The sequence below is a fragment of the Oncorhynchus nerka genome, linkage group LG14 (assembly GCF_034236695.1).
Source record: "Oncorhynchus nerka isolate Pitt River linkage group LG14, Oner_Uvic_2.0, whole genome shotgun sequence".
NCBI lineage: Eukaryota > Metazoa > Chordata > Actinopteri > Salmoniformes > Salmonidae > Oncorhynchus > Oncorhynchus nerka.
In genome coordinates, this window is record NC_088409.1 from 19676763 (window position 1) to 19748137 (window position 71375).

The 71375-nt window shown below is 45.1% G+C and overlaps 4 protein-coding genes across 5 annotated transcripts in view; 2 read left to right on the forward strand and 2 right to left on the reverse strand.

Annotated features, from left to right (window-relative positions):
• Positions 1-5831: 5831 nt before the first annotated feature.
• gem (GTP binding protein overexpressed in skeletal muscle) lies at positions 5832-9809 on the forward strand. The gene is made up of 4 exons (XM_029656670.2): positions 5832-6609; positions 6863-6939; positions 7092-7290; positions 9058-9809. The coding sequence occupies exons 1-4, from the start codon at positions 6255-6257 to the stop codon at positions 9339-9341; spliced, it is 915 nt and encodes a 304-aa protein (XP_029512530.1). The 5' UTR covers positions 5832-6254; the 3' UTR covers positions 9342-9809.
• A 2410-nt stretch (positions 9810-12219) lies between these two features.
• On the forward strand, positions 12220-37176 carry cdh17 (cadherin 17, LI cadherin (liver-intestine)). The gene is made up of 19 exons (XM_065027699.1): positions 12220-12306; positions 18863-18935; positions 19492-19581; positions 19726-19863; positions 24913-25048; positions 25483-25641; positions 25954-26106; positions 27261-27460; positions 29882-30013; positions 30149-30299; positions 31476-31676; positions 31777-31853; positions 32355-32543; positions 33360-33604; positions 33694-33830; positions 33939-34163; positions 34265-34375; positions 34494-34610; positions 35893-37176. The coding sequence occupies exons 2-19, from the start codon at positions 18885-18887 to the stop codon at positions 35976-35978; spliced, it is 2598 nt and encodes an 865-aa protein (XP_064883771.1). The 5' UTR covers positions 12220-12306; positions 18863-18884; the 3' UTR covers positions 35979-37176.
• A 16228-nt stretch (positions 37177-53404) lies between these two features.
• On the reverse strand, positions 53405-60581 carry pdp1 (pyruvate dehydrogenase phosphatase catalytic subunit 1). Of its 2 annotated transcripts, XM_065027700.1 has the most exons (9): positions 60514-60581; positions 58259-58928; positions 57762-57929; positions 57470-57681; positions 56897-56978; positions 56696-56790; positions 56411-56579; positions 55164-55382; positions 53405-54973 (listed from the first exon to the last, which is right to left on the reverse strand). In XM_065027700.1, the coding sequence occupies exons 2-9, from the start codon at positions 58526-58528 to the stop codon at positions 54593-54595; spliced, it is 1596 nt and encodes a 531-aa protein (XP_064883772.1). In that variant the 5' UTR covers positions 58529-58928; positions 60514-60581; the 3' UTR covers positions 53405-54592. The 2 variants fall into 2 exon arrangements, with proteins under 2 accessions (XP_064883772.1, XP_029509585.2); XM_029653725.2 differs by having other exon boundaries at positions 58259-60573.
• A 450-nt stretch (positions 60582-61031) lies between these two features.
• Positions 61032-71375, reverse strand: part of tmem67 (transmembrane protein 67) — a 14729-nt gene continuing 4385 nt past the window's right edge. Inside the window, exons 5-28 of the mRNA XM_065027701.1 lie at positions 70417-70483; positions 70245-70316; positions 69907-69969; positions 69619-69773; positions 69353-69461; positions 69178-69264; positions 68799-68864; positions 68337-68490; positions 68140-68260; positions 67939-68044; positions 67815-67871; positions 67622-67720; positions 67351-67449; positions 66972-67061; positions 65637-65736; positions 65393-65538; positions 64986-65126; positions 64801-64881; positions 64134-64250; positions 63900-64016; positions 63491-63598; positions 62656-62758; positions 61753-61895; positions 61032-61659 (exon numbers count right to left, since the gene is read on the reverse strand). Coding sequence (XP_064883773.1) covers positions 61579-61659; positions 61753-61895; positions 62656-62758; positions 63491-63598; positions 63900-64016; positions 64134-64250; positions 64801-64881; positions 64986-65126; positions 65393-65538; positions 65637-65736; positions 66972-67061; positions 67351-67449; positions 67622-67720; positions 67815-67871; positions 67939-68044; positions 68140-68260; positions 68337-68490; positions 68799-68864; positions 69178-69264; positions 69353-69461; positions 69619-69773; positions 69907-69969; positions 70245-70316; positions 70417-70483 — 2482 coding nt within the window. The 3' untranslated portion in view covers positions 61032-61578. The remainder of the gene's footprint in view (positions 61660-61752; positions 61896-62655; positions 62759-63490; positions 63599-63899; positions 64017-64133; positions 64251-64800; positions 64882-64985; positions 65127-65392; positions 65539-65636; positions 65737-66971; positions 67062-67350; positions 67450-67621; positions 67721-67814; positions 67872-67938; positions 68045-68139; positions 68261-68336; positions 68491-68798; positions 68865-69177; positions 69265-69352; positions 69462-69618; positions 69774-69906; positions 69970-70244; positions 70317-70416; positions 70484-71375) is intronic.

The window sequence follows — 71375 nt, forward strand, 5'->3', positions numbered from 1 at the left end:
TTACTGTCGTGTCTATTCATCAAAAGTATATTAATAGCAAACAACAAGCATTAGCAGCAGATGAGAAAAGGGCATGTTTGGGACTGGATTGGCTGCTCTGACTCTGACTGACTGGACCGGCTGCTCTGACTCTGACTGGACTGGCTGCTCTGACTCTGACTGACTGGACTGGCTGCTCTGACTGATTCTGACTGGACCGGCTGCTCTGATTCTGACTGGACCGGCTGCTCTGACTCTGACTGGACCGGCTGCTCTGACTCTGACTGGACCGGCTGCTCTGACTCTGACTGGACCGGCTGCTCTGACTGACTGGACCGGCTGCTCTGACTCTGACTGGACCGGCTGCTCTGACTCTGACTGGACCGGCTGCTCTGACTCTGACTGGACCGGCTGCTCAGACTCTGGAGGGGGGAAGTGGTACTGTGAGAGGAGATTTGTTGTTTTGGTCCAAGTTCAAGAACAAGACTTGCAGTCCTACCTTGGTCCTCTGCTGTCTCAGGAGCTGAACAGCCAGGACTCCAACAGCAGCTACCCCCTCCCCCACAAACACACACACACACCCTGATGGTGTTTTAGCACTTAACAAGGATTTATTGTCCTCTCAGCCATCGGTCCAGCCGATGAGATCAGCTGAGATCAGCAGGATTTAATAAACAGCAGCCTCTCTGACCAGGACCTGATACCACAGCAGCCTCTCCTCTCTGACCAGAACCTGATACCACAGCAGCCTCTCCTCTCTGACCAGAACCTGATACCACAGCAGCCTCTCCTCTCTGACCAGGACCTGATACCACAGCAGCCTCTCCTCTCTGACCAGAACCTGATACCACAGCAGCCTCTCCTCTCTGACCAGGACCTGATACCACAGCAGCCTCTCCTATCTGACCAGGACCTGATACCACAGCAGCCTCTCCTCTCTGACCAGAACCTGATACCACAGCAGCCTCTCCTCTCTGACCAGGACCTGATACCACAGCAGCCTCTCCTCTCTGACCAGGACCTGATACCACAGCAGCCTCTCCTCTCTGACCAGGACCTGTTACCACAGCAGCCTCTCCTCTCTGACCAGGACCTGATACCACAGCAGCCTCTCCTCTCTGACCAGGACCTGATACCACAGCAGCCTCTCCTCTCTGACCAGAACCTGATACCACAGCAGCCTCTCCTCTCTGACCAGGACCTGATACCACAGCAGCCTCTCCTCTCTGACCAGGACCTGATACCACAGCAGCCTCTCCTCTCTGACCAGGACCTGATACCACAGCAGCCTCTCCTCTCTGACCAGGACCTGTTACCACAGCAGCCTCTCCTCTCTGACCAGGACCTGATACCACAGCAGCCTCTCCTCTCTGACCAGGACCTGATACCACAGCAGCCTCTCCTCTCTGACCAGAACCTGATACCACAGCAGCCTCTCCTCTCTGACCAGGACCTGATACCACAGCAGCCTCTCCTCTCTAACCAGGACCTGATACCACAGCAGCCTCTCCTCTCTGACCAGGACCTGATACCACAGCAGCCTCTCCTCTCTGACCAGGACCTGATACCACAGCAGCCTCTCCTCTCTGACCAGAACCTGATACCACAGCAGCCTCTCCTCTCTGACCAGGACCTGATACCACAGCAGCCTCTCCTCTCTGACCAGGACCTGATACCACAGCAGCCTCTCCTCTCTGACCAGGACCTGATACCACAGCAGCCTCTCCTCTCTGACCAGGACCTGATACCACAGCAGCCTCTCCTCTCTGACCAGGACCTGATACCACAGCAGCCTCTCCTCTCTGACCAGGACCTGATACCACAGCAGCCTCTCCTCTCTGACCAGGACCTGATACCACAGCAGCCTCTCCTCTCTGACCAGGACCGGATACCACAGCAGCCTCTCCTCTCTGACCAGGACCTGATACCACAGCAGCCTCTCCTCTCTGACCAGGACCTGTTACCACAGCAGCCTCTCCTCTCTGACCAGGACCTGATACCACAGCAGCCTCTCCTCTCTGACCAGGACCTGATACCACAGCAGCCTCTCCTCTCTGACCAGGACCTGATACCACAGCAGCCTCTCCTCTCTGACCAGGACCTGATACCACAGCAGCCTCTCCTCTCTGACCAGGACCTGATACCACAGCAGCCTCTCCTCTCTGACCAGGACCGGATACCACAGCAGCCTCTCCTCTCTGACCAGGACCTGATACCACAGCAGCCTCTCCTCTCTGACCAGAACCTGATACCACAGCAGTGGACATGAGAGTGTACAGGGCAGGACTGAGGGACCAAGTGTACAGGGCCAAGCACCTGGGGTCTGCTGCATCTGCTGGGCTTATGACATAACGCTATGAATGTCTGACGTAGCATGCACTAGGTCAGACCAGCCCATTATACCTGTTGCACCACCCAGAAGTAACATCCAGGCGGGTCCTTCCTACACTCGGTGAACAGGCATAGGTTTGAAACTCAGCCCCATCCTTCATTGTCTACAGCAGTGTGTGTGTGTGTGAGCGCTCCTCATCTTTGCTCTCTGCCTGCCTGTCGGTCTGGCTGTCCTCAGGTGAATCTGATTGATCCTGACCCCAAGTTAGAACAGCTCCAGATTACAGTGTTAGGATCAGTGATAGAGGTTGTGAGCCAACCAACCTTCATGCTGTTACCTGAGGAGACCTGGGGATGTGACAACCGTTTGGACTACTGCACGGTTTCCCAAACTAGGTCCACATGGGTGCACATTTAGGTTTTTGCCCCAGCACTACACAGCTGACTCAAATAATCAAAGCTTGATGATGAGTTGGTTATTTGAATGGGGGAGGGGGGGGTTGGGAAACCCTGGACTACTGCACCTTATACACATGTGAAATGAAACCATAGCAGCCTCTCCTCTCTGACCAGGACCTGTTACCACAGCAGCCTCTACTGCACCTTATACACATGTGAAATGAAACCATAGCAGCCTCTCCTCTCTGACCAGGACCTGTTACCACAGCAGCCTCTACTGCACCTTATACACATGTGAAATGAAACCATAGCAGCCTCTCCTCTCTGACCAGGACCTGTTACCACAGCAGCCTCTACTGCACCTTATACACATGTGAAATGAAACCATAGCAGCCTCTACTGCACCTTATACACATGTGAAATGAAACCATAGCAGCCTCTACTGCACCTTATACACATGTGAAATGAAACCTGGCCCAATAATGTGAATAGTATAAGTGTGGATGACAGAACTCTTGTCTGGTGCCTGGATTGTGAAAGAGTGTGTGAGTGGATATGTGTATGTGCAAGTGTGATTGTGGGGACTTATCACTGTCATTATTTTTGTTTGTTAGGTAGGAAAAGGGGCATTGAAGAAACAATTGATTCTCTGCTAAAATCTGGGTAAAAGATTAAAAGGTGTGTGAGTCTTATTCATTACGTTTAGTAATGTCTTTCTTTTCTAAAGTCTACCAACCTTGCCAGCAGGCTTGTTAGTTAGACAAGCTACAGTGCATTTGGAAAGTGTTCAGATCCCTTGACTTTTCCCACATTTTGTTACATTTCAGCCTTATTCTAAAGTGGATTAAATCATGTTTTTACCTCGTCAGGCTACACACAGTACCCCATAATGACCAGTGAAAACTTTATTCAAAATAAAAAACAGAAATACCCTTTGCTATGAGTCTCAAATTTGAGCTCAGGTGCATCCTGTTTCCATTGTTCATCCTTGAGATGTTTCTACAACTTGACTTGAGTCCACCTGTGGTAAATTCAATTGATTGTACATGACTTGGAAAGGCACACACCTGTGCCTTTTCTGGTCCCACAGTTGACAGTGCATGTCACAGCAAAAACCAAGTCAAGAGGTCGAAGGAATTGTCTGTAGAGCTCCTAGACAGCATTGAAGGTCCCCAAGAACACAGTGGCCTCCATCATTCTTAAATGGAAGAAGTTTGGACTCTTCCTAAAGCTGGCCACCCGGCTATACTGAGCAATCGGGGGAGAAGGGCCTTGGTCAGGGAGATGACCAAGAACCCCAAAGTAACTCAGACAGAGCTCCATCGTTCCTCTGTGGAGATAGGAGAACCTTCCAGAGGGACAGCCATCTCTCAGGCCTTTATGGTAGAGTGGCCAGATGGAAGCCTCAGTAAAAGGCACATGACAGCATGCTTTTAGTTTGCCAAAAGGCATCAAAAGGACTCTCAGACCATGAGAAACAAGATTATCTGGTCTGATGAAACCAAGATTGAACTCTTTGGCCTGAATGCCAAGCGTCACGTCTGGAGGAAACCTGGCACCATCCCTATGGTGAAGCATGGTGGCGACAGCATCATGCTGTGGGAATGTTTTTCAGCGGCAGGGACTGGAGGACTAGTCAGGATCGAGGCAACGATGAACGGAGCAAAGTACAGAGAGATCCTTTAAGAAACCTGCTGCAGATCGCTCAGGACCTCAGATTGGGGGTGAAGGTTCACCTTCCAACAGGACAACGACCCTAAGCATACAGCCAAGAAAACGCATGAGTGGCTTTGGGACAAGTCTCTGAATGTCCTTGAGTGGCCCAGCCAGAGCCCGGACTTGAACCCGATCTAACATCTCTGGAGAGACCTGAAAATAGCTGTGCAGCGACACTCCCCATCCAACCTGACAGAGCTTTAGAGGATCTGCAGAGAAGAATGGGAGAAACTCCCCAAATACAGGTGTGCCAAGCTTGTGGTGTCATACTCAAGACTCAAGGCTGTAATCACTGCCAAAGGTGCTTCAGCAAAGTACTGAGTAAAGTACTGAGTAAAGTACTGAGTAAAGTACTGAGTAAAGGTCTGAATACTTACGTAAATTGAACGTTTACGTTTTTTTTTATACATTTAAAAACATTTCTATAAACCTGTTTTTGCTTTGTCATTATGGGGCATTGTGTGTGGATTGGTGAGGGAAAAAAACAATGTATACAATGTATTATAATAAGGCTGTAACGTAATAATAATAATAAAATGTGGGAAAAGTCAAGGGGTCTGAATACTTTCCAAATGCACTGTAGCTACTCTAACTTGATAGCCTGAAATGGCTCTTGGTAGCTAGTTATGAGGCTAGCTAAAGCCAACTTCATAAAATATCTATGTGGCTAGTAGTATTACAGAGAAACAATAACAACATATCTTTTTTCTTATTCTTATTTTTTAAACAGGACACATCTGAGGGGGCATGAGCCCTTGTGCCCCCTGTGGGCATGATGCCTCTGCCTAGAGGAGAATGTACTGGGGCCTTCTGTCACTCAGATGCATGGCTTTATATGACCTTTTTCCATTGCAGCACCAGAGTGTAACCAGTGATTATGTGAATGTGAGCTCTACTGTTATTTTGGGGGAAGTGTGTTTCCATCACCCAGTGTGACACTAAAGACGTGTGAAGAGGAGATTCAACAACTTCTGCATAATCAAAACAGTTGCTTTGTGAGAAAGTGTCAACCCTGGATCTTAATGCATGTTCACAGTTAGCCATTGTTATGTAAAGGACACCATGTAGCCATACCAAACATAACACATCATACTACTACTATACTAATTTGGTATCCCGGAATTACGTTTACTATGTTATGTCTAGTCTATGAGACCAGGCTGTTGTGATATGTCCCTGCTCAGCCTCTACAGTACCAGAAACATTGGCAGGGATACAGTAGCCTACACATGTGGAAACACACATCTCCACTTATCCACTGCTGCCTCTGGGTGTGGGGGGGGGGGGGGGGCAGACCCCCTCAACACCACTGGTCCCGAGCCGTGAGAACGCACAAGGGTGAGGGAGGAGACACAGACTTGACGTCAAGGAAACCTTATCTCGCGCTGAGCCCTTCTTTATATAAATCTCGCCGCGGAAGAAATCCCATTATAACATTAGAGAGAGACCAATTTACGGGATTACACGCGCTCACAGTGTTCAGAGACCTCAACAACCAAACAGCCTCTTTCTTTCCCATCTCGAGGATTTAATTGTCTACCTGCACTAATGCTTGACTTCCACTGATGTGGGACAACTTCTGACATTTGCTCGTAGCTCTTGATGAACTCGTATTCCTGAGTTTGGGACATTCGGTTGTATCCAGTCTTCATCCATTTCACTCAATTATGGACTTGTAGGATTTATTTTACTTTCTGAGAATACTTTGGAGATTCTCATCTGTTCCATTATTTGTTTTATAGTCCAGTCCAGTGGTGTTTTTTTTCAGCGCACCTTTATTTTTAAAGGGCGAGTTTTATTAGTTTGACTTATTGTATTATCTTATCATCATGCTGTTGAGTATGCGACGACACAGTCTGCGGCTGCAGCACCAACTCCACGGGTGGAGCATCAGTGATTCCGGGAGCCACCTATCAGACAGCCTCGCGTCTCCAGCGTGCATGTCCCGCTCCAAATCCTGTACGAACTCCGCCGGGGAATCGGATGGGATCCGCGATAGCTGGGCCTCTTTAGACTCCACAGACTCCGTCATCTCCACTGGGTCTACCGGGAATACCGGCGGCAGCTCGAGACCTTTTCGCGTGGTGCTGCTGGGCGCCAGAGAGGTCGGTAAAACCGCGATTGCCAGCATCTTCGCTGGAGCGGCGGACAGCATGGACAGTGACGAGTGCGAGCTCTATGGAGGTGAATGAATTACAATGCGCTTGATAGTAAGGAAAATATGCTTTATAGGGTAGGTCAGTATTATGACTTTGTGATGGATGTATTTAATGCTGTTGTGCGTAATGGGCACATAGGGAAACATCCACTTGACCTCCTTTTTACGCATCCATATTACATCAATATAAAAGTAAGATGCTTGAACAATACTACTTGTATGAATATAAATGTTGGTTGTAAATGTGGTTCTTAACACAGTGATTGGTTTGTTCTTCAGATGAGGTGTGTGAGCAGACCATCACAGTGGATGGAGAGAAAGCCACAGTCACTCTAGTGGACAACTGGGACTCAGAGGTAAGAGAGAAACTTCTAATGGTTACTTGATGAAACTCTAGTCTGTAGGCCTAGTCACAACTCTGTCTTGCTGTGTGTGTGTTTTAGCCATACTCTAACAGTTTGTTTACATATCACAGCTCTAACGTAGTCTCTATTTGTGTTCCCTTCAGGGAGGGTCGTCTCAGGACCAATGTATACAGACAGGCGATGCGTACCTGCTGGTCTACTCTATAACTGACCGCTCCTCCTTCCTGCAAGCCTCAGAGCTACGTATATCCCTCCGCCAACACCGCCCTGCCCACCACACGCCAATCATCCTGGTGGGAAACAAGTGTGACTTGGTCCGCCGCAGAGAGGTGTCAGTTAACGGTGAGATTAGAGGCACAGGTTTGGTGTGTGTGTGTGTGTTTGCATGTGTGCACATGTGTATACAGTTGATGTCAGAAGTTCACATACACTTAGGTTGGAGTCATTAAAACTTGTTTTTCAACCACTCCACAAATGTCTTGTCGGCTAGGACATCTACTTTGTGCATGACACGAGTAATTTTTCCAACAATTGTTTACAGACAAAATTATTTCACTTATAATTCACTGTATCACAATTTCAGTGGGTCAGAAGTTTACATACACAATGTTGAATGTGCCTTTCAACAGCTTGGAACATTCCAGAAAATGATGTCATGGCTTTAGAAGCTTCTGATAGGCTAATTGACATAATTTGAGTCAATTGGAGGTCTACCTGTGGATTTATTTCAAGGCCTACCTTCAAACTCAGTGCCTCTTTGCTTGACATCAAGGGAAAATCAAAAGAAATCAGCCAAGACCTCAGAAACAAATTGTAGACCTCCACAAGTCTGGTTCATCCTTGGGAGCAATTTCCAAACACCTGAAGGTACCACGTTCATCTGTACAAACAATAGTACGCAAGTATAAACACCAAGGGACCACGTAGCCGTCATACCGCTCAGGAAGGAGATGCGTTCTGTCTCCTAGAGATGAATATACTTTGGTGCGAAAAGTGCAAATCAATCCCAGAACAACAGCAAAGGACGTTGTGAAGATGCTGGAGGAAACAGGTACAAAAGTTTCTATATCCACAGTAAAACAATTCCTATATTGACATAACGCGAAAGGCCGCTCAGCAAGGAAGAAGCCACAGCTCCAAAACCCCCATAAAAAGCCAGACTATGGTTTGCAACTGCACATGGGGACAAAGATCGTACTTTTTTCTGATGAAACAAAAATAGAACTGTTTGGCCATAATGACCATCGTTATGTTTGGAGGAAAAAGGGGGACGCTTGCAAGCCGAAGAACACCATCCCAACCGTGAAGCACGGGCATACTGTTGTGGGGGTGCTTTGCTGCAGGAGGGACTGGTGCACTTCACAAAATAGATGGCATCATGCGGGAAGAATATTATGTGGACATATTGAAGCAACATCTCAAGACATCAGTAAGGAAGTTAAAGCTTGGTCGCAAATGGTTCTCCCAAATGGACAATGACCCCAAGCATACTTCCAAAGATGTGGCAAAATGGCTTAAGGACAACAAAGTCAAGGTATTGGAGTGGCCATCACAAAACCCTGACCTCAATCCTATAGAAAATGTGTGGGCAGAACTGAAAAAGCGTGTGCGAGCAAGGAGGCCTACAAACCTGACTCAGTTACACCAGCTCTGTCAGGAGGAATGGGCCAAAATTCACCCAACTTATTGTGGGAAGCTTGTGGAAGGCTACACAAAACGTTTGACCCAAGTTAAACAATTTAAAGGCAATGCTACCAAATACTAATTGAGTGTATGTAAACTTCTGACCCACTTGGAATTTGATAAAATAAATCAAATCTTAAATAAATCATTCTCTCTACTAATATTCTGACATTTCACATTTTTAAAATAAAGTGGTGATCCTAACTGACCTAAGACAGGGAATTTTTACTAGGATTAAATGTCAGGAATTGTGAAAAACTGAGTTTAAATGCATTTGGCTATGGTGTATGCAAACTTCAACTTCAACTTCAACTTCCGACTTCAACTGTATGTTACAGAGGGCTGTGGAGGAGCTATGGTGTTTGATGGTGTGTTTATGAGTTTCTCAGCAGCTATCTGACTTTGTGTGACTGTTTCTCCCTCCAGAGGGCCGTGCGTGTGCTGCAGTGTTTGACTGTAAGTTCATCGAGACGTCAGCAGCGATGCAACACAACGTCTGGCCAGCCTTCCATGGCATTGTACAGCAGCTACGACTACGCAGAGACACCAAGGAGAACAACGACCGCCGCAGACACACACACTCACACACACGCCGCGACAGCATACCCAAAAAGGCCAAACGCTTCCTGGACAAGATGGTGGCCAAGAACAATGCCAACGTCGCATTCCGCCTGAAGTCCAAATCCTGCCATGACCTTTCAGTGCTCTAAGACCCAGGACACACACACAACCCCACCCCTACTGCAGTCTACATTAGACTGACCCCTCAAAACTGTCGCCCCATTCGCCAGCCTCTGTGACGGTCTGGAGAATCAACCAATGGACATGCAGTGTTCTGACAATCTCAGCCGACAGAGCGATTGAAATAGTAAAAGAGAGAGGTGCTAGATAATTAGTGATCTCTAATCCTTTTAGGATCCCTCACTGAGACTCTCTCCTCTCTCTCTCTCTCTCTATCATCTCTTGTTCTCTCTCCCAAGTGCTTTAACTAGGTTATACGGACAATTTGAATTCTGATAACAAGGTGTTTGTATGTCTGTGGTTTTGTACATAGTCCTATCTGTCCGATTGAGATAACTGACAATCTGCACTGCTCATCTTGTGTATGTTTTGCTGTGTGTGGATATTTTCCATTGGTTTTGTTTAGCAGTGGAATAAAATCCATATTTTCTTTAAAATGTTATAATGTTCACTTGTTGTATTTGTCTTGCTAGACTCCAATAACATCACACACACAAACATGCTATTGGAACATGACTCAGCAGGTGACACAGAGCAGTTATCCTCCCCTCAGAGGTAATGTGTGTGTGTGTGTGTGTAGGTGGGTGTGTGTTCCCACCAGGATGATTGGCACTAACCCCCTAGAGACCTGGGATTGGGGCCAGGGCAGTGTGAGAGAGGGATAATTAGGCTACCTTCAGCCAGAGTGGGAATGAGAGAGCCATGTCTGGATTAATGACTGACTGGAGAGGGCTGCCTTTAGAAACACTCCTTCAATTGAGGAAGAGGAACTGGACACACAGATATGTCTTGTACAGTGGCATCTCAGATTGTGAGAATTGAGTGAGTTGTCAAGGTAACATCCTGGAGGAGGAGTCAAGAACCAGGAAGTGGTTAGATAGAAGTCTGATTCAATTGTGTTTGTCTGTCTGTGTGTGTGTCAGGGGTATAGGTATGGGTGGGCTGGGGTGGACACAGGCCCATTCACTGGGGAGACAGGCCCTGCCAGGTCCACCCATTTAGATTGAGCAAAAACAAAAAAATGCAGGCCTATCCACAAATGAATTTCTGGCTATTTCCCTGGTGTATGTGCATGTGTGCATGTGTGTTTATTTGCGTTCCTTATCTCAGAGGCAAGGTAGATTAGGTTGATATCCTAATCTTGTTTCAGTACTTTAACACTGATTGATCAAATTAGATAATTATCGATTATGGATCACCTACTGAACGAGTCAGCAGGGAGATGAATACCTTCATCCTCATCATCATCATCATTGAAGGGTTTGCAGGATGGCAGCACTATTACTGACCAACCTTTCATGGAGGGACAGAGAACTACAGAGATATGGGTTTGTGGTTATACATTTGGGTAATTCTCAACTAACCACATGGTACCTTTAGTTTAGACCAGTGGTTTTGAACTTTTTAATAAAAACATTTATTTTACCTTTATTTAACTAGGCAAGTCAGTTAAGAACAAATTCTTATTTACAATGACGGCCTACCCCGGCCAAACCCAGATGACGCTGGGTCAATAGCCTAGTGGTTAGAGCGTTGGACTTGCAACCGAAAGGTTGCAAGTTCGAATCCCCGAGCTGACAAGGTACAAATCTGTCATTCTGCCCCTGAACAGGCAGTTAACCCACTGTTCCTAGGCCGTCATTGAAAATAAGAATTTGTTCTTAACTGACTTGCCTGGTAAAATAAAGGTAAAATAATAAAATAAAAAAATTGTGCTCCTCCCTGTGGGACTCCCAATCACGGCCGGAGGTGCTGCAGCCTGGAGCCTTTTGAATCTTCTTGTGATGCTAAGTGCACAACACCAAGTCAGCAACTGTAAATACAACCAGATCACCTGGCCTGTCTGACTATTTGGGATACAGTTCCTTATTCCACCAATCAACACACTGTATCAGTTCATTATTACAGGGGACCTATCAGAGGTGTGTGTCTGTGTGAGAAGCAGTCATATCTGTGTCTCAGCTAAGCTCCTCTAAACAGCTTACTACTAGACATTCTCAGACAGGAAGCAGTCATATCTGTGTCTCAGCTAAGCTCTTCTAAACAGCTTACTACTAGACATTCTCAGACAGGAAGCAGTCATATCTGTGTCTCAGCTAAGCTCCTCTAAACAGCTTACTACTAGACATTCTCAGACAGGAAGCAGTCATATCTGTGTCTCAGCTAAGCCCCTCTAAACAGCTTACTACTAGACATTCTCAGACAGGAAGCAGTCATATCTGTGTCTCAGCTAAGCTCATCTAAACAGCTTACTACTAGACATTCTCAGACAGGAAGCAGTCATATCTGTGTCTCAGCTAAGCTCCTCTAAACAGCTTACTACTAGACATTCTCAGACAGGAAGCAGTCATATCTGTGTCTCAGCTAAGCTCCTCTAAACAGCTTACTACTAGACATTCTCAGACAGGAAGCAGTTCATAAAGTCAAAGGTTAAAGTCCGCTTTGAGTGAGAATCTTTTCCAGTCCTTTATAATCCCCACCTCCACCCTTACAGATTGTTCAGTCTGCCGGCTGGTTTTGACTGTGCGGTGATGAGTCCAGTAGCCAGTTGTATGGTTCTACAGAGATGAGCCTTTAGCTTGTAGTAACAGTAAGAACTCTAATAGGGGCTTAAGCACTGAATATTCATACATACATTACAACCTACAGTACTTTGGTTCCTGTGTCCTGTTCATGGTTGCCATTCTGTGACGATAATGTTATATTATACTATAATAATGTTATATTAATTTATTACACCCCTTAGTTACACTCACTTCTCCTGTCCCCCTGTTTCTCTATTGGCTCGGCCTGTTGTAGGGGCGGGGAGATTAGACAATGAATAGGTTCAATAAAGTATTGCGTGTTAATGTTGAGTTAACGTTTGACCAGGCTGGATGGGGCAGTAGTGATCACACTACAGTCGAAGGAGTGAAACGGGAACTCTTAAGCAAGGTATGTCTCTTCCTCTCTCACTCTTTCTCTCCCTATCTCTTTCTCTCTCTCTCTTTCTCTGTCTTTTTCTGTCATGAATGTTGAGTTGAAGCCTGTATCTATATATTGGTTACTTCTGTTTTCTATATGCGTGTTTAATATTGAGCATTTTCCATTAGGGGATTTCTTTTGGGGTGTGTGTTGTGATCTTGACTTGACTTTGCCAGGGCCTGTGTGTATATATGGCATCTTGAAGTCTGTTATTGAGCACCACTGTCCTGGGGCCACTGTGGCCTCTGGGCTCTGGTTTCTGGGTCAGACACAGGGGCCTGGGTTTGATCAGTCTGGTCTGGTTTGGTCTGGTCTTGGGGGCAGAAAGACACTAAAGGTCACTCAGTGTCGGCCTTCTAGAGACAGGCCAACATCAGGCCTCACACAAAGTTAGAAAAATGCATTCTACAGGTTGAGATTCATCTGTTTTTATAAAGGAGACATGTCCCAACATGTCAGAGTAGTGTGTTTCCTTTAGTCCTCCATTTGGTGCTTGTCTGGAAGTGCCGGTTTGCTGTGTTCTGATCCCCATGTGTTGAGCATGATTTGTTCTGGCGATTCTGGCGTGTGTCAGTCAGCCAGTCAGCAGGGACAGAACTCCTGGTGACACAGAGAGTGCAGAGAACCAGCGGGAGAGAGATGTAACAGGTGACTAACGGAAGACAATTTGTGTTTTAGGAGAAGGTCGTAGAAAAGGTCGTAGCAGTAGGTAGATAGTGAGACAGGTAATGGAAGTTCTATGTAGACACCACAGGCGGCTGGTGGCACCTCAGTAGGGGAGGACAGGCTCATAGTAATGGCTGGCATGGAATAAATGGAATAGTATCGAACACATCAAACACATGGTTTCTATGTGTTTGATACCATTCACTCCATTCCAGCCATTATTATGAGTCAACCTCCCCTCAGCAGCCATCTGAGGTAGGGGAAATGAAATGGAGTGTCAGGTGGAGCCTATCGTGCTGTGAGCGAAGCAAAGGTCATCTGCAGCGGCAAGCCTCAAAGTCACATTCACACTCTTAATGTCCCCCTATCACCTCTCTCTGCCCTCTGCAAGACTGGTCATACACATAGACTCACGTGTACTGGACACACTATAGACTCACAAGTACTGGACACACTACAGACTCACATGTACTGGACACACGATAGACTCACAAGTACTGGACACACTATAGACTCACAAGTACTGGACACACTATAGACTCACATGTACTGGACACACTATAGACTCACTTGTACTGGACACACTATAGACTCATGTACTGGACACACTATAGACTCACATGTACTGGACACACTATAGACTCATGTACTGGACACACTATAGACTCACATGTACTGGACACACTATAGACTCACATGTACTGGACACACTATAGACTCATGTACTGGACACACTATAGACTCACATGTACTGGACACACTATAGACTCACATGTACTGGACACACTGACACAGACAGAGAAACAGGTAAAACACACTGACAAAGGAGAAACAGGTAAAACACACTGACACAGACAGAGAAACAGGTAAAACACACGGAACAGATGCACATCCTGTTGAGGTGTAATATATCTACTCTGTTGTCGTTGTACATAACAGAATGTCCTGTAGCCTGTCATGAAGACGTGTACATAACAGAATGTCCTGTAGCCTGTCATGGAGACGTGTACATAACAGAATGTCCTGTAGCCTGTCATGGAGACGTGTACATCCTGTAGCCTGAAATGGAGATGTGCACATAACAGAATGTCCTGTAACCTGAAATGGAGATGTGTTAGTCATTTAGCAGACTCTATTATTCAGAATGACTTACAATAAGTGCGTTCATCTTAAGACACTGTAGCTAGGTGAGACAACAACACATCACAATGGTATCAGGTACATTTTCCCTCAACAAAGTATTTATCAGAAAAGTCCGTGCTAGTGGAGAAAGAGAAATGCCTTTTTTGTGGTGGGCTTTCAGATGTTTTCGAAAGATGGGCAGGGACTCTGTTGTATATATACAGTTCAAGTCGGAAGTTTACATACACCTTACCCAAATACATTTAAACTCAGTTTTTCACAATTCCTGGCATTTAATCCTAGCAAAAATTCCCTGTCTTAGGTCAGTTAAGATCACCACTTTATTTTAAATTTGTGAAATTTGTCAGAATAATAGTAGAGAGAATTATTTATTTCAGCTTTTATTTCTTTCATCGCATTCCCAGTGGGTCAGAAGTTTACATACACTCAATTAGTATTTGGTAGCATTGCCTTTAAATTGTTTAACTTGGGTCAAACGTTTTGGGTAGCCTTCCACAAGCTTCCCACAATAAGTTGGGTGAATTTTGGCCCATTCCTCCTGACAGAGCTGGTGTAACTGAGTCAGGTTTGTAGGCCTCCTTGCTTGCACACGCTTTTCAGTTCTGCCCACACATTTTCTATGGGATTGAGGTCAGGGTTTTGTGATGGCCACTCCAATACCTTGACTTTGTTGTCCTTAAGCCATGTTGCCACAACTTTGGAAGTATGCTTGGGGTCATTGTCCATTTGGGAGACCCATTTGCGACCAAGCTTTAACTTCCTTACTGATGTCTTGAGATGTTGCTTCAATATAGCCACATAATTTTCTTCCCTCATGCCATCTATTTTGTGAAGTGCACCAGTCCCTCCTGCAGCAAAGCACCCCCACAACATGATGCTGCCACCCCCGTGCTTCACTGTTGGGATGGTGTTCTTCGGCTTGCAAACCTCCCCCTTTTTCCTCCAAACATAACGATGGTCATTATGGCCAAACAGTTCCATTTTTGTTTCAGCAGACCAGAGGACCTTTCTCCAAAAAGTACGATCTTTGTCCCCATGTGCAGTTGCAAACCGTAGTCTGGCTTTTTTTATGGCCGTTCCTTGCTGAGCGGCCTTTCAGGTTATGTCAATATAGGACTCGTTTTAAAGTGGATATAGATACGTTCGTACCTGTTTCCTCCAGTATCTTCACAAGGTCCTTTGCTGTTGTTCTGGGATTGATTTGCACTTTTCGCACCAAAGTACGTTAATCTCTAGGAGACAGAACGCGTCCTTCCTGAGCGGTATGACGGCTGTGTGGTCCCATGGTGTTCATACTTGCGTACTATTGTTTGTACAGATGAATGTGGTAACTTCAGGCATATGGAAATTGCTCCCAAGGATGAACCAGGCTTGTGGAGGTCTGCAATTTTTTTTCTGAGGTCTTGGCTGATTTCTTTTCATTTTCCCATGATGTCAAGCAGAGGCACTGAGTTTGAAGGTAGGCCTTGAAATACATCCACAGGTACACCTCCAATTGACTTATGTCATTAAGTCAATTAGCCTATCAGAAGCTTCTAAAGCCATGACATCATTTTCAGGAATGTTCCAAGCTATTTAAAGGCACAGTCAACTTAGTCTGTGTGAATTTCTGACCAACTGGAATTGTGATACAATGAATTATAAGTGAAATATTCTGTCTGTAAACTTGTGTCATGCACAAAGTGGATGTCCTAACCAACTTGCCAAAACTATAGTTTGTTAACGAGACATTTGTGGAGTGGTTGAAAAAATAGTTTTAATGACTCCAACCTAAGTGTATGTAAACTTCCGACTTCAACTGTATATAGACAGTGCCTTCGGAAAGTATTCAGACTCATTGACTTTTCCACATTTTGTTACGTTACAGCCTTATTCTAAAATGGATTAAATAAATGTTTTTCCTCATCAATCTACACACAATACCTAAAATACAGTTTTTTAGAAATGTTTGCACATGTATAAAAAATTCAAAACAGAAATACCTTATTTACATAAGTATTCCAGACCCTTTGCTATGAGACTCGAATTTAAGCATCCTGTTTCCATTGATCATCTTTGAGATGTTTCTACCTGTGGTAAATTAAATTGATTTGACCTGATTTGGAAAGGCACACACCTGTCTATAAAAGTTCCCACAGTTGACAGTGCATGTCAGAGCAAAAAAACAAGCCATGAGGTCGAAAGAATTGACCGTAGAGCTCTGAGTCAGAATTGTGCCGAGGCACAGATCTGGGGAAGGGTACCAAAAAATGTCTGCAGCATTGAAGGTCCCCAATAACACAGTGGCCTCCATCATTCTTAAATGGAAGAAGTTTAGAACAACAAAGACTCTTCCTAGAGCTGGTCACCTAGCCAAACTGAGCATTCGGGGGAGAAGGGCCTTGGTCAGGGAGGTGACCAAGAATCCGATTGTCACTCTCGCAGAGCTCTAGAGGTCCTCTGTGGAGAGGGGCGGCAGGGTAGCCTAGTGGTTAGAGCATTGGACTAAGCAGATGCCACTCCTCAGTTAAAGGCACATGACATCCCGCTTGGAGTTTGCCAAAAGGCACCTAAAGGACTCTCAGACCATGAGAAACAAGATTATCTGGTCTGATGAAACCAAGATTTGGCCTAAATGCCAAGCGTCATGTCTGGAGGAAACCTGGCACAATCCCTATGGTCAAGCATGGTGGTGGCAGCATCATGCTGTGGGGATGTTTATCAGCGGCAGGGACTGGGAGACTAGCCAGGATCGAGGCAAAGATGAATGGAGCAAAGGACAGAGAGATCCTTGATGAAAACCTGCTCCAGAGCTTTCAGGACCTCAGACTGGGGCGAAGGTTCACCTTCCAACAGGACAACAACCCTGAGCACACAGGCAACACAATGCAGGCGTGGCTTCAGGACAAGTCTCTGAATGTCCTTGAGTGGCCCAGCCAGAGCCCGGACTTGAACCCGATTGAACTTCTCTGGAGAGACCTGAAAATAGCTGTGTAGTGACACTCCCCATCCAACCTAACAGAGCTTGATAGGATCTGCAGAGAAGAATGGGAGAAACTCCCAAAATACAAGTGTGCAAAGCTTGTAGCGTCATACCCAAGTAGACTCGAGGCTGTAATCGCTGCCGAAGATGCTTCAACAAAGTACTGAGTAAAGGGTCTGAATACTTATGTAAATGTGATATTTCAGTTTTATATTTGTAGTAAATTAGCAAAATGTTCTGCTTTGTCATTATGTTTTTGTCTCTCTATGACTATGCTGCTGTTGAGGCAAGGAGGAGCTCACAGACGGACACTATTCCAATCTACAGTATTACACACACACCTTTAGGGTGGTTTTACTCTCTCTGTTCACCTGCCCTAAACTGTTATATCAGGCTCTGAGGTCACTGTCAGGTCATGGAGGAGTCCGACACCTGAGTGACCTTTCACTAACGAATTAGTCACGTCTGGAGGGGAGGGGGGTGGTGGTCATCCAGTCATCTTCAAAAGGGAATACTTCCTCTAGATAGCCTAGCTACCTGTCCCCTCTCTGCTCCTAGAGCTTAAAACTCCCATGTATGGTCAGTCATGGCTGCCGCTGGCTCAGATTTTCTGCTTTCTGGTTGAGTGGGAGGAGTCCTGCACATGGAGGCCATTGACTTCCCCATCAGCTCAAAGTTTGTCTTGAGTGAGAGAGAGATAGTGTGGCACTGGCAGGGGACAGTTGGACTACAGTACACTCCCTTAGTGGATCCCTGTTACTGATACTAAGAGAGAGAGATAGTGTGGAACTGGCAGGGGACAGTTGGACTACAGTACACTCCCTTAGTGGATCCCTGTTACTGATACTAAGAGAGAGAGATAGTGTGGAACTGGCAGGGGACAGTTGGACTACAGTACACTCCCTTAGTGGATCCCTGTTAGTGATACTAAGAGAGAGAGATAGTGTGGAACTGGCAGGGGACAGTTGGACTACAGTACACTCCCTTAGTGGATCCCTGTTACTGATACTAAGAGAGAGAGATAATGTGGTCCCGGCAGGGGACAGTTGGACTACAGTACACTCCCTTAGTGGATCCCTGTTAGTGATACTAAGAGAGAGAGATAGTGTGGTCCCGGCAGGGGACAGTTGGACTACAGTACACTCCCTTAGTGGATCCCTGTTAGTGATACTAAGATAGAGCCTGTTTGATTTGATTTGATTTGATACTAAGATAGAGCCTGTTTGCCCTTGACTCTAGTCCTTCAGGTGAATTAGTAACAGACTCTACTACCAGGGAATGTGGTGAAAAACGAAACACTTCTCACCACTGGTGGATCCGTACACACACACACACACACACACACACACACACACACACACACACACACACACACACACACACACACACACACACAGACCAGGGTTTCCTTAACTCGGTTCTGGGCCCCTCCCTGGTTGCACGTTGTGGTTGTTGACATAGCACTACACAGCTGATTCAAATAACCAACTCATCAAAAAGCTTTGATGATGTTTCCCAAACTCTCATCTTCACATGACAATGTTACACTAACACAAACAAAGGACCAACCCTATTCAGGAACCAAATCCTAGAGGATGGGTTGGTGCACTGTAGTCAGAGTGCCAGGGAGGAAAAACAAAATGTGCACCCAGGGGGGGTGTCTCATTGACAAAGGGCTTATTACAGTGTACCTCTGTGTTTTCTAATCCTCCTCCACCCCATCCTCTCCCTCTCCTCTTCCTCCTCTTCTCTCAGAGTCTCATCCCTGAAGCTCATCATGGCACATCCCACAATGCACCTGCTGCTGCTCAGCCTCCTCATCGCCAACGTGAGTTCACTCCAACCTCAAATATTTTAAGTTATACTGTATTACTCTACATACATGACCTCTTACGTTGATATTTGACTGTCACTGTTTGAGGAGTGAGACTTCTCTGGGTTCTGTTCCGGTTTGTTTCTGCAAGGTGAGCTTTGGCTCTGGTTGGCTTGGAAACGAGTCACAGGGCGTTGTGCCGCCCTCTGTGACTTATTAGCGTTACTGAAAGATTGAATGAAGGACGCACAGGCTCACGCAGGCCAGACAGTCTCCTTCAGTGGAAATCTGTAGAGTCGGTCAATGAGTAACTGTCCTTCTGCAAGGAGAGAGAGAACGTCTAGCCCATGCTGTAGTGTTTTGTCCTTGAGAACACCAAGGGTTTTACATTTTCATTACAGCCCAATACTGGCACACCGGATTCAACTAATCAAGGTGTTTATTTATAGTTGAGTGATTGAATCAGGAGTGCAAGTACTGGGCTGGTGCAAAAATGTGCAACTCTGGAGCTTTTCAACGACTGGAGTCCAGGAACACTGGTCTACTGTATATTCATCACGTGTTGTGATAGGCTGCTGGGAAAGGCCTGGAGAAGGGACCACTGGAGAACAAGGTTCTAGACGTACCAGAGGGGACACCTGTACCCTACGCCCTCTACCAGGTAACACACACACACACATACACACACACACACACACACACACACACACACACACACACACACACACACACACACACACACACACACACACCTGTCCCCTTAATTTCTGGTCTTTGTATTAATATATTCTCCCTCCGTCTGCAGTTCCAAGCGTCCCACCTCGAGGTTGATGGGTTCAGATTGACAGGAGAGACTGAAGGAAAGATCAGCATCTCAGAGGACGGCTGGCTCTACCTGGAACAGACCCTGGACTGGGCCCACACACAGACACATACTCTGGAGGTGACACACACACACACACACACACACACACACACACTGACACACATACACACACACACACTGTAGAAGTTAACACACACAGACACACACTGTAGAAGTTAACACACACAGACACACTGTAGAAGTTAACACACACAGACACACACTGTAGAAGTTAACACACACACACACTGTAGAAGTTAACACACACACACACACTGTAGAAGTTAACACACACAGACACACACTGTAGAAGTTAACACACACAGACACACACTGTAGAAGTTAACACACACACACACACACACACTGTAGAAGTTAACACACACAGACACACACTGTAGAAGGTAAAAAAACACACACAGACAAACACTATAGTAGTTAACATACACAGACCACACAATGTAGTAGTTAACATACACAGACCAGTGGCCTCCTGGGTGGCGCAGTGGTTAAGGGCGCTGTACTGCAGCGCCAGCTGTGCCATCAGAGTCCCTGGGTTCGTGCCCAGGCTCTGTCGTAACCGGCCGCGACCGGGAGGTCCGTGGGGCGACGCACAATTGGCCTAGCGTCGTCTGGGTTAGGGAGGGCTTGGTCGGTAGGGATGTCCTTGTCTCATCGCGCACCAGCGACTCCTGTGGCGGGCCGGGCGCATTGCGCTGGTTGGGTTGTGTATCGGAGGACGCATGACTTTCAACCTTCGTCTCTCCTGAGCCTGTACGCGAGTTGTAGCGATGAGACAAGATAGTAGCTACTTCAACAATTGGATACCACGAAATTGGGGAGAAAAAGGGGTCAAATTTAAAATTTAAAATAAAAAAATAAAACATACAGACCACACAATGTAGTAGTTAACATACACAGACCACACAATGTAGTAGTTAACATACACAGACCACACACTATAGTAGTTAACATACACAGACCACACACTATAGTAGTTAACATACACAGACCACACACTATAGTAGTTAACATACACAGACCACACAATGTAGTAGTTAACACACACAGACCACACACTATAACATACACAGACCACACAATGTAGTAGTTAACATACACAGACCACACACTATAGTAGTTAACATACACAGACCACACAATGTAGTAGTTAACATACACAGACCACACAATGTAGATGTTAACATACACAGACCACACAATGTAGTAGTTAACATACACAGACCACACAATGTAGTAGTTAACATACACAGACCACACAATGTAGATGTTAACATACACAGAACATACAATGTAGTAGTTAACATACACAGACCACACACTATAGTAGTTAACATACACAGACCACACAATGTAGTAGTTAACATACACAGACCACACAATGTAGATTTAACATACACAGACCACACAATGTAGTAGTTTAACATACACAGACCACACAATGTAGTTAACATACAGACCACACACAGACCACACAGACTATAGTAGTTAACATACACAGACCACACACTATAGTAGTTAACATACACAGACCACACAATGTAGTTAGTTAACATACACAGACCACACAATGTAGTAGTTAACACACAGACCACACACTACACAGACCACACACTATAGTAGTTAACATACACAGACATACACAGACCACTATAGTTAACATACACAGTTAAGTTAACATACACAGACCACACTATAGTAGTTAACATACACAGACCAGACACAATGTAGTAGTTAACATACACAGACCACACACTATAGTAGTTAACATACACAGACCACACACTATAGTAGTTAACATACACAGACCACACACTATAGTAGTTAACATACACAGACCACACAATGTAGTAGTTAACATACACAGACCACACACTATAGTAGTTAACATACACAGACCACACACTATAGCAGTTAACATACACAGACCACACAATGTAGTAGTTAACATACACAGACCACACACTATAGTAGTTAACATACACAGACCACACACTATAGTAGTTAACATACACAGACCACACAATGTAGTAGTTAACATACACAGAACATACAATGTAGTAGTTAACATACACAGACCACACACTATAGTAGTTAACATACACAGACCACACACTATAGCAGTTAACATACACAGACCACACAATGTAGTAGTTAACATACACAGAACATACAATGTAGTAGTTAACATACACAGACCACACACTATAGTAGTTAACACACACAGACCACACACTATAGTAGTTAACATACACAGACCACACAATGTAGATGTTAACATACACAGACCACACAATGTAGTAGTTAACATACACAGACCACACAATGTAGTAGTTAACATACACAGACCACACAATGTAGTAGTTAACACACACAGACCACACACTATAGTAGTTAACATACACAGACCACACACTATAGTAGTTAACATACACAGACCACACACTATAGTAGTTAACATACACAGACCACACAATGTAGTAGTTAACATACACAGACCACACACTATAGTAGTTAACATACACAGACCACACACTATAGTAGTTAACATACACAGACCACACAATGTAGTAGTTAACATACACAGACCACACACTATAGTAGTTAACATACACAGACCACACAATGTAGTAGTTAACACACACAGACCACACACTATAGTAGTTAACATACACAGACCACACACTATAGTAGTTAACATACACAGACCACACAATGTAGATGTTAACATACACAGACCACACACTATAGTAGTTAACACACACTATAGTAGTTAACATACACAGACCACACACTATAGTAGTTAACATACACAGACCACACAATGTAGTAGTTAACATACACAGACCACACACTATAGTAGTTAACATACACAGACCACACAATGTAGTAGTTAACATACACAGACCACACAATGTAGTAGTTAACATACACAGACCACACACTATAGTAGTTAACATACACAGACCACACAATGTAGTAGTTAACATACACAGACCACACACTATAGTAGTTAACATACACAGACCACACAATGTAGTAGTTAACATACACAGACCACACACTATAGTAGTTAACATACACAGACCACACAATAGTAGTTAACATACACAGACCACACAATGTAGTAGTTAACATACCACACAGACCACACACTATAGTAGTTAACATACACAGACCACACAATGTAGTAGTTAACATACACAGACCACACAATGTAGTAGTTAACATACACAGACCACACAATGTAGTAGTTAACATACACAGACCACACAATGTAGTAGTTAACATACACAGACCACACAATGTAGATGTTAACATACACAGACGACACACTATAGTAGTTAACATACACAGACCACACACTATAGTAGTTAACACACACAGACCACACAATGTAGATGTTAACATACACAGACCACACAATGTAGATGTTAACATACACAGACCACACAATGTAGATGTTAACATACACAGACGACACACTATAGTAGTTAACATACACAGACCACACACTATAGTAGTTAACATACACAGACCACACAATGTAGATGTTAACATACACAGACCACACACTATAGTAGTTAACATACACAGACGACACACTATAGTAGTTAACATACACAGACCACACACTATAGTAGTTAACATACACAGACCACACACTATAGTAGTTAACATACACAGACCACACAATGTAGTAGTTAACATACACAGACCACACAATGTAGTAGTTAACATACACAGACGACACACTATAGTAGTTAACATACACAGACCACACAATGTAGTAGTTAACATACACAGACCACACAATGTAGTAGTTAACATACACAGACCACACACTATAGTAGTTAACATACACAGACGACACACTATAGTAGTTAACATACACAGACCACACACTATAGTAGTTAACATACACAGACCACACACTATAGTAGTTAACATACACAGACCACACAATGTAGTAGTTATTAACATACACAGACCACACACTATAGTAGTTAACATACACAGACCACACACTATAGTAGTTAACATACACAGACCACACACTATAGTAGTTAACATACACAGACCACACAATGTAGTAGTTAACATACACAGACCACACACTATAGTAGTTAACATACACAGACCACACAATGTAGTAGTTAACATACACAGACCACACAATGTAGTAGTTAACATACACAGACCACACACTATAGTAGTTAACATACACAGACCACACAATGTAGTAGTTAACATACACAGACCACACACTATAGTAGTTAACATACACAGACGACACACTATAGTAGTTAACATACACAGACCACACAATGTAGTAGTTAACATACACAGACGACACACTATAGTAGTTAACATACACAGACCACACAATGTAGTAGTTAACATACACAGACCACACAATGTAGTAGTTAACATACACAGACCACACAATGTAGTATTTAACATACACAGACCACACACTATAGTAGTTAACATACACAGACCACACAATGTAGTAGTTAACATACACAGACCACACAATGTAGTAGTTAACATACACAGACCACACAATGTAGTAGTTAACATACACAGACCACACAATGTAGCAGTTAACATACACAGACCACACACTATAGTAGTTAACATACACAGACCACACAATGTAGTAGTTAACATACACAGACCACACAATGTAGTAGTTAACATACACAGACCACACACTATAGTAGTTAATACAAGTGATACAAGTTAGTATTTGAGTGAACCCAGAGTCTCTGGTGGCACAGCTGGCACTGCAGTACAGCACCCTTAACCACTGCGCCACCCGGGAGGCCATAACCTTAACAATTCTGACTTAATACTTAACCTTAAAACACATCCAAATTTGACATTTGGAACAACTTCAAAATGTGACGTTTGAGAAACATGGATGAACGTCTAATTCTGATGTGAGACTGTGAGAGCTGGTAGGACACACACACAGACATACACACACTGTCGATTCACAGATCTGACAAGTATCTGCATGCACACACATACACAATGACATTTAGTATAGACCCACACACACATCCCAGCTTCATGTTGTTGTTGTTGTTGTTGTTGTAGCTGGAGGCCTTAGTGGGTTCAGAACCAGTAGAAGGTCCAGTCATCATCACCATCAACGTGTTGGATGTCAACAACCACGCCCCGTCCTTCAACCAGACTGACTACATCGGCATCGTCAAGGAACGTACCCCCGCAGGTCTGTCTGCCTGTCACTCTGTCTGTCATTCTGTCTGACTCACTGTCTGTCACTCTGTCTGACTGACTGTCTGACTGACTGTCTGTCATTCTGTCTGTCACTCTGTCTGTCACTCTGCCTGTCACTGTCTGACTGACTGTCTGTCACTCTGTCTGTCACTCTGTCTGACTGACTGTCTGTCACTCTGTCTGACTGACTGTCTGTCACTCTGTCTGTCACTCTGCCTGTCACTCTGTCTGACTGACTGTCTGTCACTCTGTCTGTCACTCTGTCTGACTGACTGTCTGTCACTCTGTCTGACTGACTGTCTGTCACTCTGTCTGTCACTCTGTCTGACTGACTGTCTGACTGACTGTCTGTCACTCTGTCTGTCACTCTGTCTATCCGTCTGTTTGTCTGTCTGTGTGTGTTCATTATGTGTGTGTGTGTTGCAGGTGTTCCATTTGCGCGTGTGTTTGCTACTGACCTGGACGACCCAGAGTCTCCCAACGCCCATCTGAGTTACACCCTGGTCTCCCAGATCCCCAACAGAGACAACACCCTGTTCTTCCAGATCAACAGCAACACAGGAGAGATTTCTACTACTGCCGAGGGTAACACACACACACACACACTCCCGGAGATCCTCAAAGTGCACACACATAGATCATCCCAGATGTTGTGGTCTCTAATCTCATCCTGTATGAGTGCTAATCTGTGAGTTCTTCATCCTTTAATCTCACACCAGCCCGGATTACCACAACTCAACTCTCATGCTCCAGATTAACACATCAGATTAACACATGCTTGGTGTCAGATTGACCACGTGATTATATTACTGATTACAGCTGTGTGTGTGTGTGTGTGTGTGTGTGTGTGTGTGTGTGTGTGTGTGTGTGTGTGTGTGTGTGTGTGTGTTCCTGCAGGAGAGCGTCTGCTGAAGGCCAGAGAAAGTGTTATTCATTCCAGAGGAGGGGACTTCAGTGATTCTCTGAAGAAGAGGTTTGATGACTACTGCACCCCCACAGGGGACATCCCTTATGAACTCAACCCCTTCTACAGCTGTGTGCAGAGAGCAGGTCTGTGTGTACTTCACTATATTTACTTGTAGTTTAAGATGAAACTATAAAATCACTATTGTCAGGTAAACCTGACCAAGATGGTCCAAATAGATAGATGATTGAGCCCATAGCAGACCACAAGGGGGAGGATAAAGAGAAAAAGAGGAGGGCATTTCAGAGAGGATGCAAATAGAGCAGAGCACATGCATGGAAACTTGGAAACTTGGAAACATGTCAGGCAGAGAGAGAGAGAGAGAGCGAGAGAGGGGGGGGGGGGGGTAAAGAGAGAGGGGGGGATAAAGAGAGAGATAGGGATAGAGAGAGTGAGGGATAGAGACAGAGGCATAGAGAGCGAGGGATAGATAGATTAATTACCTCTTAAGTCTACCCCTGATTACTGCCCCTTCTGGAGGAATTCGGTACCCATATAAAACATGATACATTTTTGTCAAAAGTTGCTAATATATGCATATAAAAAATATTATCGAATAGAAAACACTCTAAAGCTTCTAAAACCGTTTAAATTTTGTCTCTATGTAAAGCAGAAGTGTCAGGGCATGCATTCTCCCAAAGTCTCTCTTGTAATGAAAAAACTTGCCACCACTTTGACGTCATCGTACTTACCAAGCAGTTACAACCCTGGGAAGACTCTGTATGTGTTCAGCACGAAGCCTGCTTTCGATGAGGCGTGTAACTGTGACGCTCACGAGACTTTGAGCGTGCCGAAAGGTCTCGGTCACGCCAAAAAAAAGTGCACCCCTTTGCGCGCTCTGGACTTTTTCTCTCTTTCCCTCAGGATCTATGGATGAACTGGCTGATTAAGAGGTTAATGGTGTGATTGAGATGCTGCTGAACAGAACCTCCTCTACATAATGTTGTTGAGTTCAGCTGTGGCCACTGGCCAGAGCAGCCTGACCTCTCACCTCTGACCCCTGTGTTATCACACAGAGAGCCCCGAGGTCACGCTCAGATATTCCCGTATAGTACACTACTGCTAGTACACTACTTTTGTCCAGGGCCCTACATTTTTGGCCAGTTCATCCATAGACATACAGGGCGACAGTCAAACACAGTGTGCCATATGGGAAATAAGGAATCATTTGGGCCTGTCTTCTTCGGTGGTGCCTGTGTATTGACTGTGAATGGTCCTGTTTCTTCCTCTGTGGTTGTAGAGTCTCGGAGGCTGAACCCTCTGGAAGACCCAGACTTCACTCTGATTGTTCGTGTGGAGGACATGGGCGGGGAGTCGGTGAACGCTCTCAACGGTAACGCGTGGGTTAAAATTTTCGTGCAGGAGAACCTGTGGGTCAATCCTGGACCGATCAACCTCAGAGAACAGTTGAAAGGGATATACCCCATGCCCATCGGCAAGGTACGGCAAGGGTGGAAATCACACTCACACAATCACTATAGGTGCCCCAGTACCTAACTAAGGAGACAGTTTAGAAAACACTAAGGACCTAAAGGAGACAGTTTAGAAAACACTAAGGACATAAAGAGACTGTTTAGAAAACACTAAGAACCTAAAGAGACTGTTTAGAAAACACTAAGAACCTAAAGAGACTGTTTAGAAAACACTAAGGACCTAAAGAGACTGTTTAGAAAACACTAAGAACCTAAAGAGACTGTATAGAAAACACTAAGAACCTAAAGAGACTGTTTAGAAAACACTAAGGACCTAAAGAGACTGTTTAGAAAACACTAAGAACCTAAAGGAGACAGTTTAGAAAACACTAAGGACCTAAAGGAGACAGTTTAGAAAACACTAAGGACCTAAAGGAGACAGTTTAGAAAACACTAAGGACCTAAAGGAGACAGTTTAGAAAACACTAAGGACCTAAAGAGACTCTCTAGAAAACACTAAGAACCTAAAGAGACTGTTTAGAAAACACTAAGAACCTAAAGAGACTGTTTAGAAAACACTGAGGACCTTAGGAGACTGCTAAGAAAACACAAAGGACATAAAGAGACTGTTTAGAAAACACTAAGGACCTAAAGAGACTCTCTAGAAAACACTAAGAACCTAAAGAGACTGTTTAGAAAACACTAAGGACCTAAAGAGACTCTCTAGAAAACACTAAGAACCTAAAGAGACTCTCTAGAAAACACACAATCAGCATGCATACCTTAAATTTGATCTCCTACTGACATCACTGCATGATTAAAGGAAAATGTTACATATAAAGCAGTTAAGATACAGGACATACAGTGGGGCAAAAAAGTATTTAGTCAGCCACCAATTGTGCAAGTTCTCCCACTTAAAAAGATGAGAGAGGCCTGTAATTTTCATCATAGGTACACTTCAACTATGACAGACAAAATGAGAAAAAAAATCCAGAAAATCACATTGTAGGATTTTTAATGAATTTATATGCAAATTATGGTGGAAAATAAGTATTTGGTCACCTACAAACAAGCAAGATTTCTGGCTCTCACAGACCTGTAACTTCTCCTTTAAGAGGCTCCTCTGTCCTCCACTCGTTACCTGTATTAATGGCACCTGTTTGAACTTGTTATCAGTATAAAAGACACCTGTCCACAACCTCAAACAGTCACACTCCAAACTCCACTATGGCCAAGACCAAAGATCTGTCAAAGGACACAAAATTGTAGACCTGCACCAGGTTGGGAAGACTGAATCTGCAATAGGTAAGCAGCTTGGTTTGAAGAAATCAACTGTGGGAGCAATTATTAGGAAATGGAAGACATACAAGACCACTGATAATCTCCCTCGATCTGGGGCTCCACGCAAGATCTCACCCCGTGGGGTCAAAATGATCACAAGAACGGTAAGCAAAAATCCCAGAACCACACGGGGGGACCTAGTGAATGACCTGCAGAGAGCTGGGACCAAAGTAACAAAGCCTACCATCAGCAAGGGCATTGAATATGAAACGTGGCTGGGTCTTTCAGCATGACAATGATCCCAAACACACTGCCCGGGCAATGGACTGGCTTCGTAAGAAGCATTTCAAGGTCCTGGAGTGTCCTAGCCAGTCTCCAGATCTCAACCCCATAGAAAATATTTGGAGGGAGTTGAAAGTCCGTGTTGCCCAGCAACAGTCCCAAAACATCACAGCTCTAGAGGAGATCTGCATGGAGGAATGGGCCAAAATACCAGCAACAGTGTGTGGAAACCTTGTGAAGACTTTGAGAAAACGTTTGACCTCTGTCATTGCCAACAGAATCATAAAACACGGGACGAGATGTTAAAAACTGTCCATTGTGCCAATAGATGGAATGCACTCACATGAGATTTGCCGTGATGTTGACAGAGTGGCATGGGAGGTTTATTTCTTAGACTGGGGTAAGATGTCAATTTTGGGACACATCCTCAGTAGTGATAAACTTTGAGATAAACTTTTGTTATTGACCAAATAATGTATTTTCCACCATAATTTGCAAATAAATTAATTTAAAATCCTACAACGTGATTTTCTGGAGAAAAAAAGTCTCTCATTTTGTCTGTCATAGTTGAAGTGTACCTATGATGAAAATTACAGGCCTCTCTCATCTTTTTTAAGTGGGAGAACTTGCACAATTGGTGTCTGACTAAATACTTTTTTGCCCCACTATATCTATCTCTGTCTGTCTGTCTGTCTGTCTGTCTGTCTGTCTGTCTGTCTGTCTGTCTGTCTGTCTGTCTGTCTGTCTGTCTGTCTGTCTGTCTGTCTGTCTGTCTGTCTGTCTGTCTGTCTGTCTGTCTGTCTGTCTGTCTGTCTGTCTGCCTGCCTGCCTGTCTGTCTGTCTGTCTGACTGACTGTCTGTCTGACTGTCTGATGTCTCCCTGCAGGTCCAGTCTAATGATCCCAGTGCCTTCTACAGGCTGGTACAGAAAGAACGGGAGCTGACATTCCCCTTCAATGTCACGGAGGAAGGAGACATTCTGCTGACTGAGGAGCTGGACAGAGAGGACAAGGCCATGGTAACCAGCGAGTCCTCCTCATCACAATCACTATCTAACACTCTGGTCCCAAGCAGCATTATTTAATGGAGTACTGTCCATCACTGGATAGTTCACATAAAAATAAATGTGTGTGTGTGTGTGTGTGTGTTCCAGTACATCCTGGTGGTGTTTGCTGAGGATAGCTATGGTAACCAGGTAGAACCTCCCCTGGAAGTGCAGGTGGTGGTGGACGATGTGAATGATAACGCTCCAATCTGTGAGGAGGAACTCAGTGTGTTTGAAGTGCAGGAGAACGAACCCACAGGTAACTAACTACTGGATGTGTGTGTGTGTATGTGATAGGTTGGAGATGTGTGATTCACTACACAGCCAGAAGTATATAGACACCCCTTTAAATGAGTGGATTCGGCCATTTAAGCCATAGGAGCAAATGGGGGACCAACTCGATATTAATGCCCATGATTTTGGAATGAGATGTTTGACGAGCAGGTGTCCACATACTTACTTTTACATTTCATTGACCCTGATGTGCATTCCATAAATGTGTGAAAAGTCTCGTATCTTGTGACTTTGATGTTAGGACTGTGTTGTGACTGATGTTAGGACTGTGTTGTGACTGATGTTAGGACTGTGTTGAGACTGATGTTAGGACTGTGTTGAAGCTGATGTTAGGACTGTGTTGAGACTGGTGTTAGGACTGTGTTGAGGCTTGTGTTAGGACTGTGTTGAGGCTGGTGTTAGGACTGTGTTGTGGCTGGTGTTAGGACTGTGTTGTGACTGATGTTAGGACTGTGTTGAGACTGGTGTTAGGACTGTGTTGAGGCTGGTGTTAGGACTGTGTTGAGACTGATGTTAGGACTGTGTTGTGACTGATGTTAGGACTGTGTTGAGGCTGGTGTTAGGACTGTGTTGGGGCTGGTGTTAAGACTGTGTTGTGGCTGGTGTTAGGACTGTGTTGAGACTGGTGTTAGGACTGTGTTGAGACTGGTGTTAGGACTGTGTTGTGGCTGGTGTTAGGACTGTGTTGTGACTGATGTTAGGACTGTGTTGAGGCTTGTGTTAGGACTGTGTTGAGGCTGGTGTTAGGACTATGTTGGGGCTGGTGTTAGGACTGTGTTGGGGCTGGTGTTAGGACTGTGTTGAGACTGGTGTTAGGACTGTGTTGAGGCTGGTGTTAGGACTGTGTTGGGGCTGGTGTTAGGACTGTGTTGAGACTGGTGTTAGGACTGTGTTGAGACTGGTGTTAGGACTGTGTTGAGACTGGTGTTAGGACTATGTTGAGACTGGTGTTAGGACTGTGTTGAGGCTGGTGTTAGGACTGTGTTGGGGATGGTGTTAGGACTGTGTTGAGACTGGTGTTAGGACTGTGTTGTGACTGATGTTAGGACTGTGTTGTTATATTAAAGGTATGTGTGTTCAGAGCTGAAGCATTCTAATAGTACCTCATATAACTTGTATGATTGGTTCCTCTGGGTTCCAGGCAGCCCAGTCGGACATCTGATGGTGCATGATGCTGATGATGACAACACACCCAACGCACTGCTCTCCTATTCGTTGGTGACCCAAACCCCTTCCTCCGTCTTTACCATCGATGGCATCAGCGGCCGCATCCAGGCCAAGCAGATGCTCCAACGCAGAGATGCAACAGAATACCACCTCACTGTCAGAGTAAACGACCCAGGTACATGCACACACACACTTGACCTTTGTCTAAAAGTTTGAACAGCACAGACACGTGTTTGCTTCAATGGGCCTCACATACTGTTGTGTGTCTTCGTCAGGTTTCAGCACAGAATGTAAGGTCCTCATCAAGGTTATCGACATCAACAATGAGCTGCCCATCTTCGAGATGAATGACGTGAGACATACCTGAGACACACACCTGAGTTTCATAGATGCTTTAGTTGGTATGGGTTGTTGACCTGTGACCTTTAATACTCTCTTTCTCTCTCTCTCTTTGTCTCTCTCGCTCACTTCATCACTCCCTCTCTCTGTCTCTCCCTATCTCTGTCTCTCTCTGTCTCTCTCGGTCTCTGTCTCTCTCTGTCTCTCTCTCTCTCTCTCTGTCTCTCTCTCTCTCTCTGTCTCTCCCTTTCTGTCTCTCTGTTTCTCTCTCTCTCCCTCTGTCTCTCTCTCTCTCTCTCTGTCTCTGTCTCTCTGTCTCTCTCTCTCTCTCTCCCTTTCTGTCTCTCTGTTTCTCTCTCTCTCCCTCTGTCTCTCTCTGTCTCTCTCTGTCTCTCTCTCTCTCTCTGTCTCTCCCTTTCTGTCTCTGTTTCTCTCTCTCTCCCTCTGTCTCTCGCTGTCTCTCTCCCTCTCTGTCTCTCACTGTCTCTCTCCCTCTCTCTCTGTCTCTCTGTAGTATGGTAGTCACAACCTGTCTGAAGACACAGCTCTAGGCCACACCCTCCTGACAGTGAAAGCCACAGACGCTGACGACCCTGGAACAGGAAGCTCCCGCATCGAGTTCCACATAACCGCTGGCAACGAAGATGGAGTTTTCGCCATGGAGACAGACGCCAATGGGGAGGGCAGGCTTGTTGTTGCTAAGGTAACTTCATACTGGAAGACACCTACGAAAGGTCAGATTTTGATAGGTGATGATAAAGATGATAAGCTGATCCTAGATCTATGGTTGTATTGATTATTAAAGGAAACGTCCACCAGCAGGCTGAAACTGTAACGGCTTTCTTGTGGAGAAGGAGAGTCGGACCAAAATGCAGCGTGATGATAATTCATGATATTTTAATGAAGGAAAAAACTATACATGAAGAAACTACAAAATAATGAAATGTGAAAACTGAAACAGCCCTATCTGGTGCAAACACAAAGACAGGAACAATCACCCACAAAACACTCAAAGAATATGGCTGCCTAAATATGGTTCCCAATCAGAGACAACGATAAACACCTGCCTCTGATTGAGAACCACTCCAGACAGCCATAGACTTTGCTAGATACCCCCACTAAGCCACACACCCAATACCTAACCCCAAGACAAAACACACCACAATAAACCCATGTCACACCCAGGCCTGACCAAATAAATAAAGACAAACACAATATACTTCGACCAGGGCGTGACAGAAACAAACCCACAAAAACGCTTCCATTTTGCTCCAGAATGCTCACAGACCTCTCTCTCCCTTCCTCCCCATCTGCCTCCCTCCCCCTTCCCCTCCCCCTCTCTTTCCCTTCCTCTCCCCACTCTCCCTTCCTTCCTCCCCCTCCCTCCCTTCCTCTCCCCTCTCCCCTCCCTTCCTCCCCCTCTTTCCCCCTCTCTCTCCCTTCATCCCCCTCGATCTCTCTTCGTCCCCCTTCTCTCTTCCTCCCTCCCCTCTCTCCCTCCTTCCCCCTCTTTCTCCAGCCTCTGAACTATGAGACTGCTTCCTCTTATAAGCTACAGATTGATGCTCGTAACCCAGAGCCGCTGGTGAGCGGTCTCGAGTACGGCGCTGAGTCGTCCGCCGTGGTCTCGGTGGCGATCAGTGACGTTGATGAGGCTCCAGTGTTTGACATGGACATTCTGGATGTCACGGTGCCAGAGGACACCAAGGAGGGAGCTACGCTGCTCAAAATAGACGCCAAGGACCCAGAGGGAAAAGAGATACTGTAATCACATTATGAGAGGGACTGATGTTGTGTGTGTGTTATGGCTCTGATAGTGTATATTTTGTGCTCTAACTGTGTGTGTATTGTAGGTTCAAGATGGAGGGAGACACTAAGGGTTGGTTGGAGATTGATCCTGCTACTGGAGAGATAAAGATAAAGAATAAAGCTGTGCTGGACAGAGAGACGGTGGAGGCCTTCCACTTTACTGTTGTCGCCTTCGAGAAAGGTGACGAACACACATATGTATATTTCGGATACTTTTTTGACCCACACACTGCCAGTTTGAGTCCAGGTTAGAAAATATGCATAATGAATAATATCTCTCCACCCCCAGCCAATCCAGAGCTGTCCTCAGAGCGCGAGGTGTCTGTGAGGCTGCTGGATGTGAATGACAATGTCCCCAAGTTGACAGAGAACCAGGCCTTCATCTGTGTGAAGAAGCCCCAGCCTATAGTCCTGACGGCCCTGGACGCGGACGCAGACCCCTTCGGAGCACCTTTCACATTCAGCCTGGCCCAGGGCAAGAAGTCCCCCAACTGGGACCTAAGCGCTGTGGACGGTACACATTTGTTAGACAAGACTACATCTCCTAGAGATCCTGTCTATTAATGTGCTCCCGTGCTGATGTGGGATTGTGTCTCTTCCCTTGGTTTCCTGTAGGTACGTCTGCTAAACTGACCCTGAAGAAATCTCCCAGCGAGGACAAAACCTTCCTAATCCCCATCAACATCAAAGACAACGCTGGCATGGGCATCACACAGAAGTTTGAGGGTGAGTGGTTACAGCCAGCTGTGTGTGATAGCACCCATCACACACAAGATCATGTAGCTGTGAGTGGGTGTCTTTTACCAATGTGTATTTGTCTCTGATGTGTGTGTTCTCCCTACAGTGCGAGTGTGTAACTGCACAGAGTTGGGATACTGTTTCACCGAGCCGGGCGTTCATGCAGGGGTGTTAGGAATGCCCACCACCATCGGAATCCTGGCTGGAACTGTCGGATTCATCGGTGAGTAACAGGCGCTGTTGTTCACTGGTGTTGTTGCTATGCACTGCACTTTAACCTCTTGCGATGAGCAATCCCGTATCCGGGAGCGTAATTATAGCCTCAAGCTCATTACCATAACGCAACGTTAACTATTCATGAAAATCGCAAATGAAATTAAATACATATATTGGCTCACAAGCTTAGCCTTTTGTTAACAACACTGTCATCTCAGATTTTCAAAATATGCTTTTCAACCATAGCTACACAAGCATTTGTGTAAGAGTATTGATGGCTAGCATAGCATTAAGCCTAGCATTCAGCAGGCAACATTTTCACAAAAACAAGAAAAGCATTCAAATAAAATCATTTACCTTTGAAGAACTTCAGATGTTTTCAATGAGGAGACTCTCAGTTAGATATCAAATGTTCAGTTTTTCCAAAAATATTATTTGTGTAGGAGAAATCGCTCCGTTTTGTTCATCACGTTTGGCTAAGAAAAACCCCCGAAAATTCAGTCATTACAACGCCAAACTTTTTTCCAAATTAACTCCATAATATCGACAGAAACATGGCAAACGTTGTTTAGAATCAATCCTCAAGGTGTTTTTCACATATCTATTCGATGATAAATCATTCGTGGAAGTTTGGTTTCTCCTCTGAACCACATGGAAAAATGCATGCAGCTGGAGATTACGCAATAATTTCGACGGAGGACACCAAGCGGACACCTGGTAAATGTAGTCTCTTATGGTCAATCTTCCAATGATATGCCTACAAATACGTCACAATGCTGCAGACACCTTGGGGAAACGACAGAAAGTGTAGGCTCATTCCTTGCGCATTCACAGCCATATAAGGGTACATTGGAACACAGCGCCTCCAAAATCTGGGGCATTTCCTGTTTGAAATTTCATCTTGGTTTCGTCTGTAGCATCAGTTCTGTGGCACTCACAGATAATATATTTGCAGTTTTGGAAACGTCAGAGTGTTTTCCTTCCAAAGCTGTCAATTATATGCATAGTCGAGCATCTTTTCGTGACAAAATATCTTGTTTAAAATGGGAACGTTTTTCATCCAAAAATGAAATACTGCCCCCAGAGGGCAGAGTGGTACAATAGAGGAACGAAGACCTAACTGTAGCATAAAACGTTGTATTGTTGTTGATAGTTTTTCTTGTTCTTTTTGACTAATCTCTCATGGACAGACTAATCAAGTATCTAACGCAATTATGCAGGATTTTAGTTCTGGGTTTCCGATAATATGTTTTGACTGTTATTGACGGGTGATGTCACTTCCTCCCTAGCCCTGGTCCTGATCATCGCTTTCCATCGTATAAAGAAGGACAACCAGAAGAAAGCCTTGCTGGGAGAAACGGACGCCATTCTCTAGAAACATATGAGATAGCATGTGTTTGTTTAATTGTTATATTTCTGAAGAACAGATCTGCTTTGATTGGTTGTATGCATGTTATAAATACTACCTGGTTTCGTCATAATCACGCGCTCATGCAGCTCAATAACTTATTTCCCTTGTCAGTGAATTTTGTCTGTATTTAGAATTTAGACTGTGCATTCTCAGCTAGTGTGTCATGACTGGCTGTGCACTGTGTGTGATGGTTCAAACACTCCATTTCAAGCTGCTTGCTGGAATTGTGTAGACTGTTGCTCAGAGACTTTAGTTCACCGTTTGCCTCTGACTGTTGTTTGTGGTTGAAACTGTCTTTATACTGATACTCCATTATGTTTTTTTGATGAGGCCTGATATTAGTGAAGATGCTAGCTAGCCGAGGGTTAAATTAGGACGGTTCCACCACTTTAGAATGGGAGAAAGACTGCCTACAGTAAAGAGTAGAAATGACCATGGAAAAACAACCGATGTTGGAGACAGTTCAAACACCTAAACATCCCTCAGTTTAACCCTTAGTGTTAACTGTTTGACAAGCCCAGTGTAAATGAGTGCCTGGTAAATGTCTGAGTGTGTACCAAGGTTATTATAGTTTTGTGATTTTCTATTAAATTTGATTTCTATTAGTTTTTCAATTAAAAAAATTAATTCAGTTTAGTTTCCATTCGGTTTTAGACTTGATTTACTAGTTTTTATTCTGTTTCAGTACGATAAAAAACATATTTTTTTTTATACTATTCAGTTGTAGTTTCGGTTTCAGTTGTAGTTTCAGTTTCAGTTGTAGTTTCAGTTTCAGTTTTAGTTGTAGTTTCAGTTGTATTTTTTGTGTGAAGGGACAGAAAGTAGCCTCAAGTGTCCTTATGCTAGGGGCCATGTATGTGTTGTAGGACTATAGCAGGGTTCTCCAGTACTATTTGAGATGGTCCGCTCACACACATTTCCTAGGTGGCAAAAGTCCTGATGGATATTTTCATTTATCGGCGTATTCACAAACCCCCACATCACAATCCATTCCACACCAAAATGTTCAAACCGATCACACCCTTCTTGTTGGTAGAGAGAATCATTTGTCGTTTTAAAACTCATTGTCGGCTATTCTACATATTATCCACGTCTTATACGTGTTCACATGATACCGGGAGTCGAATCCTCAGCGAATTACAAAAATAAAACAATAGCTATCTCCCCGTCTTTATCCTGAAATTCTTTGTGGGTGCTGTACAGATGAACTTTGAGGTTGTGGGATGCAGGGTGGTAGTGGGATGCAGGGTGGGATGCAGCAGTGGGATGCAGGGTGGTAGTGGGATGCAGGGTGGGATGCAGGGTAGTAGTGGGATGCAGGGTGGGATGCAGGGTGGTAGTGGGATGCAGGGTGGGGGATGCAGGGTGGGATGCAGCAGTGGGATGCAGGGTGGTAGTGGGATGCAGGGTGGGATGCAGCAGTGGGATGCAGGGTGGTAGTGGGATGCAGGGTGGGATGCAGCAGTGGGATGCAGGTTGGTAGTGGGATGCAGCAGTGGGATGCAGGGTGGTAGTGGGATGCATGGTGGGATGCAGGGTGGTAGTGGGATGCAGGGTGGGATGCAGGGTGTGGGATGCAGGGTGTGGGATGCAGCAGTGGGATGCAGGGTGGTAGTGGGATGCAGGGTGGGATGCAGCAGTGGGATGCAGGGTGGTAGTGGGATGCAGGGTGGGATGCAGCAGGTGTGGGATGCAGGGTGTGGGATGCAGCAGTGGGATGCAGGGTGGGATGCAGGGTGTGGGATGCAGGGTGTGGGATGCAGCAGTGGGATGCAGGGTGTGGGATGCAGCAGTGGGATGCAGGGTGTGGGATGGTGCTGCCAGCCAGCAGCATACAACCCTGCATCCCACTGCTGCCAGCCAGCAGCATACCACTCTAGATACCACTGCTGGCTTGCCTCTGAAACTAAGCCGGGTCGGGCCTGGTCGGTCCCTGGATTGGAGACCAGATGCTGCTGGAAGTGGTGTTGGAGGGGCAGTAGGGGGCACTTTTGCCTCTGGTCTAAGGAGATACCCAGGAAGTGAAGTGGACATTGGGTGCTGTCTTTTGGATGGGATGTTAAAACGGATGTCCTGACTCTCTGTGGTCATTAAAAAAGCCCATTACTTATCATAAGAGTAAGGGTGTTAACCCTGATGTCATGACAAAATTCCCAACCTGGTCCCATTCCCATCATGACCACCTAATCACCCTCCCCCTCATTCTAATTGGCATATATCACTTAGCTGATGTGTGGTGAGTGTTCTGGCACAAAAATGGTTGCCGTGCATCACCCAGGTGTTACACATTGGAGGTGAGTTTCCCAATGTAAAGCCATTGGAGTACCTCAGTTGGTAGAAAAGTGATATATAAATCCAATAAAGGATTATTAGCTTCTGACACTACAATACATTTGCTTTTGTCCTCTCCAGCAATGTACTCCAAATAATCCCATACAGGGCTTGTGTTTTGCAACCAACCCCGCTGGTGTTGTGTTTGCTGCTGCCATTGTTCTCGCTCATGCTTCCTGCTCGCCCTCAGATTTCTTCCGTTAGCTAGCGATGCACCAGCTAGGCCTATTTGAAACATCGCCAACATCGCAGCATTTACCCTCCAGATTTAGAAGTTCGAAAACCCCATTAGAGAAAAAAGCTTCAAAACATTAGATTTTTGTCCAAAGTTTAGAAGGAAAAAAAACTGAACATAATTCATGATGGTTTTAATTATATTTTAGTTTGTTTTGCAGTCAAAGATAATAGTTTCAATATGGTTTTCGTTTTTCAGTTTACTCAATTGTTTTTCAAATTTTTGTTTTTAATTCATTTTCATTTCAGTTTTCATTTACTATTATAACCTTAGTGTGCAACACAGTAATGGAGAGAGGAGTGGGGAAAATGTCTGTCTGAATAAAGGCTATCTGGACCTACTGCTTTTGAGTAAAATGGTGTGCTTTGGGCTGAGAGAGGAATGTAATATTGTGTGCATGTGTGTTTGCTTTGGTCTGAGAGAGGAATGTAATATTATGTGCATGTGTGTGTGCTTTGGTCTGAGAGAGGAATGTAATATTATGTGCATGTGTGTTTGCTTTGAGCTGAGAGAGGAATGTAATATTATGTGCCTGTGTGTTTGCTTTGGTCTGAGAGAGGAATGTAATATTATGTGCATGTGTGTTTGCTTTGAGCTGAGAGAGGAATGTAATATTATGTGCCTGTTTGTTTGCTTTGTTCTGAGAGAGGAATGTAATATTATGTGCATGTGTGTTTGCTTTGAGCTGAGAGAGGAATGTAATATTATGTGCCTGTGTGTTTGCTTTGAGCTGAGAGAGGAATGTAATATTATGTGCATGTGTGTTTGCTTTGAGCTGAGAGAGGAATGTAATATTATGTGCCTGTGTGTTTGCTTTGAGCTGAGAGAGGAATGTAATATTATGTGCCTGTGTGTTTGCTTTGGTCTGAGAGAGGAATGTAATATTATGTGCATGTGTGTTTTCTTTGGTCTGAGAGAGGAATGTAATATTATGTGCATGTGTGTGTGCTTTGGGCTGAGAGAGGAATGTAGGTGCGTGCTTGTGTATGTTTCTGAAAGGTGATTGATGAGGTAACTGTAATAACCATTAAAACTTCTCTACTCTGGTCATAACTGCAGAGAAGTCCGCCATGTTGATTGTACAGCAGCAGCTTTTTATACCTCTGTGAAAAGGCTTCTGATGAGGAACACTCATTATAGGTGGTATTTAAGTGGTATAACACCTGAGAATTAATACATTAGTTTATGTAGGTCTTTCTCCTTCTGCCTGTTTTTGTGTCTACCTGTCATTCTGTCCTCAATGCTACTGAGCTGAATGATGATGACCCGTCTCAGGGAGAGAGAGAAATAAAGAGAGAAAGAGGGGGATAGGGAAGAACTGAAGAGTTGTCTTAATGGTACTGGGAGAATGAAAGCAAATTATCTCTCTGCAAATTATTTCACAGCTATTCTTTCAAAATAATATTTATTTAATAAGACACATACTGATGTAATCAGTTAATGGTAGCACCTGTCAATGATTTTAGAGGTTGAAATAATTCTGATTTAAATGGTTTCTTTGTCCAGATCCTTCTACACTTGTAAGATATCCAGACACAATGTGTGTCTGACTACCTCCGGAGGTGGGCAGGATGATCTGATCACAATCAAATCACAATGTGCCTTTTGACTGTCTAAAAATGTGGGCACAATCAGAATGTGGACAAGATCAGGACAAAAAACGCAAGTTAGAACCATGCAGGTATAAACGGGCCTAGTGTGTGTGTGGAGACAGAGTGGAGTTTAGGTTTCAGAGCTCATAAAGTGCATCTAAGCATCAGACAACTTTTATTGTTTACGCCTGGGTCCACTCTGCTCTCGTAACCTGGTAACGCATTCCACAACAACAGACCCTAACACACCCACCAGAGAGACATAGAGACAGAGAGACGCGAGACAGAAGAGATGAAGTGATAGGATGTCGTTACTGTTACAAAACACAAATGTGTGCAGGTCAGTGTGTGTGTGTTTGTGTCACAGCTTCTCATGACCATCAACTGACCTCTGATCTCTCCGCCCATGCAACACATATCACCAGAACGGTCCTTACAGGGGTGTCCTTTAACTGTGTGGTGTGTGTGCATGTGCGTGTGTGCATGTGTGTGTTTTTGTTTGCCAGTTTGTGTGTGTTACAAATTCCTATTCAACTTAAAAAATCTAATGTAAACACCATCAACACGCTGTTCAGCAAGACACAAAATACTGTTTTGCGAGGAAATGAAGGCCTTTTAACATTGACAATAGAGTCTACATGTTTGTTTTGTATATGTTTCACAAGAGTTTAGTTTTTCAGAACAAAAACACAACACGTAGCTAACAGGGTCCAGACCTGCAAGATGTCCTCATGTAACTGTGACACGGCCAGAGGAATTCCTGTAAAGACATTACGGACACAAGTGACAAGCAGTGTGTGTGTGCAGAGGGGTGAGCCAGGGGACAAGGATGTGACATAACAGGAAGAGCCTCCTCCACCCCGTCACCATCGCTGTTCCACAGGGAGATAGCAGTGTGTGTGTGCAGAGGGGTGAGCCAGGGGACAAGGATGTGACATAACAGGAAGAGCCTCCTCCACCCCGTCACCATCGCTGTTCCACAGGGAGATAGCAGTGTGTGTGTGTGCAGAGGGGTGAGCCAGGGGACAAGGATGTGACATAACAGGAAGAGCCTCCTCCACCCCGTCACCATCGCTGTTCCACAGGGAGATAGCAGTGTGTGTGTGCAGAGGGGTGAGCCAGGGGACAAGGATGTGACATAACAGGAAGAGCCTCCTCCACCCCGTCACCATCGCTGTTCCACAGGGAGATAGCAGTGTGTGTGTGTGCAGAGGGGTGAGCCAGGGGACAAGGATGTGACATAACAGGAAGAGCCTCCTCCACCCCGTCACCATCGCTGTTCCACAGGGAGATAGCAGGATAACGCAGGTCTCATGAGAGAAAGGCTCACGCACACGGAAACAAGATGATGTTTACTATTAGTATCGCACGAAGAGGTGTCAGAGCGTGGAGTCTGGGCTGTGTAGACACAAACCTTAAGGTAAACTCTGATCTGTGATCAGTAAATAACCTCCCAGTTGTGCGTTAGTGAGTGATGGTGGAGCGATCTCCTTCAAGTGTTCCCGTAGCAACACCCACTCCTCCACTCCTGACAGGAAGTGGTGATGCGTGAGCGTTCCAGAGTGGAGCATCTGTTTCTGTGACTCAGTCCTTCTCACACACTCACACTGCAGGGCCACAATCCAGAATCACATTGGATCCCAGCAGGGAAGTTCTGGAGTGGTAACACAGGGGTCAACACAACCTTCTACTACTGGGCCTATTCTTGTCCACCAGCCACCTCTCTATGTCTGATCTACTGTTGATGCCATTGTTATTTACCTGGGGACAAGGTCACCAAATGCCAGACTCGTGTGATGACTGAAGCTCTGAATAGGTGTTGATTCCTATCAACTCAATAAATAAACATCACAACAACAAATCAAATTGTGTTTGTCACATGCGTCATAAGCAATAGGTGTAGACTAACAGTGAAATGCTTACTTACCTTTTCTAACAATGCAGTTAAATAACTTTTTTTTATAGAAGTAGTGACACGAGGAATAAACGAAAAACATGGCTCTATACAGGGATGACCAGTACAGAGTCGATGTGCAGGAGTAGATACAGTTGAAGTCGGAAGTTTACATACACTTAGGTTTGAGTCATTAAAACTCTTTTTCGGGGACAAAATGGCGCCGTAGAGAGAACACGGTGTTTCAGCGAGCTCTCGTGGCATTCGTAAATGTATATTCTTACATTAATCTCCTAGCTTGAAAAAGTGGTAGAATTGGCCAAATAAATTACCATATAATGAGCAATAGAACTACCAAGAAGTCGACCAAAACCACCACCCCTGTGGATGTGCATGAGGAGCTAGCTAACGTTAGCGAAGCTAACACCATTGCGGACCCAGGCACAATGGACCTGATGATTCAAAAGATGACTGATAACATTACTAAAGTGATCGATGCTAAGATAAGAACGGTCTTGGAAGCAATAGCAGGCCATTCAGCTGAAATACAGAGCGTTGTGAAACGTGTTGTTGAGGCGGAAGGAAGAATTGCTGCAGTGGAAACTTCAACTACATCTATGGACGCTAAGATAAAAGCACTTGAGAAACAGGTGCGTGAAATGGCGGAGCACATTGACGACTTGGATAATCGAGGACGCAGATGCAATATTCGTGTTGTGGGACTCGCGGAAAATTCTGAAGGGACACGTTCAGTAAAATTATTTGAGGAATGGATCACTGGCTACCTACAAATGGACACTAAGGCTGGTCGTGTGAAGCTGGACAGAGCCCATCGCTCTCAAGCACCGATACCCGGTCCCAATCAGCGCCCACGGCCAGTGGTTATAAAGTTCCACAACTTCACCAACAAGCAGCGCGTCATGGATGCGGCTAGAAACATCGGCTCTGATGGTAGTCAACATAAAGGTCCAAAGGTCTCATTCTTCAATGATTATTCCACAGCGGTTGTACGAAGACGCAAAGCGTTTGATGAGGCGAAGGCTCGACTCAGGAGAATGAAGATGGACTACGCACTGTTGTACCCGGCCACATTGAAGATTATGGTCAACGGATCACCTAAAAAGCTCTACACACCTGAAGAGGCTGCTGCGTTTATTGACTCTCTCGGGTAAATAACTTTAAGCTGCACCTCCACAGCATTGAATAACTTTGTTTATTTTTGGTTGAATCTGATCATGAAACAGTGGTGTGAGTCCCCACGTACTCCGGCTCAGTAATATTCGTATCTTTATTATTTTTCTTGCTAAAGTAATAGCCGCTATAGCTCAGGCTGAGATATGTGTGAATCCATATTGGTACCCAGGCTTGGTTTTAGGTGGAAGAGCCTCAATCTTCTTCTATTGATTTTCTTTTCCATATATATAAAGGATGAGGCTATTGAGCGGCAATGCGGACTTAAGAGTCTACATTGGAGAGTTGAAATCCCCTGCATGTTAGCTAGTGGGAAAACCCCCTTTTGGATTTTTACATGTTTAATTTTTGGGTTTAGTATAGTTCGAGTTCAGGGTTCATATTTTTTGTTTATGCTCAGTGAGATAGACGAGAGTTCAACACATGGAAAAAGGTACCACCCCACTTTTACAGTAGGATCCAGTCTGAATATTGAATGGTCAAGATACAATGGCAGATAAGACTGCGTGTATGTAAGTGGAACATTAGAGGGAGCCATAACCCCATTAAGAGGAAGAAAGTACTGTCTTTTTTGAAAAAATAAAATATTGATATTGCCCTGTTGCAAGAAACCCATTTGGATGATAAGGAGCACCTGAAATTACAACAAGGAGGGTTTGGTCAAGTGTTTTTCTCATCATTTACATCCAGAAGTAGAGGTGTAGCAATTCTGGTGAAAAAGAATTTACCACTTAAGGTCTTGAATTGTGTGAAAGATCAATTTGGTCGCTTTGTTATAATTAATGGTACTTTACAAGGGCAGAACATTTCCATAATGAATATTTACTTCCCCCCTGATCACCCCACTGATTTCCTCACTAAGGCATTTCTAGACCTTTCAGAATTAAACTCAGACACTGCAGTGGTTGGAGGAGATTTTAACTGCTTGTTGAACCCCCTTATTGATAAGTTTCCCAGTGGTATAGCTTCACTCTCTCCTCAAGCTAAGTCACTTAAAGTTATTTGTGATGATCTGGGGTATGCGGATGTCTGGAGAGCTTTCCATCCCTCCAACAGAGAGTTCACTTTTTTCTCTGCACCTCATGGATGTCAGACTAGAATATATTATTTTTTTATGCCCAAGACGTCTTTGCAGTCTGTTTTATCTGCTAGGATAGGAAGCATAGTCATATCTGATCATGCTGAGGTGATCCTGGACATAAAACTCAACGGGGCATTCAATCGGTCAAGACATTGGAGGTTGAACACAACCATTCTTAAAGACCATACATTCACATCATATTTTCTAACAGAGTTTAAAGCATTTTTCTCTATTAACTCTCAATCAACAGATAACCCCTGGCTCCTTTGGGAGACCTGTAAAGCGTATGCCAGGGGTCTGATTGTCATACACAGCTACTAAGAGACGGAAAAAGCGGGAAAAGCAAAAAATGTTAGAGGGTGAATTAGGAACTAAAGAGAAGGACTACATTAAAACGCCCACTCCTGCCCTATGAAAGGAAATATCAGTCATTAGATCAACGTTAGACTCTCTCCTAACACAGGACGCTGAAAAGAAAATGAGATTTGTCAGGCAAAAGCTATATGAACATGGCGATAAGCCAGGAAAGTACTTGGCATACCTAGCTAAAAAGAGGGCTGACTCTCAGTCAATTGCTACTATTACTGATTCTGATGGTAATCATTTATATGAAAATAAATTGATAAGTGACTCATTTAAGAAATTTTATACAAACCTTTATGCCTCAGAACTGCCAAAGGATCCACCCAAATTAATGGAGAACTTATTTTGTAAGATTGAGCTCCCTACTATCTCCGAAGAACAGAGGTCCCTCCTTAATGCCCCTATTACCAAGGAAGAGATAATGTTCGCAATTAAGAATCTGCAAAATGGTAAGGCCCCAGGACCAGACGGGTTTTGTAGTGAGTTCTATAAAGAGTTCCATGGCCTGATCCTGGAGCCATTGCGTGATATGTTTAACCACTCATTTTCAAATGACCAACTCCCTCAAACGCTGAGAGAAGCCAACATTTCACTTATTCTCAAAAAGGGAAAATGTCCAGAGTCTTGTTCCTCATACAGACCAATTTCCCTTCTGAATGTGGATAGAAAATTGCTTTCTAAAATTCTAGCCACAAGATTAGAGGACTCACTGCCACTAATTGTGAAAGGAGACCAAACTGGCTTCATTAGGGGCCGTAAGTCATGCAACAACGTCAGGCGGCATCTTAATGTAATTCAAGCCTACCAACAAAGTGCTGTGGATGGTCTTGTGCTCTCCCTAGATGCTGAGAAAGCATTTGATCGTGTGGAGTGGTCTTACCTATTATTTGCTCTAAATAAATTTGGTCTGGGGGACAACTTTATAAAATGGGTGAAAGTTTTATATGATGATCCTCAGGCTGCTGTCCTTACTAATGGGCTAAGGTCAAATAGCTTCTCTATACACAGAGGTACCAGACAGGGCTGTCCTTACTAATGGGCTACGGTCAAATAGCTTCTCTATACACAGAGGTACCAGACAGGGCTGGCCTTACTAATGGGCTAAGGTCAAATAGCTTCTCTATACACAGAGGTACCAGACAGGGCTGTCCTAACTAATGGGCTACGGTCAAATAGCTTCTCTATACACAGAGGTACCAGACAGGGCTGTCCTAACTAATGGGCTACAGTCAAATAGCTTCTCTATACACAGAGGTACCAGACAGGGCTGTCCTTACTAATGGGCTACGGTCAAATAGCTTCTCTATACACAGAGGTACCAGACAGGGCTGTCCTTACTAATGGGCTACGGTCAAATAGCTTCCCTATACACAGAGGTACCAGACAGGGCTGTCCTTTATCCCCCCTCCTCTTTGCACTCGTTATGGAACCACTGGCCGAGGACATCAGGGTAACTCCTGCTATACAGGGGCTGCTCATTGGTGATGTTCACCATAAAATAAGCTTGTATGCTGATGATGTCCTGATATTCATCTCCAGTCCCGAGACTTCAATTACATCTCTTATTAATATTATTGAACTATTCAGCGGATTCTCAGGCTACAAGATTAACCTTACTAAGTCAGAGGCTATGCCACTTGGTATCCTACACTCTGTACCTAATACTTCTCCCCCCTTCCCTTTTAAATGGTCTCCCTCAGGTTTCATGTATCTGGGTATATTTGTAACTCCTAAATTCCAGCTAATGTACAAAGCCAATTTTGTTCCCTTGTTTGATACAATAAGACAGGATCTGGAGCGCTGGAACTCTCTCCCGATTTCTTGGTTGGGTAGAATATCCCTCTTGAAAATGAACGTTTTACCTAGACTACTTTACCCAATCCAAATGATCCCAGTATTACTCTCCAACAAGGTAATAAAGGATGTAAATGGATGCCTAAGTTCCTTTATATGGAGTAAACGCAAGCCAAGACTTAAGATAGCAATATTGCAGCTGCCAAGTTCTATGGGCGGCTTGGACCTGCCCAATATCAGGTTCTATCAATGGTGTGCCCACCTTTGTTATATTTCTGACTGGATCACAAATGATGACTCCTCTATTTGGTTAGACATTGAGACTTCTCTTTAAAAATACCCCTTACAGGATCTTTTATTTTTCAGAAGTTTCAAGTCTGTAGAAGATCACTGCAATAATCCCATTACACTTAACACACTCGAAGTATGGAGGTCAGTTCAACGCTTCCTGGGAAGGTCCAAACTAACCTCTGCTCTTACCCCAATTCTTAACAACCCAGATTTCAGTCCAGGATTGCTGGATGCTGGCTTTAACTTATGGCTTAATAAGGGCATACGCAGGCTAAACGACTTATTTGCTGATAAGATTTTGTTGTCATTTGAGCAGATGGTCGAGAAATATCGACTCCCAAAGCAGGACTTTTTCCGCTTCCTATAAGTAAGACATTATATTCTGGGGAGCACCACCTTAATTGGTAACCCCGATGTGTCTGTCATTGAAAGAATGCTTTTTTTCCCACAAAGGAAAATGTCTGTAAGTCTGTTTTATGATACTTTAAGGTCCTTTTCTGCTGTCAACACACAGAGGGTGAAACAAGTGTGGGAGAAAGAATTGTCTGTTACTATTGACGAAGAGATCTGGGAGGACATTTGGAGATATGCAAAAACAATATCTATATGTACCCGTACTAGAGCAATCCAATTAAGAATAATACACAGATTGCATATATCCCCAAATCGCAGACATGCTTTTAGCCCCACTTCCTCTTCCCCTCAGTGTCTTAAATGCAAAACTGATACAGGCAACCTAACACATTGTTTATGGTCATGTACCAAAATACAAAGATACTGGTCTGGTGTCCTGCAAGAAATTGAAAAGATCCTAGGGGTTGATCTAGAATTGGACCCAGTTTCTTTACTGTTAGGTGTCCCTAGTAGGCATGTTACTTCTGTCTGTAAAAGGAGGCTTTACAACATCCTTACCTTCGCAGCGAGGAAAAACATCCTTTTACAGTGGATTAGTAATAAGGTTCCTTCTATTAAAGATTGGCATAAGATACTATTTGAATGGGTGCCTCTGGAATATCTGACATGTACATTGCATTCTAAAACAGACCAGTTCTACAAAGTATGGGAACCTTATCTAAATTACCTAGAACCTGAGGTATCAGCTATTATACTGCAAGGATTCTCTTAGAATGGCGGGGATCTATGTATTTCAGAACTACACTGTACGTTCCATGTGTGGAACCTAACCTCTTGGTTTAAACTGAGCTTTTTTGTTTAAAATGTATGTATTGAGAGACGCAATGATGGTGATGGGGCGAGAGAAGCACCGAGCGGGAAGAGGAAAATGGTGTACGTATGTATGGGTGTGTATATGTGTGTGTGTGTGTGTGTATGTATGCATATGTGTGTGTATATGCATGGGTATATGTATATGTGTGTATGTATGTATGTGTATATATATGCACGTAGATATGGGTAAGTGGGGGCTGTTTTTCTTGTTTTTGTTCTGTGTGCTTTGTCTCTGTTGTTGTATCTCTTAATATGGGTGAAAATTGTGAAATTCCAATAAAAATACTGTTACAAAACTCTTTTTTCAACCAGTCCACACATTTCTTTTAAACAAACTATAGTTTTGGCAAGTCGGTTAGGACATCTACTTTGTACCTGACAAGTAATTTTTTCAACAATTGTTTACAGATTATTTCACTTATAATTCACTGTATCACAATTCCAGTGGGTCAGAAGTTTACATACACTAAATTGACTGTGCCTTTAAACAGCTTGGAAAATTCCAGAAAACTTTGTCATGGCTTTAGAAGATTCTGATAGGCTAATTGACATCATTTGAGTCAATTGGAGGTGTACCTGTGGATGTATTTCAAGGCCTACCTTCAAACGCAGTGCCTCTCTGCTTGACATCATGGGAAAATCAAAAGAAATCAGCCAAGACCTCAGAAAAAAATTGTAGACCTCCACAAGTCTGGTTCATCCTTGGGAGCAATTTCCAAATGCCTGAAGATACCACGTTCATCTGTACAAACAATAGTACGCAAGTATAAACACCATGGGACCACGCAGCCATCATACTGCTCAGGGTGGACGCGTTCTGTCTCCTAGAGATGAACGTACTTTGGTGTGCAAATCAATCCCAGAACAACAGCAAAAGACCTTGTGAAGATGCTGGAGGAAACGGGTACAAAAGTATCTATATCCACAGTAAAACGAGTCCTATGTCGACATAACCTGAAAAGCCACTCAACAAGGAAGAAGCCACTGCTCCAAAACCACTATGCCAGACTACAGTTTGCAACTGCACATGGGGACAAAGATCGTACTTTTTGGAAAAATGTCCTCTGGTCTGATGAAACAGAAATAGAACTGTTTGGCCATAATGACCATCGTTATGTTTGGAGGAGAAAGGGGCAGGCTTGCAAGCCGAAGAACACCATCCCAACCGTGAAGCACGAGGGTGGCAGCATCATGTTGTGGGGGTGCTTTGCTGCAGGAGGGACTGGTGCACTTCACAAAATAGATGGCATCATGAGGGGGGAAAATGATGTGGACATATTGAAGCAACATCTCAAGACATCAGTTAGGAAGTTTAAGCTTGGTTGCAAATGGGTCTTTCAAATGGACAATGACCCCAAGCATACTTCCAAAGTTGTGGCAAATTGGCTTAAGTCAACAAAGTCAAGGTATTGGAGTAGCCACCACAAAGCCCTGACCTCAAACCCATAGACAAATTGTGGGCAGAACTGAGAAAGGATGTGCGAGCAAGAAGGCCTACAAACCTGACTCGGTTACACCAGCTCTGTCAGGAGGAATGGGCCACAAATTCATCCAACTTATTGCGGGAAGCTGGTGGAAGGCTACCTGAAACATTTGAACCAAGTTAAACAATTAAAAGGCAATGCTACCAAATACTAATGGAGTGTATGTAAACTTCTGACCCACTGGGAATGTGATGAAAGAAATAAAAGCTGAAATAAATCATTCTCTCTACTATTATTCTGACATTTCACATTCTTAAAATAAAGTGGTGATTCTAACTGACCTAAGACAGGAATTGTGAAAAACTGAGTTTAAATGCATTTGGCTAAGGTATATGTAAACTTCCGACTTCAACTGTATGTACATATAGATAGGGGTAACGTGATTACGCAACAGGATGTATAATAGACAGTGGCAGCAGCGTATGTGGTGAGTGTGAAAGTCTCTGTGTGTGTGAGTGGCGTCAATATGCATGTGTGCGCGTGTTATATATGTGTGTATGGCTGTGTGGTTAGAGTCCAGTGTGTGTGCATAGTGTCAGTACAGGAGAGTTAGTGCAAAAAGTGTGTGTGTGTGTTGGGTTGTCAGTGTAAATATGTGTGGGTAGAGTCCAGTGTGTGTGTTGGGTTGTCAGTGTAAATATGTGTGGGTAGAGTCCAGTGTGTGTGTGTTGGGTTGTCAGTGTAAATGTGTGGGTAGAGTCCAGTGTGTGTGTGTTGGGTTGTCGGTGTAAATATGTGTGGGTAGAGTCCAGTGTGTGTGTGTTAAATATGGGTTGGGTTGTCGGTGTAAATATGTGTGGGTAGAGTCCAGTGTGTGTGTGTTGGGTTGTCGGTGTAAATATGTGTGGGTAGAGTCCAGTGTGTGTGTGTTGGGTTGTCGGTGTAAATATGTGTGGGTAGAGTCCAGTGTGTGTGTGTTGGGTTGTCGGTGTAAATATGTGTGGGTAGAGTCCAGTGTGTGTGCATAGAGTTAGTGCAAAAAAGGGTCAATGCAGGTAGTCCGTGTGTCCGTTTTACTAACTATTTAGCAGTCTTTTTTAGCAGTCTTATGGCTTGGTAGTAGAAGCTTTTCAGGGTCCTGTTGGTTCCAGACTTGGGGTACTGGTACTTCTTGCTGTGGGGTAGCAGAGAGAACAGTCCATGGCTTTTGGGCCTTCCTCTGACACCGTCTGGTATAGAGGTCCTGGATGGCAGGGAGCTCGGCCCCAATGATGTACTGGACCGTACACACTATCCTCTGTAGCGCCTTGCGGTCGGGTGCCTTGCAGTTGCCATACCAAGCGGTGATGCAGCCAGTCAAGATGCTCTCAATGATGCAGCTGTGAGGATCTGAGGGCCCGTAACAAATCTTTTCAGCCTGCTGAGGGGGTAGAGGTGATGTAGTGCCCTCTTCATAACTTTGTGTGTGTGTATGGGCCATGATAATTCTTAAGTGATGTGGACACCGAGGAACTTGAAGCTCTGGACCAGCTCCAATACAGCCACGTTGATGTGGATGGGTTGAGCTCGGCCTTCTGTTTCCTGTAGTCCACGATCAGCTCCTTTGTCTTGCTGACATTGAGGGAGAGGTTGTTGTCCTGGCACCACACGGTCAGGTCTCTGACCTCCTCCCTATAGGCTGCCTCATCATCCTCTGTGATCAGTCCTACCACCAATGCCTTGTCAGCAAACTTGATGATGGTGTTGGAGTCGTGCATGGACACGCAGTCGTGAGTGAACAGGGAGTACAGGCGCCCCATGTTGAGGGTCAGCGTGGCGGATGTGTTTTTACCGCCTAGGGGCGGCCTGTCAGTAAGTCCAGGATCCAGTTTCAGAGGGAGGTGTTCAGGGTCTTGAGCTTGGTGATGTGCTTGCAGGGGACTATGTTGTTGAATGCTGAGGTGCTGTCAATGAACAGCATTCTTACATAGGTATTACTTTTTTCCAGGTGGGTGAGGGTATTTTGGAGTGCAATAGAATTGCAATGAGGCAATTGCTTCATCTGTGGATCTGTTGGGGCGGTATGGAAACTGCAGTGGGTCCAGGTTGACCAGACTTTCAAAGCATTTCATGGCTATAGATGTGAGTGCTGCGGGGTGATAGTCATTTAGGCTTTGGCGTTCTTGCGTACAGGGACTATGGTGGTCTGCTTGAAACAAGTTGGTACAGACCGGGTCGGGGTAGGTTGAAAAGTCTTAAATCACCTCGGCTACAGAGTGTGAAATCACACAGTTGTCCAGAACAGCTGGTGCACTCATGCATGGTTCAGTGTTCCTTGCCTCGAAGCGAGCATAAAAAGCCATTTAGCATGTCTGGTAGACTTGCGACGCTGGCACATCCGTCAAGTGTCAGAGCCGGCGTAGCAGGATTCGATATTAGTCCTGTATTGATGCTTTGTCTGTTTGATGGCTCGTCTGAGGTCGTAGCGGGATATCTCCTTGAAAGCGGCATCTCTAGCCTTAACACATAACAACAACACAATCCAATAACACCAGCCTTAACACATAACACAGTCCAATAACACCAGCATAAAGAAAATAGCCCATAAAGTACCCTCCTTCCAAACACAACCTTACTTGACTTCAGAAATACACACATTATGCCAGTAAGACATGCTGAGAATTATAAACACAATACCTACTGACACACACGAACTAAACACACAAATTCCCACTATCAAAACAAGTCTATACACCCAAACGCATAGATTGATAACTAAGGACAGAAAAACCTAGGAGAATAACAATCCTGCCTCGAGGTCACTGAATCAAATAAATTAAACACGTGTCCATGCGGACGTCTCAGTCATATTTCTGCGTAAGGGATCTTCCAATAAGGTTCTCTAACTACTAGCGCCATCTAGTGACTGACAATGGACATGTTTGAGTTACTACACAGCAGAATGAGTGCAGTGTGAACATAATATGAACCAGACTGGTTACATTACATGGACCTTGCTATCCAAGTAGCCAAAAAAAGCACCACTGATTACTGATCCAACTACACAAACTAGAAGATAACTCTGTTTCAGGCAGACAGGGACACAGATTAAGCCTACTCCAGAGCTACAAAGCAATAGGGGGTTGTGGTTGGGGAGAGTGCGGAGCGAGAGGGTGAGCAGTACTCTGTACTGCCTTGGTCACTGTTGCCGCGTGTGACTAGGAGAATCTGTCAGAGAAATGACCATGACCTGAACACACACAAATACACACCAGTGTAACTTGACACCTCGCTGGCTGACCTCTGGAATGGACTCAGTCTGCCTTGACCTTCTGAGAGCACCGCGGGCACACAGTCCGGTCTGACCACATTCCAGGGGTGTGGCAGGAGAGAGTTAAAGACAGAGGCACTGCAGAACAGCACAACCAGGCAGCAATACGTGCAGACAGGCAGAACAAAATCAAACATGTGTAGTAGCCATTGTGTGTAGTCAGTGTTTTATTAAGTTTCCAAATACAAAAAAACTTTAGTCTCAAGCCCAAACAGGTCACTGGTCACTAGACACAAACAGGACACTGTACATACATACCTGTCACATCTCATATAATTGTGGATAAATAACTGTGACATATTAAAAGTTGCATAAATAACCTTCAAGTATTCAGCCAGCATCCAGACAGAGCCACCTTCAGCTTTACATTCTCTCCTCTCCTAAATATACACCACCATGAGATATACAACCTCATATGATGCACACCCTTCATCTGACCTATACAAGCCTAGAACCACACCATGGTTAGTGTCCTGCCAACAGAGACTAAGTCTGTCTCTGTTTTAGTCACTCCTGGAGGTTTGACATGAACATGACAGGAGATGGTTACAGTTCCATTCCTAATTCCATGGTTACCTCAGACAGAGACCTGACACCAGGCTAGCAATGGTTCACTAGCAATGATTCACTAGCAATGATTCACAATGATTCAAAAACTAAAAAGTTAACTTTTTAAAAACATTTTTGATAGAATACACACCATGTAAGCATGATGACGTTAGTATACCATATCCCCCCGTATGAGAGTATAATTGTCAAAAAACACGAGAGGTTCAACCACTATGTTCACACACCCCTCTTTCTCTCCTCTACAGAATACCACCACTCCTTCAGTCTGCTGTAGAATCTCTCAGACACAGTCAGCGCATAACAAACCTGATTCCTGTGGGTGAGTAGTTGTGATAGAGGTGTTAGTGCTGGATCTAAAGCCTGCACACTACGTAGCTCTACTGGTTCCTATCTTAGTGACGCCGTCTGTCTCAGAGCAATAACATCTGCATTATAGACACAGGCAGTTATTCCTCTCTAAGGTTGACAAAATAGTCAATGTTTGAAATCAGATTAAAAACATTTTAAATAAACATTATTCAAAATATAAGATAACAAGAAGTGTGCCTGGGAGCTATTGGCTGTCCGTCTGTAACAAGTATAAAGGACACTGATCCATCCAATGACAGAACAGACAGACAGAGCCCTACTATGTAACAGAAGAGCCATGCGGTAGAGCCAGGATGGAGGCCAGTTGCAGCTCTAGAGCAAGACAGATGCTGCAACTGCACAGCACAGAATCTGTGATATGAAAGAGGGAGGGATGTTTGTAGAGGAGTAGACAGGCCAGATTGAACAAACACAAAGGCTGCCACCGTATCATTACCTCAATGCTCAGACAACATAGTTATAAAGCAGCAAACTCTTTAGGCACAAAGTAAAGTTTCCTATGGGCAGAGACTGTGACAGAGCAGAGAAGCAGAATGCTGCAGGGAGGTTGATCAAAAATCCTTTAAAAAACTTCATACACACACAAGACTCAGAAAAGAGCCTACTTGTGATCAGTTTCAGCAAGCATTTCACCAATCCACATGACCAGGACTGTGTGCTCACATGTGCACATACTGTACACACACCTCTTCAATAACAGTCTTAAAATAAGGAGTCCGAAGGTAGGCAGTCCTCCCTCTGCAGGGTTAGTCCATTAACAGTATGTTTTGTGTGCGTTTGGTAAAATAAAGGTTGGAGCTTAACCATGTGTCTGTAGCAAGACCCAGTCCTCACATCAGTGTTTTTCCTCCTAGAAAGTAAACTTCCTGTTCATGTCCACGTTCCCCTCTGATAGGCTGAGCTGGCTCAGGACTCCCCCCCTTGGCGCTGGTGTCCAACCACGTGGGGGTTGAACTGTGTGATGATGATGGTGATGTCATCGCGGTACATGCGGGCCAGTTCCTCAGGCAGAGACAGCATCTTGGACAGCGTCTCGTGGTCCACTGCTCCAAACTCATTGTTGCCCACCGCGTGGCGAATCAGGTGGGTGGCAGCGTTCTGGTCCTGGAACGCTAAGGAGGCACGGGCCTTCCTCTCAGCCAGCAGCCCCTGCATCTGTCCCAGAGTGACATGGTAACCCCCCACGGTGAGCGGCTGGCGCTGGTGGACCCCCGTTAGATACTCCCCTACGATCCGGACCACCTCCTGTCGATGGAGCGTCTCCCACAGCCCGTCTGTACCCAGCACCTGCGGGAGGAGGGACAAAGACCTGTAGTTAACAAAAGGAAACTTCTAACTACAGAACTTCAGATATAGGTATGTTTTAATGGAGCGCAATGCAAGTTTCTGTTCAAGAAAAGACAACAAAGCCTTATCAATCAATCAATGAAATCATGAATTGGTCAATCAGTCAATTGACCAATCCTTTGTCTCTCACCAGGAAGCGGTCCTGAGGTCGGAGGCGGTGGTGTGTGATCTCAGGCTCGGCCGTGAGGTAGGGAGGGGTGTGGTAATTGGGGGGGATGAACTTGGTGTGTTCGTTGTCATGGAGCTGGTCTGGTCCTGACTCCAACACACCTCGCTGCAAGTCAATGCTCCACTTGAACTTCACATCTCCAAACGCACGGAACGGCATCAGCAGGCCCAACAACCGGTCCTGGCAGAGGGAGAGAAAGAGATAGAGGATATATGTTGGTTTTTACTTTATGTTTAACTGACCTGCTGTGGCACTGTTCTCTCTGTATGTGTAACGGTACTGACCTGCTGTGCCACTGTTCTCTCTGTATGTGTAACGGTACTGACCTGCTGTGCCACTGTTCTCTCTGTATGTGTAACGGTACTGACCTGCTGTGCCACTGTTCTCTCTGGATGTGTAACGGTACTGACCTGCTGTGCCACTGTTCTCTCTGGATGTGTAACGGTACTGACCTGCTGTGCCACTGTTCTCTCTGTATGTGTAACGGTACTGACCTGCTGTGCCACTGTTCTCTCTGTATGTGTAACGGTACTGACCTGCTGTGCCACTGTTCTCTCTGGATGTGTAACGGTACTGACCTGCTGTGCCACTGTTCTCTCTGTATGTGTAACGGTACTGACCTGCTGTGCCACTGTTCTCTCTGGATGTGTAACGGTACTGACCTGCTGTGCCACTGTTCTCTCTGTATGTGTAACGGTACTGACCTGCTGTGCCACTGTTCTCTCTGTATGTGTAACGGTACTGACCTGCTGTGCCACTGTTCTCTCTGTATGTGTAACGGTACTGACCTGCTGTGCCACTGTTCTCTCTGGATGTGTAACGGTACTGACCTGCTGTGCCACTGTTCTCTCTGGATGTGTAAAGGTACTGACCTGCTGTGCCACTGTTCTCTCTGGATGTGTAACGGTACTGACCTGCTGTGCCACTGTTCTCTCTGTATGTGTAACGGTACTGACCTGCTGTGCCACTGTTCTCTCTGTATGTGTAACGGTACTGACCTGCTGTGCCACTGTTCTCTCTGTATGTGTAACGGTACTGACCTGCTGTGCCACTGTTCTCTCTGTATGTGTAACGGTACTGACCTGCTGTGCCACTGTTCTCTCTGTATGTGTAACGGTACTGACCTGCTGTGCCACTGTTCTCTCTGTATGTGTAACGGTACTGACCTGCTGTGCCACTGTTCTCTCTGTATGTGTAACGGTACTGACCTGTCGTACGACAGTCTTCTTCTCAGAGGGGGGGTGCTCCCCCTGGATGCGGGCCACCTCGTTCTCATTCTGGGCGTTGTGGTCGTTGGAGAGCGTGTGAGCGCTGAACGAGCCGTCCTCCTCCTGGACCCCCAGCACCGCCCGGCCGTCGCCCGTGTTCGCTACATACCTACACAACCACAGTCAGAGGATTCAGACACTCAGTCAGAGCAGGCAGATGGAGACTAGGCAGTACTAATGGGAGCCAACAGAGAGAGATCCGTGGCTGTGGACTAGAGTACGTACAGGTCGGATCCATCGATGTGAGCTACGCAGGCAGTCGCTCCAGAGAAGGCCACTCTCAGAACCCAGTAGTGGAGGAAGGAATTGGCGTCTCCCACCTGGACAACACAACATAGGGATCAGCAGTACACATTTCTACCCAGGGCTGGATACTATGGTAACACAGAGACATCGATGGACAGGGGATAGAACACAGTCTCTCACCTGAGCCTCCAGAGACAGGTCACTGTCCAGTCTCTTAAAGGCACTCAGCAACGCCTCTCTGGGCCCTAGGCTCTCCCCTGGACTGGGAACACAATCACATACAATCAACTCCAACACTGAATAATGACCCATGTTTAATAACATTACTGATACATCCTTATTACCCCATGCCTGTTGAGGTCTATGACTTGCTGTGTGTGTTTGTATGTGTGTGTGTACCTGATGAGGTTTATGAGTTCCTGTGTGTGTGTGTACCTGCTGAGGTCTATGAGTTCATGTGAGTGTTTGTGTGTGTGTACCTGCTGAAGTCTATGAGTTCCTGTGTGTGTGTGTTTGTGTGTGTACCTGCTGAGGTCTATGAGTTTCTGTGTGTGTGTGTGTGTACCTGCTGAGGTCTATGAGTTCCTGTGTGTGTGTGTGTGTGTGTGTGTGTGTGTGTGTGTACCTGCTGAGGTCTATGAGTTCCTGTGTGTGTGTGTGTACCTGCTGAGGTCTATGAGTTCCTGTGTGTGTGTGTGTGTGTGTGTACCTGCTGAGGTCTATGAGTTCCTGTGTGTGTGTTTGTGTGTGTACCTGCTGAGGTCTATGAGTTCCTGCCAGTAGGTTCTGAGGCTGTTGAAGTACATAGTCTGTGCCTCCCTGGTGAAGTAGTCGTTGGGGTGTTTGTGCCACTGCAGGATGGGGCTGAGGGGTCTGCCTGCCTCTACTGCAGACTCCAGCTCACACAGGGTCTCATGGGGCATCAAGGACATGGCTACGTAGTAGAACAACCTCTCACTCAGCGCCTGAGAAACAGACAGGTAGATGTTTTACTGCACATTAAAACTAACTTGCAGATTATACACAATGAAAGCAGAAACTTTACCTGAGCACAGGCACAGCCCGCATGGCCGTCGAACACTCCCAGCAGCATCCCCCGCGTCTGCAGACAGGTGGCAGCGCTGCGCCGGTCCTCGATGGGTGCGTTGGCAGGCAGCTGGTTACTGTCGAACCCCATCACCGACGATACATTCTTACCATCAAACTCTGGAACCTAGAACCAAAGCACACACTCATATTCTTATGGTCTCAGCGCAATCGTGAAGCTGTACTCATTGTGTGTAAATGTGTGCATCGACCACCCCTACCTTGAAGCTGTACTCATTGTGTGTAAATGTGTGTATCGTCCGCCCCTACCTTGAAGCTGTACTCATTGTGTGTAAATGTGTGTATCGACCGCCCCTACCTTGAAGCTGTACTCATTGTGTGTAAATGTGTGTATCGTCCGCCCCTACCTTGAAGCTGTACTCGTTGTGTGTATCGTCCGCCCCTACCTTGAAGCTGTACTCGTTGTGTGTAAATGTGTGTGTCGACCGCCCCTACCTTGAAGCTGTACTCGTTGGCCTTGAGGATTGAGTTGACCTGTGGGGGGGTGAGATTGTAGCTGTGGAGGTCAGGGCTCCTCCTATAGCCACGCACGGGCATGGCTGTCGGCCATATGGGGTGGGGCTGCGACGAGGTGGGCCGGTGGGAGGTGGGGCAGCAGGGGAGCTGGCGTTGGCATGGGAACAGGGAGGAACCCCAGAGCTTCGCTCGAGGGAAGCCTCGGAACAGCTGTGATGTCACGGGCATGGTGGCTCGCTCTGGGTGCATACACTCTCAGAGCAGCGCCACACACACACACACTCTCAGAGCAGCGCCACACACACACACACTCTCAGAGCAGCGCCACACACACACACACACACACACTCTCAGAACAGCGCCACACACACACACACTCTCAGAGCAGCGCCACACACACACACACTCTCAGAGCAGCGCCACACACACACACACACACACACACACACACTCTCAGAACAGCGCCACACACACACACACTCTCAGAACAGCGCCACACACACACACACTCTCAGAACAGCGCCACACACACACTCTCAGAGCAGCGCCACACACACACACACTCTCAGAGCAGCGCCACACACACACACACTCTCAGAACAGCGCCACACACACACTCTCAGAGCAGCGCCAACACACACACACACACCTACGGGAGACACCAGGAATTGTGAGCTATGGGCAAAAATGCAGCTTGTATCATCTGTATAATTCAGTCAACACAACCACAGCTGACTATGGCATTTTGATTGTGTACACACCTCTCCTTCAGTCAGTGTACATAAATTACTGACACGTAGTAACAGAGCTCTTCACAAAGGTACCATTACAGATCAATACAAACAAAGGTGACATGCAAATAACATAACGGATCAAGACAAGCAGTTCTATCTTCCAACTGTATTTATTTTGATTGTGTGGTGAATAAGGGAGCTGGAACCAGTGACTTTGCTACAAGGAAACCTCCTGTGCAATAAAGGTCTGAGCCTCTTGGCAGAGGCTTTATTATGCTTTGAGGCAGGTTGCACTCCAACAATGGAACACTGCATTCCAGTACTAGCGGACTAGTGTGACAGACTGGCACTAGGTTGCCAGGCTGTGTTACTCCATAAAAGAGCCTTGCCCCTCTACAGGGGTCAGCCACCACTAGTTTTCTGACAGACTATATATAGTCCTGTGAAGCGGGTCTGACATTTGCTCACTCCTGAAAACCCAATCTTGTCCTACTGAACTAGATTCTCTCTAACGGCATAGGCTATCCCTCTCTCTGCCCTTTCCGCCTCCTAGATTAGGACCCCAGGGAGAGGAACTACTGTTATTGTAACAGCTAATGGGGATCCTAATAAAACATGAACAAATACAATAATTACACAATAATTAAAGGGGCAATCAGCAGTTGCTAAATTAATGATATGGACCCATTGAATCTTGAAGAATAAAATGTAGAAATGCCTCGATCTTAGTTCAACTGCCACACTCCACCAGAACCCAAAATAAAAGCTGGTTTACCTTCAATGTTTGTAAAGAAACACTATATAGCCTCAAAACATGGTTAAAACTATTATTTTGATATCATGGATGGTCAGTCCTTGCATCCATAGCTCTGTCTATGAATTTGAGAGTAGATACATTTCTCCAGTCCTATCCCTCCGCTTTTTACCGAAACAGGGTCCGTGACTTCCGTTTCTGATTGACGCTTTAATCTAGCTATTTGTAGCGAAGGGGCAATGCGTGCAGCTGCTCTGGTCGGTCGAAAGAGACCCAGGCACGGCTGAACTACACGGAACCACCGGTACTAGTTGAAATACCGCTCAAACCTCCAGTCTATGACCAGTGACCACGGCCTATCCCTGGCTAGGCCTGACTGCTACAGATTTGCCATATTGATTACAGTACAGAGTCAGTTTTCTTTGTACTTAGATGAAATCGACATCAATATTTTCAGAGTTGCCAATAGAGAATAATCCCAAATACAAGCATAATTAAAGCCAGCACATTGTTACGTATTAATTTGATGGGCCGACAAAGTCTACTCCACTGCTGGGTAGTAACGTTGTCTAGCGATGATCTAGCTATGCGTCAACGCAAACCAGTTTAAAACACCACTCCTCCTTCAGTCCTTGTACATTACGGTCACGGTAAAAGCTCACAACATATAACATAAGTTAGTTATCAATGCATTAACACATACTGCACAAAAGTAACATGCCAAACACATTTATCTAGCCACCGACCTTATTCTCAGAGTTTACTATTTCGTTTTCCTACGCTACCCACCCTCCTGCATCTCTCTCCAGCTCACAACATACTAAACGCTGATTGGCTCACCTCTCTGACAGATCTGACTGGCTTGTTAACCCTTTGCACGCTGCTGGGGGTGTGTGACAGACTTTCAAGCACCAAAATGATGTCAAGATCTCTATTCATCATGAACTATTTGCAAAATACCACCCAGTGTAGTAAAGGAACAGGTGAACGGAACCTGCTGGCTGCAGCTCCTACTGGCCCTGGAGCAGAGCTGGGCCTACTCTGTTATCTAGTTTTATAGCACCATAATAAGGTCATCACACTTCAGCAGAAGAGATGGTTGCTGGCAAGTTAGGTTAGTAAATGATGATGCCACTACAGCAGCCAATAGCTAATGTGTGGATGGTTTTAAGTACCACAATCCTTCTCTCATCTACCTTCACCTCCCTCCATCTTCTCTCTCTATCTACAGGGCCAATAACAGGAAGTGAATGAAGAGACAATATAAAATCAGACCCATTGTTTTAATTTGTAAAAACATATCACAGAGAAACTGAATTACAAAATGTACATCATCGAACATGTACAAAATACTGTGTAAACAAGTAGAAAAGCATTTGTCAAAAAAAAAAGAGCCTGCCAAAGCTGTAAACACAACAATTAAACCACGCTAGTCACACAGCTACCAAGGCTGTTACATGCTAACAAGGCATGGCATACTATAGTCTATACCACTCAAGCTCAACTCTGGACCAGTTCCACGGCTTTTCTTCAGATTTAGAGCTGGGACACCAGGTGTGTGTAATTAATGATCAGGTAGAACAGAAAACTAGCTCCAGACCTCGTAGGGTAAGAGTTGAATACCCTTGTCACACTTTTCTCCATCTCTAGCAAACACAGCTCTGATTATTCAAATTGAATTCTAAATTGAAGATCATGATTAGTTGATTATTGGAGTCAGGTGTGTTAGCTGGGGCAAAACTGTGACACCAATCAGGCCCCCGAGAACTGGAATTGCCTGGTCTATACTTTCACCATTCTGACAGCAGAAACTAGATCAGGAATCTCTGGTCCACCAATGTTTTGTTGGCCAGGTTTCTCCGCCCAATACCGTTACGGATTAACCGAAAGATCTAGAATAGAAAATAAATAAAATGTTATTTTTTGCTGTTATACAACTGACACAAACAAACAAAGACAGGTACAAGTACACCCACAATACTGACCATTTGCTGTACGTATGTGAGAACGCCTGCCAGTATGAAGCTCTGTGCTCCCAGGTCGACCACACAGAAGAAGAGCGTGTCAAAGATCAACAGAGTGGCTTCGTTCCCATAGAACAGCACGTCACTGAACGAATGGGACTCATCTGTTGAATAAAGACATATTTCAGAGGTCATACAGGTGCCCAGGCTTGTTCACAGACCACACTGCCATTTATCTGCAGCCCACACAGTGTGTGTAATGTAGTAACATAGACCGCATATTACTGTTGTATCTGCCATGTTTTGAGATATATACAGTACCAGTCAAAAGTTGACACACCTACTCATTCAAGGGTTTTACTTTATTTAAAAAAAATGTCTACATTGTAGATTAATAGTGAAGACATCAAAACTATGAAATAACACATATGGAATCATGAAGTAACTGAAAAAGTGTTAACAAATCAAAATATATTTTATATTTGAGATTCTTCAAAGTAGCTTTGCACACTCTTGACATTCTCTCAACCAGCTTCATGAGGTAGTCTATTGTAAAGTGGCTGTTCCACTGGATGTCATAAGGTGAAAGCACCAATTTGTAAGTCGCTCTGGATAAGAGCGTCTGCTAAATGACTTAAATGTAAATGTAGTCACCTGAATTGTATATCATTTAACAGGTGTGCCTTGATAAAAATGTATTTGTGGAATTTATTTCCTCCTTATTGCGTTTGAGGCAATCAGTTGTGTTGTTACAAGGTAGGGGTGGTATACAGAAGATAGCCCTATTTGGTAAAAGACCAAGTCCATATTATGGCAAGAACAGCTCCAAACTTTTGCCTGGTACTGTATATACATATAAACTATTGGAACCAAGATTGAAAGAAGTGATGTTGGCACAAGATGGAGGGAAGGTTGCAGCATAACCGTTGTAGAAGATGCTCTTGTCCATAGGCTCCATGAACTCCATCCCTATGACTCTCTCAAAAAACAGTTTGTCTCTCACAACGTATTCCATGTCCCGATGGGCCTACAGAGAATACAACATAACATCAGGAAAAGGTGTGTGTGAAAATATTTAGAACAGATCCCAGGAAGTGACTCATGGTGTGTTGTGTGTTTATATCTTACATGGTCTATGACAGATCCTAGGAAACAGTTCATTGTGTGGTATGTTGATATCTTACATGGTCTATGACAGATCCTAGGAAACTGTTCATTGTGTGGTATGTTGATATCTTACATGGTCTATGACAGATCCTAGGAAACTGTTCATTGTGTGGTATGTTGATATCTTACATGGTCTATGACAGATCCTAGGAAACGGTTCATTGTGTGGTATGTTTATCTTATCTTACATGGTCTATGACAGATCCTAGGAAACGGTTCATGGTGTGGTATGTTTATCTTATCTTACATGGTCTATGACAGATCCTAGGAAACGGTTCATTGTGTGGTATGTTGATATCTTACATGGTCTATGACAGATCCTAGGAAACGGTTCATTGTGTGGTATGTTTATATCTTACATGGTCTATGACAGATCCTAGGAAACGGTTCATTGTGTGGTATGTTTATCTTATCTTACATGGTCTATGACAGATCCTAGGAAACGGTTCATTGTGTGGTATGTTTATCTTATCTTACATGGTCTATGACAGATCCTAGGAAACGGTTCATTGTGTGGTATGTTGATATCTTACATGGTCTTTGACAGATCCTAGGAAACGGTTCATTGTGTGGTATGTTTATCTTATCTTACATGGTCTATGACAGATCCTAGGAAACGGTTCATTGTGTGGTAGGCTTTGGTGCTCTGGTCAAAGGGGTGTCCCGAGGCTGCGTCCACCAACCGCGACGGTCCATTTCTCTGTTAGAGACAAACACAGATATACCTTTGAACAAGGTAAATATTTCCATGCCCTTGAGTGTACCTGACCCATTGAACTCTACAAAGTAATCTGAAATTGTAAATCATGAAATGTGTTGTAACCTGAAATAATATCAAAACTGTGACAACTACATTTTAAAAAGCTTCAGACAGAGGCACGTTAAAAGTGGTACAACGTAACAGAATATTCTGATAGAAACACATGGCATAGAACAGACATGAATATCTTTCCTGTTGATTATGATGATCTCAAACAACACACAGACACACACAGCCCCACCCTGCTGAGGGGCTCCAGGATGCGGTCGTACTGCAGGCGTAGGCGGCTGGTGATGGAGATCTGGAAGGTCTGAGTGTCTGTGTTGGGAAGGAGACCTCTCTGACCACACAGAGACTCCTACAGAGAGAGAGAGGGAGAAAGGGTTGAATAGCTTTAAATATCGGAACGAAATACACACATGCACACATCCCAATTCCACACACACTCTCTCTGTCTGTCTCTGTGTGTACATACGGCCTCTCTCTTGAGGTTGATGTTCATCTCCTCCATGTTGGTGTCAGCGTGGCCGTGGACGGAGCGCCCATGGATGTAGTAACCAAAACACCTGTGGGACAGCAGCAGCACCGAAATCTAAGACAGAAGAAAAACGTTGTTTAAATGACTGATAGCATTAAAACAATACTCTTATTTTGAATTTGTTAACATTTTTCTCCCCAATTTCGTGGTATCCAATTGTTGTAGTAGCTACTATCTTGTCTCATCGCTACAACTCCCGTACGGGCTCGGGAGAGACGAAGGTTGAAAGTCATGCGTCCTCCGATACACAACCCAACCAGCCGTACTGCTTCTTAACACAGCGCACATCCAACCCGGAAGCCAGCCGCACCAATGTGTCGGAGGAAACACCGTGCACCTGGCAACCTTGGTTAGCGCGCAATGCGCCCGGCCCGCCACAGGAGTCGCTGGTGCGCGATGAGACAAGGACATCCCTACCGACCAAGCCCTCCCTAACCCGGACGACGCTAGGCCAATTGTGCGTCGCCCCACGGACCTCCCGGTCGCGGCCGGTTACGACAGAGCCTGGGCACGAACCCAGGGACTCTGATGGCGCAGCTGGCGCTGCAGTACAGTGCCCTTAACCACTGCGCCACCCGGGATGCCCGGTGAGAGTGATACTCACGTTGCTGATAGAGCATAGGTCCACAAACTGACGGATCTTATCCTCCACAAAACGCTCATGGAAAGCAGTGAAGAAAATGATCTGCAGAGAGAAAGTGAAAGACACACAGAGTGAGAAAGCCTGTCCAGAGACCCACTCTGGTAACAGGTCTGACCAACGTCTGCAGTTCATAGGGGTGTACCTACCTGCAGCAGTCCAATGCAGAGCCAGAGTGTGGCGGCCAGGCCATAGCGCAGCGTCAGGCTGTAGGGAGGGGAGTAGGACTGAGGGGGGCGCTGGAGATCTGACCAGGGGTCCCTAAGGGCCAGACTAGAGAAGCCAACCACCTAGACACGCAGGGAGAGAGAAAGAGAGAGCGTTAAGAAAGTGATTTGAAATGTATCAGGGGAGAATGCTGCCATTTCTCTGATGGGAAAGATAGAGTCACAGAGAGAGGCACAGAGGGACAGAGACACAGAGGGACAGACAAGGAGACAGAGAGACACAGACAAGGAGACAGAGAGGCAGAGAGAGACACAGACAAGGGGACAGAAAGAGAGAGAGACACAGACAAGGAGACAGAGAGAGGGAAGGAAGATGTGTGTGTGTGTACCTCCAGTAGGAAAAGCACAGCCATGATCTGGAAGGTGGGGCTGATCTTGCGTATGGTCTGAATCTCATTCCACTCGTTGGCCACAAAGTAGGTCCTCCAGATGCTGACAGGAGAAGGGCTGTGATTCCCCTCACCGTTGCCATTGCCTGACAACAACCCAAATCATGGTCACGTCTAATTCAGAGAGACAGAGGGGTAAAACAACTTTCAGAGAAAAGGGGAAAAGGCGTTTTTGACTACGTACCCTGGATGGTCTTGTTGGCTTTGCCGCGCGGTCTCTCCCAGTCTATGAAGAAGATATCCACTGACAACTGCTGGATCAGCTTATGGAGAAACTGCACAGTCTGGAGGACAGGAAGACAATTCAGACCAGTGGTATTCAAACTTTTTCAGCAGGGATCCCATTTCTATCGGCAGGATTTCTCGTGACCCCACCCCAAATATAATGACCGATATATCGATATCGGCCAATAATTCCACCGCTATTCGATAAATAGGATGAAAAAGGCAAATATGTTCCTTTTTCCACAAAAATGTATTATTAGGATTAGGAGGCTCCAACACAAGGTTACCACAGGAAAGTGGGAAATCACTTCCTCAGCAAAACCTCTCACTATACAAATCTGCATGTGCTTCAGGGAAGAGAACAGAGTTGTGAAGTAGCACAGATCCATGAACAAGTGACTGCTCAGCTGCAGTGTTTTCCCCGTAAAACCCAAGGGTTATTCTTTGACCGTGCATGTTTATGTTAATGTTGTGTTCCGAACGTTGGGTCAGAATCTGTGTGTGGGTTTGGGTGTGTGCATGTGTGTTAAGTCATGTGGTCTTCCTAGGTGTGGATTGATGAGGCCTTCAGATCTTCTAATATGCCATTGGCACCTATGTCGCCGCCTTGGGAAAAACTGTCCGAAAAATATAGTTTATTCTCCATATCTCAATTTGTTTCATGAAATAATAGATTATTAGGATCCTTGGCATCCTAACGATGATAGTCAGAGGAGTTGGACTGCAAGTTTCAACAGATTCACCTATATTAACACCAGCCCTATTTTCCTGACAGTTTTCCTATAGGTGTGCCACAAAGCGGTAGTCTTAGCGTTGGCACACAAAACAGAAAAGTATTCGAATTTTGGAACTAGATGTTTCTGCACGTTTGAGGACGTTACAGCATGTTATCCCACCAGTGGTGAGAACCTGCTGTAGCTCTTATTACCATCATCTATGCCTTAGTTGGTTTTAGGTGGTTTGAACCAATTTATATACTTACACAACCTTAGAAATCTGAAAAATTGACATTTTACATCAACAAATAACATTCAATTCATTTTTATCTCTTACAAAATTAGGAGAACCAATATAAATAATTTACTAAATCACAATTAATTTGTCAAATAATCTGTACTGTAATCCCCACGCCCATTTAAAACAAAATATATAATACTTTTTTCTACGTGGCGACCCCACTGCAATTCCCCCGCACCCACACTAGGGGTCGCTCCCCCAACGTTGAATACCAACATTTCAGACAAATAGAAGCATACACATAATACAAGCTGTCAACAGGGTGGGATGGCCTCACCTTGAGAGCAAAGGCACAGCCCACATACGCCACAAACCTCTCCTCCTGCAGACCTGGTAACGGTAGCAGCACTGACACAAAATGCTGGGCCTAGACACACACACACACACACAAATGTTTTTAATGTTCTTGTGTGGGAGGGGGAGAGGAAAAGAGGAGGGGAGGGCGAAGAGAAAGACTTGCCTCCACCGTCTGAGTGTGCAGCCCAGGAGAAGAAAGAAGAGAAAAACCTTGAATAAAATCAGAATCCGTATAAACAGGAGTAAAGACCAGAGACAGGTCAGAGGTAAAGGTGTACAAGAGAAGGAAAGGTCTGTTAGTGTGTGTGTGTGGGGGGCTGTGGTGTGGTGTGTGTCTGTCTGCGGGGGTCTCTGCCTACCTTATAGAAGATGAGCCAGTACAGGCCTGTTCCCACGGTGATGAAGAAGAAGACGTTAGCCAGATCACCAGCGTAAAACAACAGGAACTTCAATACGGTCTGAGAGCAAGAAAAAGCGGGGTGAGAGACAGAGAAAAATAGAGGGGGAGAGGCAGAGAGAGAGAGGTCAGGGAAAATATATGACAAACATGCAATCGAATTCTACATTTAAATAAATGCATTTGGGTATTTAAAGTTAATGGTTAGAAGTCAGGGGTTAAAGGTCAGGTACCTCCATGTCAATGAGAGGAGAGCCAATCCTCCTCTTCCAGCTGGCTGTCTTCACCAGGGAATACAGAACAGAAATGCCACCCAACACACCTAGGGCGATCTACACACACACACACACTAATCATTACGGTCTTCACTATACATGCAATCGCAACAGCATTACCCTTCTCGTTCTCTGTCCCCTGGTTACTCACATCAGTCTTCATGTGAGCTTCAGTCTGGTCCATCTCATAGTCCACAGCAAACGACACCTAGAACACACAGAAGTTACAGTGGGATCAGGGATGTGTGTGTGTGTGTGTGTGATGTGTTACTCACAGAGACAGTCTGTGTGTTTGGGGCAGTGATGAGGACGTCTGAGTAGGTCACAGAGAGGAGAGGAGGGAACACCTGTCCCTTCTGAGTCCCTGGCACCAGCTGAAACCTATGTCATAAATACACACACATGTTTTCACACCCTGCTAACATTGATGAATGCGTGTAGTCCTACATGGAGGTGTGTTTGTGTGTGCAACTCACCCTATCCTGATGCTGCTTGCGATGCGTATGACTTTTGGCAGAGAGCCGAGGCTCTTCTCTCTCCCACTCAGAGTGTCCACCAGTAACACACGTCTCGATAGGTACCAGTCGTTCAAGTTACCTACACACACCAGTTATTCAAGATACTTGTTGAGGGAGAAAGGATTTAAAACAAATGTACCCCCTCCCACATTCACCTTGGTTGATGAACTTCCTGTTGTATTCTTGGTTGAGGTTGCGTGTGGGAAGAGGGAGCAGTCTCCTGTCCTCTCCTCGGCTCAGATCCACAAACACATCGTAGAATAAAGGCTCAGCATAAACACGCAACAGGTCTGCTATGGAGAGAACACACTACACACACAGACGTAATAGAATTGGCGCTAAGTGAGAACGCAAAACAACTGTCACCATGAGAAAACACCACAGCACATGTTGATGAGATAGAGACAGGGCTTGACTTGGGCAGGAGTTCACCAGATCTGAGTCCCGGCACCTCAAATGTTCTACTGCTCGAGTTCCTGTTCCTCTTATAGAATATTATCTCAAAAGTATTGTGGAGCTTCTGCACCTAAATACTGTATAAACAGTAGTGGCATCCAAAATGAGTACCGGAACCCGTTTCAGTTCAAGTCAAGCACTGGATAGAGGTAGAAACTCACAGTCTCCTGGTAGGCCGTGCCAAAGGTGTAAGCTGCCTCCTGTCTCCTGGCGGTGTCTGGACAGAGCTGGGAGAGGAGACAGTCACTTTCCTCAAGTCAAAACTAATAATGATAACGACTGATCTATGACTGAGCTGTATCATGAAACACTGGCGTCTCAACACTGGAACCAGCAGTGTGATGGAAAGAAGAGCACCTTTAGGCTAGACTTGTGTGTCACTAAGGGCTCTGCTCCCAACCTCAGGTTGTTACAAATATTACTACAGTAGACAGCTCAGCTTGAAGGTCAATATGAATGGAAGTCATTATGAGACTGCAAAGTGTGGCAATGCAAGACTAGCCTTCACTAGTCAGGCTCAAGATGAACTTCCTGTTTTACCTGCAGGTTGTTTCCTCCCACTTTCTCCCATTGGAGGAAGTCTCCTCTGGCGTTGTAGACAGCAGCCACTAGGTTGATGTCTGTATTCTGAGAAAGAGAGACAACGCACATAGAATCGGAGTGATCATCATAGGTGTTATGGTAATAGTGTTGGGTCAATGTGTGTGTTACGGACCCTGTTGCGTCCCTTGAAGCTGAATCCAGTGGGAAGTGGCTCTGTCTGCAGCACGCGGTTGGCCAGACCCGGCTGGTCCCCGTAGTAAAGCCATGGGAGATTGGCTCTCCTAAAGTCACAGGGGCAGGAATGGACAGTTCCATTGACTGATCTACTACTGATCTGATTTTATATCATTGGTTGAAAACAGTGGTTAGAGACTTTAGATTTTCAGAAGATGTTTTAGGGGTTATAGGTTAGGGGTCAGGAAAAGAGTTAGAGGTTACCAGTAGGATATGTCCTGTGTAGATCCCAGGGCTGCGGTAGCTCTGAAGATGGTGTTGTAGAGACCACAGGCATCGTTGGCCACGCTGCTGAAGGAGTGCATGTTCATCACACACATGTTCCCCAATGCCTGGCATGCTGTCAGGTTAGTATACACCTGTACAATGCACACATACCAACACGATCAGGTCAGAGAACACCTGCAGGACACACCACACACATGGACAAGTGCACATAGATCGTCCAGGGACAGAAAGGTGAACAGGTATTTGAGAGGCTGTATATTTTACCAAGCAGGCAGCTGCTGAAGAGTAGAGGTTTGTGGAAAACCATGCTGATTGCACAGAAAGGGACTACAGGGGGAACATACCAAACAGTGTTACTATAACTCCACAGTCACATAACTACAGCAGGCTCACTGATGCTCTGGGCCCAGTTTTTCAAAAATTACAGTATCTACCAGGATTTTGCCTATCGGATAGGAATAAAACAGAGAAATAGAATGAATACAACGGAATACCCCATTCAAGTAAATTATTCGTTCTATTTCTATGCATTTAATCTTATCCAATAGACAACATCCAGATAGATAACATTTGAAAAACTGGGCCCTGTTGTGTTGACTTACCAGCTCGGCATAGTTGACATTAGGGTTCACAACTGTAGGGAGGTTGTTGGGAGGGAAACACATACCTCCAGCCTGTAAAGAAACACGACATATGATTCACGGATGCTCTAGACTTGTATTTCATTTTAAACCCATACATGACACACACGCGTATTATAGAGGGTGGGCTCACCAGGATGTTGGAACCACACATACAGGACTGAGAGGTGTTGATGAGGGAAGCCTGGCATCTCTGACACCTGACAGAGACAAGAGAGCAGAGTCAGACAGAGACAGACAGAGACAGGCAGAGTCAGACAGAGACAAGAGAGCAGAGTTAGACAGAGACAGACAGAGACAGGCAGAGTCAGACAGAGACAGGCAGAGTCAGGCAGAGACCGACAGAGACAAGAGAGCAGTCAGACAGAGACAGACAGAGACAGGCAGAGTCAGACAGAAACAGGTAGAGTCAGGCAGAGACAGACAGAGACAAGAGAGCAGAGTCAGACAGAGATAGGCAGAGACAGACAGAGACAAGGGAGCAGAGTTAGACAGAGACAGACAGAGACAGGCAGAGTCAGACAGAGACAGGCAGAGTCAGGCAGAGACAGACAGAGACCGACAGAGACAAGAGAGCAGTCAGACAGAGACAGACAGAGACAGGCAGAGTCAGACAGAAACAGGCAGAGTCAGGCAGAGACAGACAGAGACAAGAGAGCAGAGACAGACAGAGACAGGCAGAGTCAGACAGAGAACGACAGAGACAGGCAGAGACCGACAGAGACAGACAGAGACCGACAGAGACAGACAGAGACAGGCAGAGTCAGACAGAGTCAGGCAGAGACAGACAGAGACAAGAGAGCAGAGACAGACAGAGACAGGCAGAGACAAGAGAGCAGAGACAGACAGAGACAAGAGAGCAGAGTCAGACAGAGACAGACAGAGACAGGCAGAGTCAGACAGAGACAAGAGAGCAGAGTCAGACAGAGACCGACAGAGACAAGAGAGCAGTCAGACAGAGACAGACAGAGACAGGCAGAGTCAGACAGAAACAGGCAGTCAGGCAGAGACAGACAGAGACAAGAGAGCAGAGTCAGACAGAGACAGGCAGAGTCAGACAGAGAACGACAGAGGCAGGCAGAGACAGACAGA

Excerpts from the sequence above, each read along its gene's own strand:
- gem (XM_029656670.2), top strand. The coding sequence starts at position 6,255 with ATGCTGTTGAGTATGCGACGACACAGTCTGCGGCTGCAGCACCAACTC. Across the intron at positions 6,610-6,862 it reads CGAGTGCGAGCTCTATGGAG|ATGAGGTGTGTGAGCAGACC; the intron begins GTGAATGAATTA and ends TTTGTTCTTCAG. Across the intron at positions 7,291-9,057 it reads CAGAGAGGTGTCAGTTAACG|AGGGCCGTGCGTGTGCTGCA; the intron begins GTGAGATTAGAG and ends TTCTCCCTCCAG.
- pdp1 (XM_065027700.1), bottom strand. The coding sequence starts at position 58,528 with ATGCACCCAGAGCGAGCCACCATGCCCGTGACATCACAGCTGTTCCGA. Across the intron at positions 57,930-58,258 it reads CCAACGAGTACAGCTTCAAG|GTTCCAGAGTTTGATGGTAA; the intron begins GTAGGGGCGGTC and ends CTTTGGTTCTAG. Across the intron at positions 54,974-55,163 it reads GACCTCAGGACCGCTTCCTG|GTGCTGGGTACAGACGGGCT; the intron begins GTGAGAGACAAA and ends CTCCTCCCGCAG.
- cdh17 (XM_065027699.1), top strand. The coding sequence starts at position 18,885 with ATGGCACATCCCACAATGCACCTGCTGCTGCTCAGCCTCCTCATCGCC. Across the intron at positions 18,936-19,491 it reads TCAGCCTCCTCATCGCCAAC|GCTGCTGGGAAAGGCCTGGA; the intron begins GTGAGTTCACTC and ends GTGTTGTGATAG. Across the intron at positions 25,642-25,953 it reads GATTTCTACTACTGCCGAGG|GAGAGCGTCTGCTGAAGGCC; the intron begins GTAACACACACA and ends GTGTTCCTGCAG.